This window comes from Pseudophryne corroboree, chromosome 5, assembly GCF_028390025.1.
Source record: "Pseudophryne corroboree isolate aPseCor3 chromosome 5, aPseCor3.hap2, whole genome shotgun sequence".
In the NCBI taxonomy this organism is placed as follows: domain Eukaryota; kingdom Metazoa; phylum Chordata; class Amphibia; order Anura; family Myobatrachidae; genus Pseudophryne; species Pseudophryne corroboree.
The window spans coordinates 424938683-425010771 of NC_086448.1; positions in this window are offsets into that span (position 1 = coordinate 424938683).

Here is a 72089-nt window from a genome sequence, read left to right on the forward strand (position 1 = left end):
GCCTGGCCAGATCATGAGATCCGTGCAGGGCTTTATTGTGTATAGTGTCTGAAAAAGTAAAAAATCTGAAAAACTTTGCGTGGGGTTCCCCCTCCTAAGCATAACCAGCTGAATGCTCTGAGCAGATTCTGGTGCTTAAAATACCGGCGGAAGGGGGGGGGGGGGGATGCGTAGGGGTCCTCTAGTATTTTAAGAACCTGGTTCCAAAACTCCGGGGGAAAAAGTACATAGGGATCCTCCATATTTTTGAAACCAGCACCGGGATACATTAGTCAAAAAGGTAATGCCATAGCCGGGAGACACATTTATACAGGTGCCTGCGGCCGTGGCATGGCATTAACACCCCCCAACTAGTCAGTCCTGGCCGGGGTTCCCTGGGGGAGTGAGGAGCCCCCAATAAGGGGATCCCCCCTCCAGGCACCCAAGGGCCAGCACTGAAGCCCAGGGCTGTCCCCAGCACCCGGTCAGTGGGTGCCTGACTGATAGCCATTATGTTAAATTCAGATGAAATATTTTCTTTTACAGTGGAAATATAGGACCCAGGAAGTTTCCCTCCGCATGCTGGTACTTGGTAAACCACAAGTACCGGCATGTGAGGCATTAAAGGTCCCGCTGGTACCTGTAGTTCTACTGTAAAAGTAATATTTCAATAAAGACAAGACACACACACCTTAGATAGTATAACTTTAATAAAACATAAATGCACACTCACACTTACATACTGTACATCCCATGTAGCCATTTGTGTCTACTTATCTATGTAGATATCCATAGGTCACCTGTAAAAAAAAAAGATATATATTCACTTATTTCAAGTGTAGATTGGTCCTCATTGTTCAATGTAGGCATTCACAGAGTTAAAAATTAACAAACCGCAAAAATCCTGGTCCAAAATGGACAAGTACAAGTGTATGTTTTACACATACACTTATACTACATGACTGCCGGGCCTCCACGTAACTGTCACTAGAGAATCCCGGTAACTAATCAGAACCCACTGCCATAGCAACAGCTTCCTGATTGACTTTGCTCTCCCAGGGTCAGTCTATCATTGTTTGCCCACAGGAATGAATGGTGACGCTCGGCTCTATTCATTTCTATGGTGGTAACCACTTAATTGGTAAACCACAAGAGTCATCCGCTCAGGGTCCAGGTTGCCATGGAGCTGGCGGCCGGGGAGCAGACGTTCGCAAGTGCCCCGGTTGCCTGACGATGACCGGGCGCTGCGTGAAGCATGGGCTGTGGCCCGTAACAAAATCACCATTACAGAAGTCTCCGTACTTTTATGTAATTTGCCAGTAAAGGTCTTCCTTGTGGAATTTGTAGTTTATATGATGAACATCATCTTTTCCATATTTTGAGGAAGTAGCCCACTACGGCGATAACTGACAAGGTTCACGGTTCCTGGCTGTGCTGAAAACTCTTTCTGAATACACACTGGAGGGTAGACAGCTTAAGTAGTGCAAAGCGAGTTCGTACAAGGGCCACCAAATTGTCTTTTTTTTCATAACAGTAGTCACAGTAGACTACACCTACAGTACCTACTAATGTGTCCATCTACATCTTTGCAGGCTGAAAGTCATGGCACAACGTATTGTAGTGGGAGCGTGCATATGTATGCTCCTGCTACCTGAACAGGACAATGCACGGCAGCAAATGGAGGCAGCGGTGAGTGATGCTCCTGCTACCCAAACTGGGAGATGTACTAAGCAGTGATAAAAGTGGAGAAGTGAGCAAGTGGAGAAGTTGCCCTTGGCAACCAATCAGCATTGACGTAACATTTATAATTTGCATACTATAAAAGTATACAGAGCAGCTGACTGGTTGCCATGAGCAACTTCTCCACTGGCTCACTTCTCCACTTTTATCACTGCTTAGTACATGTCCCCCATAAATTTTAGGGGTCTATTCATGAAGCAGTGAAAAGTGTGGAGAAGTGAGCCAGTGAAGAAGTTGCCCATGGCAACTAATCTGCATTGAAGTAACATTTATAATTCGCATACTATAAAATTATACAGAGCAGCTGATTGGTTGCCATAGGTAACTTCTTCCCACTTTTCACTGCTTCATGAATAGACCCCTTAACCGTTTGCTGGTGGTGATATCAGGGAACGTGTCCGCTACCATATACATTCAGTGGAGATCTGGACGCTGCTGGAGGCCGCGCTTGTTAGGGGTGCCACCAGGATGGTACTAGGTGGCGCTGTTGCTCTTGCCCAGCAGTCCTGCAGCCAAAGACTTTGGTGGTCATTCCGAGTTGTTCACTCGTTGCCGTTTTTAGCAGAATAGCGATCAGGCTAAAAATGGGCGTTTCTGCGCATGCGTATGGGCCGCTAAGTATTTTCACACAAAACTATGCAATTTTATACAGGTCCGAGCGACGCTTTTCAGTCGCTCTGCTGATCGGTGAATGATTGACAGGAAGTGGGTGTTTCTGGGCGGAAACTGAACGTTTTCCGGGAGTGTGCTAAAAAACGCAGGCGTGTCAGGCAAAAACGCAGGAGTGGCTGGAGAAATGGGGGAGTGGCTGGCCGAACGCAGGGGCGTGTTTGTGATGTCAAACCAGGAACTAAATGGACTGAGGTGATCGCAGTCTGGAAGTAGGTCTGGAGCTACTCAGAAACTGCAGGGAATTATTTATTAGCAGAACTGCTAACCTTTCGTTCGCACTTCTGCTAAGCTAAGATACACTCCCAGAGGGCGGCGGCCTAGCGTGTGCACTGCTGCTAAAAGCAGCTAGCGAGCGAACAAATCGGAATGAGGGTCTTTGCCTGTAGCAGCCACCTTTCCCAGGAGGATTAGGTCTGCCCAGTACTCAGATGTCCCCAGGTGTTTATGATAGACAATAAATAGATGACTACTGCACTTGTGGGTGCTTGTTACCTATATCACATCAAATATATTATATATATATATATATATATATATATATATTAGTGCTGGGCAACGATTACAATTTTTAATCTCAATTAATCGCAGGATTTCATGCGATTAATAGCGATTAATCGTATTGTTAGCCGACTAAAGTCAATAATGAATTCAAAAGTGGTGTATTGCGCACTTTTAGTACTTCTATATGAACAACAGTGCAATAACATTGAACAACACTGCAAAAACATTTGGTTTGCAGTTTTCCCTTAACACAGTAGCATTTAAAAAACGTTAAAAATTTAAATTAAAAATAAAATATGTTTTCTGAGAATCTAAATCTATTTTCTTACCCAGATTTTTGTTCCCACCAGATTGGACAGATATATTTTAGGTGTGTAACCTATTTACTGCTCTGCACCAAGCCAGTTGCTAAGACACACAAGGTTATTTACATTTTCAGATGGTAAAGAAACTCTCTTCTTCTGTACAATATGACCAGCAAGAGAAAACAACCTTTCACAGGGTACTGATGTTGCAGGTGTGGCCAAGTACTTCTGTGCAATGGAGCCCAGCCTGCTGTGTGAGCCTGCATGTTTGGACCACCACTCTAATGGACAGGACTCTGTACTGATGGTGGGCTCCGCTCTGAATCGACGCACACTGTTCTCAACTGAATCTTCCTCCTGTTCAGAATCAGACTCTGATGAAGCAGCCAATAGGGCTAACTTTTTATTTGGTGGCTCTGATATTGTTGCTTCCACAGGTTTCTCTGCAACAAACCTCTGTTCCTTTAGTAAGTTGGTGACTAAGGCCCACACCTCACCCCTCTCAGCTCTGGGTATACACTTGAGGTCCTTGAATCTAGTGATGAGCGCCTGAAATTTTTCGGATTTTGTGTTTTGGTTTTGGGTTCGGTTCCGCGGCCGTGTTTTGGGTTCGACCGCGTTTTGGCAAAACCTCACCGAATTTTTTTTGTCGGATTCGGGTGTGTTTTGGATTCGGGTGTTTTTTTCAAAAAACCCTAAGAAACAGCTTAAATCATAGAATTTGGGGGTCATTTTGATCCCAAAGTATTATTAACCTCAAAAACCATAATTTCCACTCATTTTCAGTCTATTCTGAATACCTCACACCTCACAATATTATTTTTAGTCCTAAAATTTGCACCGAGGTCGCTGTGTGAGTAAGATAAGCGACCCTAGTGGCCGACACAAACACCGGGCCCATCTAGGAGTGGCACTGCAGTGTCACGCAGGATGTCCCTTCCAAAAAACCCTCCCCAAACAGCACATGACGCAAAGAAAAAAAGAGGCGCAATGAGGTAGCTGTGTGAGTAAGATTAGCGACCCTAGTGGCCGACACAAACACCGGGCCCATCTAGGAGTGGCACTGCAGTGTCACGCAGGATGTCCCTTCCAAAAAACCCTCCCCAAACAGCACATGACGCAAAGAAAAAAAGAGGCGCAATGAGGTAGCTGTGTGAGTAAGATTAGCGACCCTAGTGGCCGACACAAACACCGGGCCCATCTAGGAGTGGCACTGCAGTGTCACGCAGGATGTCCCTTCCAAAAAACCCTCCCCAAACAGCACATGACGCAAAGAAAAAAAGAGGCGCAATGAGGTAGCTGACTGTGTGAGTAAGATAAGCGACCCTAGTGGCCGACACAAACACCGGGCCCATCTAGGAGTGGCACTGCAGTGTCACGCAGGATGGCCCTTCCAAAAAACCCTCCCCAAACAGCACATGACGCAAAGAAAAAAAGAGGCGCAATGAGGTAGCTGTGTGAGTAAGATAAGCGACCCTAGTGGCCGACACAAACACCGGGCCCATCTAGGAGTGGCACTGCAGTGTCACGCAGGATGTCCCTTCCAAAAAACCCTCCCCAAACAGCACATGACGCAAAGAAAAAAAGAGGCGCAATGAGGTAGCTGACTGTGTGAGTAAGATAAGCGACCCTAGTGGCCGACACAAACACCGGGCCCATCTAGGAGTGGCACTGCAGTGTCACGCAGGATGTCCCTTCCAAAAAACCCTCCCCAAACAGCACATGACGCAAAGAAAAAAAGAGGCGCAATGAGGTAGCTGTGTGAGTAAGATAAGCGACCCTAGTGGCCGACACAAACACCGGGTCCATCTAGGAGTGGCACTGCAGTGTCACGCAGGATGTCCCTTCCAAAAAACCCTCCCCAAACAGCACATGACGCAAAGAAAAAAAGAGGCGCAATGAGGTAGCTGACTGTGTGAGTAAGATAAGCGACCCTAGTGGCCGACACAAACACCGGGCCCATCTAGGAGTGGCACTGCAGTGTCACGTAGGATGGCCCTTCCAAAAAACCCTCCCCAAACAGCACATGACGCAAAGAAAAAAAGAGGCGCAATGAGGTAGCTGACTGTGTGAGTAAGATAAGCGACCCTAGTGGCCGACACAAACACCGGGCCCATCTAGGAGTGGCACTGCAGTGTCACGTAGGATGGCCCTTCCAAAAAACCCTCCCCAAACAGCACATGACGCAAAGAAAAAGAAAAGAAAAAAGAGGTGCAAGATGGAATTGTCCTTGGGCCCTCCCACCCACCCTTATGTTGTATAAACAAAACAGGACATGCACACTTTAACCAACCCATCATTTCAGTGACAGGGTCTGCCACACGACTGTGACTGATATGACGGGTTGGTTTGGACCCCCACCAAAAAAGAAGCAATTAATCTCTCCTTGCACAAACTGGCTCTACAGAGGCAAGATGTCCACCTCATCATCATCCTCCGATATATCACCGTGTACATCCCCCTCCTCACAGATTATCAATTCGTCCCCACTGGAATCCACCATCTCAGCTCCCTGTGTACTTTGTGGAGGCAATTGCTGCTGGTCAATGTCTCCGCGGAGGAATTGATTATAATTCATTTTAATGAACATCATCTTCTCCACATTTTCTGGATGTAACCTCGTACGCCGATTGCTGACAAGGTGAGCGGCGGCACTAAACACTCTTTCGGAGTACACACTTGTGGGAGGGCAACTTAGGTAGAATAAAGCCAGTTTGTGCAAGGGCCTCCAAATTGCCTCTTTTTCCTGCCAGTATAAGTACGGACTGTGTGACGTGCCTACTTGGATGCGGTCACTCATATAATCCTCCACCATTCTTTCAATGGGGAGAGAATCATATGCAGTGACAGTAGACGACATGTCCGTAATCGTTGTCAGGTCCTTCAGTCCGGACCAGATGTCAGCATCAGCAGTCGCTCCAGACTGCCCTGCATCACCGCCAGCGGGTGGGCTCGGAATTCTGAGCCTTTTCCTCGCACCCCCAGTTGCGGGAGAATGTGAAGGAGGAGATGTTGACAGGTCGCGTTCCGCTTGACTTGACAATTTTCTCACCAGCAGGTCTTTCAACCCCAGCAGACTTGTGTCTGCCGGAAAGAGAGATCCAAGGTAGGCTTTAAATCTAGGATCGAGCATGGTGGCCAAAATGTAGTGCTCTGATTTCAACAGATTGACCACCCGTGAATCCTTGTTAAGCGAATTAAGGGCTCCATCCACAAGTCCCACATGCCTAGCGGAATCGCTCCGTGTTAGCTCCTCCTTCAATGTCTCCAGCTTCTTCTGCAAAAGCCTGATGAGGGGAATGACCTGACTCAGGCTGGCAGTGTCTGAACTGACTTCACGTGTGGCAAGTTCAAAGGGCATCAGAACCTTGCACAACGTTGAAATCATTCTCCACTGCGCTTGAGACAGGTGCATTCCACCTCCTATATCGTGCTCAATTGTATAGGCTTGAATGGCCTTTTGCTGCTCCTCCAACCTCTGAAGCATATAGAGGGTTGAATTCCACCTCGTTACCACTTCTTGCTTCAGATGATGGCAGGGCAGGTTCAGTAGTTTTTGGTGGTGCTCCAGTCTTCTGTACGTGGTGCCTGTACGCCGAAAGTGTCCCGCAATTCTTCTGGCCACCGACAGCATCTCTTGCACGCCCCTGTCGTTTTTTAAAAAATTCTGCACCACCAAATTCAAGGTATGTGCAAAACATGGGACGTGCTGGAATTTGCCCATATTTAATGCACACACAATATTGCTGGCGTTGTCCGATGCCACAAATCCACAGGAGAGTCCAATTGGGGTAAGCCATTCCGCGATGATCTTCCTCAGTTGCCGTAAGAGGTTTTCAGCTGTGTGCGTATTCTGGAAACCGGTGATACAAAGCGTAGCCTGCCTAGGAAAGAGTTGGCGTTTGCGAGATGCTGCTACTGGTGCCGCCGCTGCTGTTCTTGCGGCAGGAGTCCATACATCTACCCAGTGGGCTGTCACAGTCATATAGTCCTGACCCTGCCCTGCTCCACTTGTCCACATGTCCGTGGTTAAGTGGACATTGGGTACATTTGCATTTTTTAGGACACTGGTGACTCTTTTTCTGAGGTCTGTGTACATTTTCGGTATCGCCTGCCTAGAGAAATGGAACCTAGATGGTATTTGGTACCGGGGACACAGTACCTCCAACAAGTCTCTAGTTGGCTCTGCAGTAATGATGGATACCGGAACCACGTTTCTCACCACCCAGGATGCCAAGGCCTCAGTTATCCGCTTTGCAGTAGGATGACTGCTGTGATATTTCATCTTCCTCGCAAAGGACTGTTGGACAGTCAATTGCTTGGTGGAAGTAGTAAAAGTGGTCTTACGACTTCCCCTCTGGGATGACCATCGACTCCCAGCAGCAACAACAGCAGCGCCAGCAGCAGTAGGCGTTACACGCAAGGATGCATCGGAGGAATCCCAGGCAGGAGAGGAATCGTCAGAATTGCCAGTGACATGGCCTGCAGGACTATTGGCATTCCTGGGGAAGGAGGAAATTGACACTGAGGGAGTTGGTGGGGTGGTTTGCGTGAGCTTGGTTACAAGAGGAAGGGATTTACTGGTCAGTGGACTGCTTCCGCTGTCACCCAAAGTTTTTGAACTTGTCACTGACTTATTATGAATGCGCTGCAGGTGACGTATAAGGGAGGATGTTCCGAGGTGGTTAACGTCCTTACCCCTACTTATTACAGCTTGACAAAGGGAACACACGGCTTGACACCTGTTGTCCGCATTTCTGTTGAAATAGTTCCACACCGAAGAGCTGATTTTTTGGGTATTTTCACCAGGCATGTCAACGGCCATATTCCTCCCACGGACAACAGGTGTCTCCCCGGGTGCCTGACTTAAACAAACCACCTCACCATCAGAATCCTCCTGGTCAATTTCCTCCCCAGGGCCAGCAACACCCATATCCTCCTCATCCTGGTGTACTTCAACACTGACATCTTCAATCTGACTATCAGGAACTGGACTGCGGGTGCTCCTTCCAGCACTTGCAGGGGGCGTGCAAATGGTGGAAGGCGCATTCTCTTCACGTCCAGTGTTGGGAAGGTCAGGCATCGCAACCGACACAATTGGACTCTCCTTGTGGATTTGGGATTTTGAAGAACGCACAGTTCTTTGCGGTGCTACTGCTTTTGCCAGCTTGAGTCTTTTCATTTTTCTAGCGAGAGGCTGAGTGCCTCCATCCTCATGTGAAGCTGAACCACTAGCCATGAACATAGGCCAGGGCCTCAGCCATTCCTTGCCACTCCGTGTGGTAAATGGCATATTGGCAAGTTTACGCTTCTCCTCCGACAATTTTATTTTAGGTTTTGGAGTCCTTTTTTTACTGATATTTGGTGTTTTGGATTTGACATGCTCTGTACTATGACATTGGGCATCGGCCTTGGCAGACGACGTTGCTGGCATTTCATCGTCTCGGCCATGACTAGTGGCAGCAGCTTCAGCACGAGGTGGAAGTGGATCTTGATCTTTCCCTAATTTTGGAACCTCAACATTTTTGTTCTCCATATTTTAATAGGCACAACTAAAAGGCACCTCAGGTAAACAATGGAGATGGATGGATACTAGTATACAATTATGGACGGACTGCCGAGTGCCGACACAGAGGTAGCTACAGCCGTGGACTACCGTACTGTGTCTGCTGCTAATATAGACTGGTTGATAAAGAGATGTAGTATGTATGTATAAAGAAGAAAGAAAAAAAAACCACGGATAGGTGGTATACAATTATGGACGGACTGCCGAGTGCCGACACAGAGGTAGCTACAGCCGTGGACTACCGTACTGTACTGTGTCTGCTGCTAATATAGACTGGTTGATAAAGAGATGTAGTATGTATGTATAAAGAAGAAAGAAAAAAAAACCACGGGTAGGTGGTATACAATTATGGACGGACTGCCGAGTGCCGACACAGAGGTAGCTACAGCCGTGGACTACCGTACTGTACTGTGTCTGCTGCTAATATAGACTGGATGATAATGAGATGTAGTATGTATAAAGAAGAAAGAAAAAAAAACCACGGGTAGGTGGTATACAATTATGGATGGACTGCCGAGTGCCGACACAGAGGTAGCTACAGCCGTGGACTACCGTACTGTGTCTGCTGCTAATATAGACTGGTTGATAAAGAGATGTAGTATGTATGTATAAAGAAGAAAGAAAAAAAAACCACGGGTAGGTGGTATACAATTATGGATGGACTGCCGAGTGCCGACACAGAGGTAGCTACAGCCGTGGACTACTGTACTGTGTCTGCTGCTAATATAGACTGGTTGATAAAGAGATGTAGTATGTATGTATAAAGAAGAAAGAAAAAAAAACCACGGATAGGTGGTATACAATTATGGATGGACTGCCGAGTGCCGACACAGAGGTAGCTACAGCCGTGGACTACCGTACTGTACTGTGTCTGCTGCTAATATAGACTGGTTGATAAAGAGATGTAGTATGTATGTATAAAGAAGAAAGAAAAAAAAACCACGGGTAGGTGGTATACAATTATGGACGGACTGCCGAGTGCCAACACAGAGGTAGCTACAGCCGTGGACTACCGTACTGTACTGTGTCTGCTGCTAATATAGACTGGATGATAATGAGATGTAGTATGTATAAAGAAGAAAGAAAAAAAAACCACGGGTAGGTGGTATACAATTATGGATGGACTGCCGAGTGCCGACACAGAGGTAGCTACAGCCGTGGACTACCGTACTGTACTGTGTCTGCTGCTAATATAGACTGGTTGATAATGAGATGTAGTATGTATGTATAAAGAAGAAAGAAAAAAAAACCACGGGTAGGTGGTATACAATTATGGACGGACTGCCGAGTGCCGACACAGAGGTAGCTACAGCCGTGGACTACCGTACTGTACTGTGTCTGCTGCTAATATAGACTGGATGATAATGAGATGTAGTATGTATAAAGAAGAAAGAAAAAAAAACCACGGGTAGGTGGTATACAATTATGGATGGACTGCCGAGTGCCGACACAGAGGTAGCTACAGCCGTGGACTACCGTACTGTACTGTGTCTGCTGCTAATATAGACTGGTTGATAATGAGATGTAGTATGTATGTATAAAGAAGAAAGAAAAAAAAACCACGGGTAGGTGGTATACAATTATGGACGGACTGCCGAGTGCCGACACAGAGGTAGCTACAGCCGTGGACTACCGTACTGTACTGTGTCTGCTGCTAATATAGACTGGATGATAATGAGATGTAGTATGTATAAAGAAGAAAGAAAAAAAAACCACGGGTAGGTGGTATACAATTATGGATGGACTGCCGAGTGCCGACACAGAGGTAGCTACAGCCGTGATCTACCGTACTGTGTCTGCTGCGACTGGATGATAAATAATGATATAAAAAATATATATATATCACTACTGCAGCCGGACAGGTATATATTATATAATGACGGACCTGCTGGACACTGTCTGTCAGCAGAATGAGTTTTTTATAGAATAAAAAAAAAAACACCACACAAGTCACACGACGAGTGTTTAACTTTTTCAGGCAATCACAATATAGTATACTACTAACTATACTGGTGGTCAGTGTGGTCAGGTCACTGGTCAGTCACACTGGCAGTGGCACTCCTGCAGCAAAAGTGTGCACTGTTTAATTTTAATAATATGTACTCCTGGCTCCTGCTATAACCTATAACTGGCACTGCTCCCCAGTCTCCCCCACAATTATAAGCTGTGTGAGCACAGTCAGATATATACATAGATGATGCAGCACACTGGGCTGAGCAGTGCACACAGATATGGTATGTGACTGAGTCACTGTGTATCGTTTTTTTCAGGCAGAGAACGGATTATATTAAATAAAACTGCACTGTCTGGTGGTCACTGTGGTCAGTCACTAGTAAACTCTGCACTCTCTACAGTACTCCTAAGCTCCAGTAAATCAAGTGTCTCTGTCTCAAATCAATCTCACTCTCTCTCTTCTAATCTAAATGGAGAGGACGCCAGCCACGTCCTCTCCCTATCAATCTCAATGCACGTGTGAAAATGGCGGCGACGCGCGGCTCCTTATATAGAATCCGAGTCTCGCGATAGAATCCGAGCCTCGCGAGAATCCGACAGCGTCATGATGACGTTCGGGTGCGCTCGGGTTAACCGAGCAAGGCGGGAAGATCCGAGTCGCTCGGACCCGTGAGAAAAAACATGAAGTTCGGGCGGGTTCGGATTCAGAGGAACCGAACCCGCTCATCTCTACTTGAATCTAGGGTCCAATGCGGTAGCAATCTTCAGATATGCAATGTTAGCATTTTCTTTGCGTGTCTCCAGGTCTGTTCTGAATGTAGACTTAAATTTGACCACGTAGGCTGGGTCATCATCTGAACTCTCCATGACCCGAGAGAGATGGCAAAAAGCAGGCAGAACCACAGAGCATGAAACATACTTTTCTCCTCCCAGAAGTTCAGTCACATACCTGCAACAGTAAAAAAATATCAAACCCATTTCTTTGGGTACGGGAGAATGCTGGTGGTCAGAAGACCGACAGCGGCATCCTGGAATCCAGATACCCAAAAGTCCCCGGTAAGTATACTAACCCTCCCTACCCTTAACCCTCCCTACATAGTGCCTAACCCTAAAAGTCCGCTGGTGCTGCCTAACCCTAACTCTCCCTCCATGCAGCCAAACCCTAACCCTCCCTGCTCCCTACTAACCCTAACCCTCCCTGCTCCCTACTAACCCTAACCCTCCCTGCTCCCTACTAACCCTAACCCTCCCTGCTTCCTACCCACCACCAGTAAGTGCCTAAACCTACCTAACTACATCCCATCCATGCTATATTTTTTACAGACAGGACAGTGGAAAAATGAAATATATGAAGTATGTAAAATATACCTGCAGGGCTCCAGTAGTGTTTCCAACCTCTGCAGTTTGTCCATTTCAGCTGTAGTTGGCATGGCAATCTTGGTGCTGTGTGTGGTGAGGACATCCCTCAGTGGCTGTTCATTTCTACAGACACTTTTTATCATGTCCAGAGTCGAATTCCATCTGGTTGGAATAGCTTGTATAAGCGACTCCTTATTTTGTCTATGTTGAAATTGTTGTTTTTGTAATTCTGCAGCACTTGCTGGACTGTGTTTAAATTGGCCTACAACTTTTCTGCATTTGGCCAGGACATTGTCAAACGCACTGTTCTGCAGAGATACTGTGACAGAACGCTGGGGACTGTGCGCAGTGCAGGGGACATGTTCAAAAGGCAGGTGTCTTGCAGCAGCAGTCATATTTCTTGCACTATCTGTGCTAAGTATGCCGACTTTATCTGAAATGTTCCACTCCTGTGCAACATGAATAAAATGTTCAGCGCACGTTTCAGCAAAGTGTCTCTCTTCTGTTTTCATTACAGTCAGAGCATGTGAATGTAGCTCCCAGTGTTCATCAATATAATGCACTGTAACTCCGAGGTAATTATGGTTACCCAGCGATGTCCAGTAATCTCCAGTGAGAGCAACATGTGGTACACATTGTAACGCCATCGCTTTTGTAGTCCTCTCATTTTCATACAAGTCATGTATTCTTCTTGTGATGGTGCGTCTTGAGGGAGGCTCATACGTGCTGTCATTCGTTGCGATCCTAAGAACGTTCCTCAGACTGACATCTTCGACAATACTAATTGGCCTGCAGTTTGTAGCTATCCACTTCGCTATGTTATTTGTTAGCTTTTCTTGCTTTTGTTTATCTATACTTCTCCAATACGCTGTATCCAATGTAGTCTGCCGAAGCTTCCCTCCACTGTTTGTTTGAGTGGGTGAGTTGCTGGCATCAACGGTGTGTATTGCATTTAAGTGATACTTCAGACTCGAAGTACTCCGGTGATAAGAAAATTCAGCTTTGCAGTGTTTACAAATAACTTTGGTTTTATCAACTGTGCCATCTGGTAGAGATTTAAAATGAAAATGTCCATGTAAGATTTCGGTTCCTTTCTCCATTTTTCTGTGAAAACATTTTTAAATAAATAAAATAAAATTTATAAAAAAAAAAAAACTGTATTTTTTGTTTATAGCAGATTAGGCACCCCAGCAATAAAAGGGAGTATAATAGCTCAGCAGGGAGACCTTAATGAACGAAGGAGGCCCAAACTTCCACTAACTCTCCTGTTAATATAAGCAATATCAGCCCCAATGTACATAAACCCGTCACATCCAGTCCCACAGCGGCGTTGATAGAACTTGCGCGCACGCTGCGGGACCATTCTCATCCAGTCCCACAGCGACACCCGCCAGAGAAGAGAAGGGCTGCCCTGCTCGCTGCAACCCACGCGACCGAGGTTTCTCCTCAGCCGCGTAACTAAGTTACCCAGTTCCGGCCAGCGCGCGCTACGGGATCCCACTCACCCAGTCCCACCGCGGCGCAGCTCCCGCTTGTGTTCTAGCTTAGAACTCTTAGAGCTTAGAGCTTAGGCTCTGTATAAAAACCAGTACTCACAGAGATATTGTGAAGATGTCTCAGTCTCAAGAGGTTATGGTGGCTGGCGGCTTCCTCATCTCAGGCGGCATCCGGTGGCTTCCTCTTCTCCGGCGGCATCCAGCGGCTTCTCCATCAAGGGGGTCAGATGAATTACTGTTTCCGGCGGCTTCTTCCGGCGCAGCAGCGTTAACGGCATTGACAATATTATCGCCGTTATTGCCTAATGGCGTTAACGCGTTAGTAACGCGTTATCTTGCCCAGCACTAATATATATATATATATATATATATTTCTGTATAACCATTGGTCCTCAGAAATGAGTAAGTATTAAGAATATTGAGAAGGCCTGTATTTATATAATATCACATTTATTGTGCAATCACAATCAGAAATATGCATCAAAAATATACATCAATAAGCAACAATAAAATGGGAAAATTCCAAGGAGAGTGATTATTTAAATTATTTGTTCTCTCCTTCATATGCATACATTAAAACAAGTAATTTGATTCCTATGATAGTAAAAAATACTTTCCAAATAGTAACTATTGGCAAACTCCCAGACTTTATCCTCCTCCAAAGAATGAAAATAATGTATTTTAGTTAATTTGTAACAATGATGTTCACAGCAGCTGTTTGTGTCCAAATGGTATGAATAGTAGCTGATATGCACCACGGAGCTGGATGTATATAATAGTGCTGCAATTGCCGATGGTGATGCAAGCACCACTGGCGGGACTGCTGGCTAGTCACAGGTGCCTCCGTATGGCGTTTCCCAATAGCACCAGGTGATCTGACCGCGGATGCCGCTGTCCGCTCACAAGCGCCTGCTCGCTATGGCTTTCCGGGTGATGGTAATGATAGCTGCTACGGGAACAGATTCGGCTGTACAAACTTAGTCCAGCGGCAAGCTCTGTGTAAAGAACTGTGGTGGGCTCAATAGGTGGTAGGAGGAAGTCTGGAGGATAGCAATTGCTGCTCTGGTCAACGCGTTTCGTCCAACAATGCACTGGGACTATTTCAAGTCTTTCAATAGAGTTCATACATACATTTTGACCCGATCGCTCGCTGCAGTTTGTCGCAGCGCAGCGAACGGGTCGGAAATACGCATGCGCCGGTGCCGCAGTGTGCCAGCTCATGGCAGCCGTCAGTGCCTAGCGATCACCTCTGAGGCAGAGACGGTCGCTGGGCAGGAGGGGGATGGATGGCGGTGCTAAGCCACCGTTTAGGGGGAGCGTCACATGCAGCCGCTGTGGGCCAGGGAGCGATGAGTAGCTCCCGGCCAGCACGCTAAAGCTGCGCTGGTCGGGAGCTACTCTTGAAGTGCAAAGGCATCGACGCTGTGTGATGCCTTTGCACTTTTGCGGGGGGGGCATCACTGACATGCGGGGCGAACTAGCCCTGTGCTGTGCATCCCCCCGCATGTCAGTGTGAATGATCGTAGCTGTGCTAAATTTAGCACAGCTATGATCAACTCAGAATGATCCCCATAGTCACAGTACAGATTCAGATGCACGCACCAAGAACAGTATTAGAAATGTGTTGGGCATTCCTAGGCAGTAACAGGAAGTTGGCTAATCAGATGCAGATGTAAATAGTATGGGTGTGTTGCTGAGAGTGGTTGTGTACAGAGACTCTGAATTGCTCTGTCATGACTGTGGTTTTTGTGAACCCGGTGTTAGTGAAGTCTGTGTGGGCAACTGGAGGACTATGTGAATATTAGGCTGGTCTGTAGGAATCAGTGAGAAGAAGGAGCAATCCCTGACCGGGGATCGAACCCAGGCCTCGGCAGAGGAAGCCGTATCCTGACCACTGGATCACCAGGGACTTTGATAGCAGGATGATGAATTTATAGGTGAGACTGTACTGGATATAGTGTCACAGGAGTAGGTGCTTATGTACTCAAGGTTACTGGCAAGATAGTAAGACGGACTGGTTACCGGTGAGACTGGGATGCAACTGTAATGCGGGCTGGTACCAGATATAACTGGAAACGCAACTGAAAGTAGAACGATGACTGTGGCTGTAACTTTAGGACAAGGCTGAAGAACCCTGCGGCTGTGACGGTAGAATACTGCAGCTGTGGTTTTAAGTTGAGACTGTGGAATACTGTGACTGTGCCTTTAAGATGAAACACTGAAACTGTGCCTTTAAGTTGAGACTGTGAAATACTGTGACTGTGCCTTTAAGATGAAACTATGGAATACTGCAACTGTGCCTTTAAGATGAAACTGTTGTTAGGTTCCTGGTGCTCAGAACAAGGGAGATGTTATAAAGAGAGTCCAGAGCACCAGGACGTAATGCTGGGAAAGGGAAACGGAATGGGAATAGCCCCTGGCACCCTACCTCCGTTGTTTTACCCGTGCTGTCAATTCACTCTTGCGAGACTATGGTTTCTTGGGCCCATGGCAGCCGCGTTTGAAGGGCGGATTAGGTCTGCCCAACTCCGATGCCCCCTCAGGTCTTAAAGAGAGACAAAGCGTGAACTGAGACAGGGTAATAACAAGGGGCCCTCTAACTGGAACAACCAAAGCCAGGGGCTACTAACTAGCCTAAAACTAAATGTATGTGCGGCTTGCCGCCAAAGGAAAAGAACAACAAAGGAAATGCTGACCACACGCCGACACAATACTTTTGTGTACCGGCGGTGACAGCATACGCAGAACCCTCTGCAAAACACCAGTGACAGAAATAACCAAGGAATACAGCGGCCTAGGCCGACGGACGCGGCAGAGCCGCTACTCACGGAACCGGTACAAATACTGACAAACGGACAGGAACCCCCAATGCTGCCGACACAGACTCTCAGAACTGGAGGACAGGCAGAATCCCAAACGACAGACCGGTGGACACCAAGAAGCTAGAAACTCGACCAGGCACAGGCAAAGTCACAGGACTTCAGGACAGGAATGCTTCACGGCAGGACACGGGATCAGACACGGGAACTGACACAGGAATCGACACAGGAAGCAGCTAGTCAGACACTGCTAGACAGGAGCTCAGGAATTGGCAGGAACAAGCTCAGAACTCAAACACTCTGGAAGGCTGGAAACCTAGAAATATCACCAGCGTCTGTGAATTGCACACAGCCAGCATATAACAGAGAGGCCTAATTAATTATGTCATGCAGCTGCCCTGTTGCATGACTCCAAACTGACAAGATGCAATTAGCAGCCAGGTGAGGCTGAACACATGGGAACAAGCTGCAATTACACAGACTCGCCACCGGCAGCAAACAAGAGTATTCTTAAACAGAGCAACGGGAAATCCTGGCCTGCAAGACAACTTAAAAACATAAAATAGGAATGAACCACTACCTGTGGTTCATAACAGTATCCTCTCCTTGAGGGTGAGATCCGAGCACCCCATGACACCCACGGGGAACATAAACAGAAGTATAACATAAAATACATAACCAAAATGCAAAATGGAAATGAGCCACAGCCGTGGCTCATAACAACTGTAGAAATACTGGATATCAATGGTAACACAAATGTAATCCAAACTGGGTAGCAAAGGAACAGAGTTTTTACAGGAACTGAAGTACATGGGTTACCTTTAGGGAGCTCACCTTCAAAGCTCACACAGAGCTGTGTGTGACACGAGGAACTGGCAGAGTTTCCAACTCCAGTCTTCAGACTTATACTTCCTGGTCCTTGGTGATTGGTGAGCAGTGTCAGGTGATTCAGAGAGTCTCAGGCTGGCACAGGATTGGACAGCTCTGGGTCAGGTGAACAGTCACTGTCATGTGAGTACTCTAGACTAGGCTGTGAAGTGGAGCGAGGCCTAGCAGGCCGAGAGAACACTGAAGCCTGAACTTCTGCAAACAAACAGAGAATGCTAGCTTTTAGGCCTAAACTTCAGATTGCTGAATTCAGACTCACACCGAAGATTAATCACAGGTAGAGCTCGTTAACTATTACCTTCCAGGCAGAGAACTCAGGACTCAGGAAACTCATGGTGCTGACAAGCTGTTTATCTCAGTGAGCAAGAAGGCACAGGATCCAGGACAGATGGCAGGGGTAAGTCACCAAATAGGAGAACTACAGTCAGGATCGTGACAGTACCCCCCTCTTCAAGGGTGGACTCCGGACACCCATCTTTGGTCTTAGAGGAACTTGATGAATAACTTGTACATAAAGATTCAGAAAAGTGGAAACCAGAGGGTCCAGAAACAAAACTTAAGCTGGATTCTTCAGAAGTCTTCCTGATCTTCATCTTCTGAACAGGTAGACCATCCATCATTGACAAAACTGGAATTTCCTTCATCTGAAAGGACTGAGGAATAAACTGTAGAAGGTCCCTTTCCTAGATTAGTAGTATGAGAAGATTGTGCTTTTGAAGCTAGCACTCCACTGAGGCTTAAGTTAAATCTTGTTCTATAATGAGGACTTTTCATACAGAGACCTGTAGAGTTTTTTGGTAATTCTGGAACCTCTTCATGCGTTAAAGCATAACAGGAAAGAACGGGACCTCCCAGGAAAGGAGTAGCATCATAAACTGGATCAAATTCAGAGTCCAAGTCTATTGGAAGATACAAATCTTCTTTGGGAGTAACTACATCCGTTTTGTAAGCTGTATTAACAAGTTTAGAACAACACAAGGAACTTGGAGTGGAATCAATGGAAAAATAACCAACTCTTAAATCAACAGGCTGTTGTCTTTGTACTGTTTTCCAATTCTTGGCATTCCTGAAATTCCTAATGTATTGGTTCATCAAGGCATTATCTTGCTCAGAAAGCGATGGGTCAGAAAACGGAGCATTGGCTGAATGTTTTGAAGACTGAGTGGAGGATGAAATTGAACTCAAGGAAACAGATGCCACTGAAACAACATTAGACTGAGGTACACATTCAGACATTAGGTCAATAGCCTTGGTATTTTTCTTGACTTTAGATGCTACAGCAGAATTATCCCGACATCGATGAGAAGAGGTATTAGATTTCCCTGCAGAAACTGTGGACACAGTGCTGGAAGACGAGGAAACAGAATCAGAGACAGACTGAAGTCTAATTTTAGAACTAGATGGTGGAAGTCCTTTACTGGGACTAACTGACAAAAGTTCTTTACTCGGACCAATGCTTGGAATTGGTTTGAGTCCAGATGAGCTTGAACAGACTGAAACTGGAGAAATCTTTGGCTGGACGAGTAGGACCGGATTGGATCCGAGGATACTTGAATTGGCTGGAACCAAAGGAGCCTGACCAGGCTGGTCCTGGAGTATTGCTGGACCAGCTGGAACCGGGACGGGCTGACCAGGCTGCTCCTGGAGTATTGCTAGACCGGATGGAACCGGGACGGGCTGACCAGGCTGAGCCTGGAGTATTGCTGGACCGGCAGGAGCCGGGACGGGCTGACCAGGCAGAGCCTGGAGTATTGCTGGACCGGCTGAAACCGCAGGAGACGGATTCTGGCTGGAACTGGAGTGAGTAGAATCCAAGTGTTCAGAAGGTCCATCCTGGACCTGAACCATGCTGGATGCCAACATGGTGATGCTCTCAGGAGACGGCAAACAGGAGTTCATAACTGCATCTGCAGTTTCCCATCTGGAAACTTGACTCTGGATACTTCCCTTGGGTCTGAAACTGTGGTGACCCCTCCTGGGGTTGACGAATCAGACACCTCTCTCAGGGTTGTTATTTCCAGCACCCCTCCTGGGGTTGACAGATCAGATACTCCTTTTTGAGTAGAAGACTCATATGCCCCTACTAGAGCTTGAATATTTGATAACCCTCCTTGGGCTGCACACTCGGAAACCCCTCCTGGGGCTGGATGCTCTAACCACCCTCCTGGGGCCGAAGACACAGACGGCCCTCCTTGGGCTGTAGACACGGACGCCCCTCCTCGGGCTGTAGACACGGACGCCGCTCCTTGGGCTGTAGACACGGACGCCCCTCCTTGGGCTGTAGACACGGACGCCCCTCCTTGGGCTGTAGACACGGACGCCCCTCTTTGGGCTGTAGACACGGACGCCCCTCCTTGGGCTGTAGACACGGACGCCCCTCCGTGGGCTGTAGACATGGACGCCCCTCCGTGGGCTGTAGACATGGACGCCCCTCTTTGGTCTGTAGACATGGACTCCTCTGTGACTCTAAATGGCTTGAACATTCCTCTCTGGACACCCAACTTGGGATAAGGTCTTTTAATCACCGGACCCCAGTCATAAATTTGAGTCTCTTTCAGAGTAGCCTTCTTGACACCCCCATCAGCAGTAGCAGTATCGGCTACTGTGGATGACTTGTAGACATGAGCGCTATGATACTGAGATTTGTCACCATTTCCTGGCTTGAGAAGAATGCAATCTTTAACAAAATGACCAGAATTTCCACAGTAAAGACAGAGGTGTAGCTCCCTATGCTGCTGATGTTCAGCTTCAGAGAGCTTGGGCCGTGGATAACTCTGATGAACAACTTTTCCTTGCACAGAGGAAGAGACTTTAGTAACTGGATGGGACAAAACAGGATCAACAACATTGGTAGTATTCCTGAAGAGATCAGGCATCACAGAATGTCACGTCAAGCAGAGTTTGAGGATCCGGCAGCTGAAATTTGCCCGAGGAGGTAGCAGGCTGTGAATGAACCAGATGAGGGGGCTGGATATAGTTCCTTTGCATGGGACACAGAGCAATGAAGAACGTAGGCGGAGTTTGAGAGTCAATGGAAAGTATTTATTATGTACAGGGCTGAGGTAGAGAACCGAGGCTGGAGCATGATGGTTAAGACGTGGCTGGAGGCAAAGAACTGTGGACTGTGATTTGAAAGACGAGACTGTAGATGAAGAACTGTGGAACTGTGGATGATGGTTGAACATGTGGCTGGAGTCAAGGACTGTGGACCGTGGTTTGGAAAACGAGGCTGAAGAGAATAATCTGCAGGCGGTGGTCGCTGGTACAAAGGCGTCGCTGGTGAAGGAGATCTGTGGAGTGTGGCTTGAAAGACGAGGCAGAAGACCCGGGGCCGACTGTGCCCAAAGACTCTTACTGGACCAGGTTTTCCGGGGGCGCTTCCACAGGCAGTAGCAGGGTAGGAACGGCAGGGCTGCAGTAGCAACAGAGAACCGACCAAGCAGGATCAGTAGGAACCAGAATACAGCAGCAATCCTGGGAGCACAGGCTAAAGCACCTACAACAGGGTTGTAACTTGAAGCACTGGCATCCCTGTCCTAAACCAGCCCCCTTTTATAGGGAGAGCTTCCCCTGGATTGGCTGGAAGAGACAGGAAACAGGAACTATGCTCAAAACTTGGTCTCCAACATGGCGGTGCCCAGTAATGCAGACCTTTTTGCAAAGCCACATTGCTCACTGCCCCTGGTCTCCTAGCAATGGCTCAGCAAGAGCGACCCACTGTAGCGACGTCCCGCCGCCACAAGCGGACCCCCTCACCGCCGCTACTGCTGCCCACGGATCTGGCGCAGCAGCCCACCTCCGCCGCTGCCCGCACATCGCCAAGGAAGTCAGCCCCGCGGCCCCAGCGTACCATAAGACCCCAGACGCTGACAGTACCCTCCCTTTGCGGGTGGCCTCCGGACACCTATGTGGTTTAGTTGGAAACTTGGCATGAAATGTCCGAAGAAGCCTTGGAGCATGGACATCCTCTGCATCTACCCAAGATCTCTCCTCTGGCCCATACCCCTTCCAATCAACAAGGTACTGGATGCGACCATAACGTCTGCGAGAATCAAGGATCTTGTGAATCTCAAATTCGTCTCCATGTGCTGATTGGATTTTGGGTGATTTAGGCAGAGCGGCTCTGAACCGATTAAGTACCAATGGTTTTAAGAGAGAAATATGAAATGCATTAGGAATTCTTAACTGCGGAGGTAATTTCACTTTGTAAGCCACAGGATTCAACACTTTTTCGATTGGGTAAGGCACAATAAATCTGGGAGCAAACTTTTTTGTAGGAATCTTTAATCTTAGGTTATTTGTGGAAACCCAAACACGATCTCCTACCTTAAGGCTTGGTACAGCTTTTGTTTCAGATCTGCATAGGTCTTATATCTCTTGGAAGTCTTGAGCAAAGTCTTGTGAACTTGTTTCCAGGCTTCAGTAAGTTGTCGAAGTGTTGACTCTGCGGCAGGAACCTAGAGCGTAGGCAGAAGTTGGAAGTCAGGAACTCTTGGATGGTAACCATAGTTAATGAAGAATGGAGAAGATTTTGTGGCAGAGTGATAAAGATTGTTATGGGCAAATTCAGCGAATGGGAGGAAGTCCAGCCAGTTGTCCTGTGAGGAGAACATGAATAAACGCAGAAAAGTCTCCAGATCCTGGTTCACTCTCTCTGTTTGACCATCCGTTTGGGGATGATAGCCTGAGGAGAAGTTTAATTTCACGCCAAGAGCAGAACATAGGGATCTCCAAAACTTGGCCACAAATTGAGGACCTCTATCAGACACGATCTCCTGTGGTAGACCATGGAGTCGAAAGATCTCTGCTATAAACAATTTTGCCAACTGGGATGCAGATGGAAGGTTAGCCAGAGGAACAAAGTATGCCATTTTAGAGAATCGGTCAACTATGACTCATACGGTGTTCCGCCCACCAGACATAAGTAAATCTGTAATAAAGTCCATAGAAATATGCGTCCATGGTCTTAGTGGTAGCGGTAAAGGATGGAGTAACCCGGCTGGTGGACCTTTGGGACTTTTATGCTGAGCACATTTTGGACATGCAGCCACGAATTCCTGAACGTCAGTCCTGAGATGAGGCCACCAGTAGGAGCGCTGAATGAATTTAAGTGTCTTATGACTGCCCGCATGGCCCATGAAGGAGGAGGAGTGAGCCCATGTGAGAAGTTTTTTGCGCAGATTTGGTGCAACAAAGATCTTCCCTGGAGGAGGAAGTGGAGAGGTATTAGTTGCAGAAAAAGAGGTGGATTCCAGGATAAATAGCTCTTTTGAACGGTCAGAGGGTTCTTCTGAACTTAGGGAGCGAGATAAGGCATCTGCCTTTTTGTTGAGGGAACCTGGTGGGTAACTGAGTTTAAAATTAAAACGGGTAAAGAAGAGTGCCCATCTTGCTTGGCGTGGGTTCAGACATCGGGCTGACTGTAGATACAGGAGGTTTTTGTGATCTGTGGTTACCGAAATTGGATGCTGAGGTCCCTCCAACAAATACCTCCACTCCTCAAAGGCCAACTTAATTGCCAGTAATTCCTGTTCCCCAATAGCATAATTCTGTTCAGCGGGGGAGAATCTTCGCGAGAAGAACGCACAGGGATGGACCTTCTTGTCCTCGAAAAAGCTGGGATTATACTGCTCCCACTCCCACAGTAGAGGCATCAACCTCCACCAAGAACGGACGGCTGAGATCGGGTTGTCGAAGAACTGGAGCAGTCGTGAAGGCCTCCTTTAAAGATGAAAAAGCTTCCAAAGCCTCAGGAGACCACTTGGCAGGATCGGCTCCCTTCCTAGTTAATGCGGTTATAGGAGCTATGACAGAAGAATAATTTTGAATGAATCTTCGGTAGAAGTTAGCAAACCCCAGGAAACGTTGAATTCCTTTAAGGGTAGCTGGAAGTGCCCAATCCTGAATCGCCTGGACTTTAGCGGGGTCCATCTGTAACTTCTGCCCTGAAAGAATGTAACCGAGGAATGGAATTGTGGGTACTTCAAAGGTGCACTTCTCTAACTTACAGAATAACTGATTCCTTCGTAAATGAGTTAACACTTCTTTGACTTGTTCCCGATGGGTCTTCAGATCCTTAGAAAAAATTAGGATGTCATCCAGATACACTACCAAGCAGTCATAGAGAAGATCTCTGAAGATTTCGTTAACGAACTCCTGAAAGACGGCTGGGGCATTACATAGGCCAAAAGGCATTACCAGGTATTCGTAATGGCCATCGCGGGTATTAAATGCCGTCTTCCATTCGTCCCCTGGGCGAATACGTATAAGATTGTAGGCCCCCCGTAAGTCCAACTTAGTAAATACAGTAGCTCCTTTAACACGGTCGAACAGTTCTGGAATCAGAGGTAATGGATATCTGTTCTTAACCGTTATATCATTGAGACCTCTATAGTCAATACAGGGCCGCAACCCCCATCTTTCTTTTTGACAAAGAAAAACCCCGCTCCAGCCGGAGATGTAAAAGACCTGATGAACCCTTTCTCCAAGTTCTCCCGGATATACTCCGACATGGCCTGTGTCTCGGGAAGTGAGAGAGGGTAAATTCGACCTCGGGGAGGAGTCTTACCTGGTACTAGCTCAATGGGACAATCCCAAGTACGATGCGGAGGCAAGGTGTCCGCCCCTTGCTTACTGAAAACATCTTGAAAAGCTTGGTACTCCACAGGAAGGCTGGAAGGGCTGGAAGAACAGAGAGGTCTAACTGAAGGTAAACAGTTCTGAAAACAGTCTTGTCCCCAAGAGAGAACATCCATAGTTTGCCAATCTATGTCTGATTAACCATGGAAACCCTAGGATTAGTTCATGATAGGCTTTAGGAATTACAAGGAAAGAGATTTCTTCTGAATGGAGAACTCCGACCTTCATCTTGAGAGGAATAGTACGAAAGGATATAATACCCTCAGGGATATAACTTCCATTCACTGCGGTAACAGAAATGGTACGATCCAAAGGAACTGTTTGTATTCCAGATCCTTTGACCAGAGCTGACGTAATGAAGCTTTCGTCGGCTCCGGAGTCGAGTAGTGCAGGGATGAGAAGAGAAGAAGAAGGGAGCTCTAATTGGGTTAACAGGACAGACTCTTTCTTGGTATGTAATTCTGAGAATTCTCCTAGCTTGATCTCTCCAGCACAAACTAGGAGCGGGCATTTCCCGGACGTAGATTGCAAGTTTTAACAAAGTGATCAGATGCACCACAATACAGGCAGAGGTTCCCTTGTCGCCGTCTCTGACGTTCTTCATTGGAGAGGCGGGAACGATTAATCTGCATGGGTTCTTCCACAGTTGGTGATGATGGTGTTGGTGGAAGAACAAATCTAGGCTTAGGGCGATCTGACCGCAACCTCTCCATACAGCGTTCTCTGTACCTCAGGTCTAACTTATTGCATAAAGAAATTAGTTTATCCAACTTATCAGGTACGTCCTGAGTTGCGAGGTCATCTTTGATCTTTTCGGAGAGACCGCTCCAGAAAGCTGCAATAAGAGCCTCCTCGTTCCAGTTCAGTTCCGAGGAAAGGGTGCTGAAGTCCTGCCCGGTTCGTCGAAGATTTTTCGGAAGGTGGCCACGAATTCTAGATAGTTAGATAAGATGGGATCCATCCTCTCCCACAAAGGTGAAGCCCATTCCAACGCTTGCCCGGTAAGTAAAGAAATTATATAGGCTACTTTGGTTCGTGCCGATGGGAAGTTGGTCGACTGTAGTTCGAACTGGATTTCGCACTGGTTAAGAAACCCGCGGCATTGTTTTGGATTCCCATCAAATTTATTGGGATGTGGCAAATGCAACCGTGGAAGTGGTACTGGTACAGGAGGAAGCGGGACCGGAGGTGCTAATGTGGGAGCAGCTGTAGATACTTGAGAGGCCGTCATGGCAACACAGAGAGAATCGAGACGTTTGGACATACTCTGCATGAACTGCACGATTTGAGATTGCGTGGCCTCCTGCTTACTTAAGCGAGAACAGATATCTGTAGTTGAATCCCCTCCTGAGGCCTGATCACCCGTCGAATCCATTGGGCCAGTGCTTACTGTCACGTCTAGCAGAGTTTGAGGATCCGGCAGCTGAGATTTGCCCGAGGAGGTAGCAGGCTGTGAATGAACCAGATGAGGGGGCTGGATATAGTTCATTCGCATGGGACACGGACTAATGAAGAACGTAGGCGGAGTTTGAGAGTCAATGGAAAGTATTTATTATGTACAGGGCTGAGGTAGAGAACCGAGGCTGGAGCATGATGGTTAAGACGTGGCTGGAGGCAAAGAACTGTGGACTGTGATTTGAAAGACGAGACTGTAGATGATGAACTGTGGAACTGTGGATGATGGTTGAAGACGTGGCTGGAGACAAGGACTGTGGACTGTGGTTTGGAAAACGAGGCTGAAGATAATAATCTGCAGGCGGTGGTCGGTGGTACAAAGGCGTGGCTGGTGAAGGAGATCTGTGGAGTGTGGCTTGAAAGATGAGGCAGAAGACCCGGGGCCGACTGTGCCCAAAGAGTCTTACTGGACCGGGTTTTCCAGGGGCGCTTCCACAGGCAGTAGCAGGGTAGGAACGGCAGGGCTGCAGCAGCAACAGAGAACCGACCAAGCAGGATCAGGAGGAACCAGAATACAGCAGGAATCCTGGGAGCACAGGCTAAAGCACCTACAACAGGGTTGTAACTTGAAGCACTGGCATCCTTGTCCTAAACCAGCCCCGTTTTATAGGGAGAGCTTCCCCTGGATTGGCTGGAAGAGACAGGAAACAGGAACTATGCTCAAAACTTGGTCTCCAACATGGCGGCGCCCAGTAATGCAGACCTTTTAGCAAAGCCACATTGCTCACTGCCCCTGGTCTCCTAGCAATGACTCAGCAAGAGCGACCCACTGTAGCGACGTCCCGCCGCCACGAGCGGACCCCCTCACTGCCGCTACTGCTGCCCAGGGATCTGGCGCAGCAGCCCACCTCCACCGCTGCCCGCACATCGCCAAGGAAGCCAGCCCCGTGGCCCCAGCGTACCGGTAAGACTCCGGACGCTGACACAGAAAGAATACTAGACAAAAGTTCTTGTAACTGTAATAACATCTGGTAGAAAATCTGCAGTTGGTCAGGAGTCTTCGTGCAGAAAGTCCGAGAATCTCTGGAGAAGTTCCGCTGCAGACACTGTGCCAGTTGATGCTGAGTCAACTCCAAATCCTTCAAGCATCCTGCAATATTGCTTAGGAGGTGCTGCGTCAGACAAACACTTTCGGCCGGGTCCATGGGGCCAGTTCCTACTGTCATGACTGTGGTTTTTGTGAACCCGGTGTTAGTGAAGTCTGTGTGGGCAACTGGAGGACTAGGTGAATGTTAGGCTGGTCTGTAGGAATCAGTGAGAAGAAGGAGCAATCCCTGACCGGGGATCGAACCCAGGCCTCGGCAGAGGAAGCCGTATCCTGACCACTGGATCACCAGGGACTTTGATAGCAGGATGATGAATGTATAGGTGAGACTGTACTGGATATAGTGTCACAGGAGTAGGTGCTTATGTACTCAAGGTTACTGGCAAGATAGTAAGACGGACTGGTTACTAGTGAGACTGATAACTGGGCTGGTTACCGGTGAGACTGGGATGCAACTGTAATGCGGGCTGGTACTGGATATAACTGGAAACGCAACTGAAAGTAGAACGATGACTGTGGCTGTAACTTTAGGATGAGGCTGAAGAACCCTGCGGCTGTGACGGTAGAATACTGCAGCTGTGGTTTTAAGTTGAGACTGTGGAATACTGCGACTGTGACTTTAAGATGAAACACTGCAACTGTGTGTCACGGCGCCGCGGTCTTCTTACTTACCTCTCCGAGCGCTGGGTCTCCGTGCGGCCGTCCTCGCTGGCGGGTCCCGGCGTCCGGCGCTCCGTCTAGCCGGCGTCCACGTCCGACGTCCTCGGGAGCTGCGGGTGACGTCATCGGCCCGTCCTCCAATCAGGCCCTGGCGGGAAGTTTAAATTCAGACGACGGGCAGTGCTCCGGCGCCTGAGTATCATCGTGCTACTGTACCTGTGATCTCCAGTGCTCCGTGCCTCCAAGCACCTCCGTGCCTCCAGCACCTCTGTGCCTCCAAGCACCTTCGTGCCTCCAGCACCTCCGTGCCTCCAAGCACCTCCGTGCCTCCAGCACCTCCGTGCCTCCAAGCACCTCCGTGCCTCCAGCACTTCCATGCCTCCAAGCACCTCCGTGCCTCCAGCACCTCCGTGCCTCCAAGCACCTCGGTGCCTCCAAGCACCTCCGTGCCTCCAACACCTAGTATTTTCTGTGATTCACCAGCACCTGTCAAGTTCTCTCTTTCAGGAGACCTTCAGCATCCGCACGTGCCTCCTGTCCGCCGATCTGATCCTGCATGAGGAAGACTTACATCCGGCCATCTCTGCTGCGGCCCAGTTGCGGTTCCACTTCCCGGTCATCGGAAGAAACCCCGAGTCCACAACCTCCTCAAACCAGGTCAGTGATAGTATACTCAGGCCACATGGACCCGGGGAATCGGAACACGGACTCAAGTGCCATCCAGGACCTGGCTTCCCGTGTACAAAGTCAGGAAGCGGCACAAGGTCAGGTGATGCAGTACCTCCAGGAGTTGTCCGGACGTCTCTAACATCAGTAATTCCGGCACCAGTTCCGGTAGCTGCACCACTTGCCACCTCCAGCAATGTCCAACCATCGGCCGGTGCCACTCCGCGCCTTCAGCTGCCTACGCCATCCCGTTATAATGGGAATCCTAAGAATTGTCGTGGTTTCTTAAACCAATGCGAGGTACATTTCGAGCTACTAGCTCACAACTTTCCTACAGACCGGTCCAAGGTAGCATATATTATTTCTCTGCTGGAAGGATCTGCCTTGGATTGGGTGTCTCCATTATGGGAACGTTCTGATTCACTGGTTTCCAATTACTCCGAATTCATCACGTCTTTTTCAAACCATTGCCTCTGAACTTCGTTGGAATAATGAGGCTCTGAGAGCTGCTTTCTGGAACGGTCTTTCTGATCGCCTGAAGGACGAGTTGGTCACTCGAGAGCTTCCGGATTCTTTAGAGGAATTGATCTCTCTCTGTGTCAAGGTAGATCTCCGGATGCAGGAACGTGGAGGAGAACGTAGTCGATCGGATCGTTCTAGGTTCCGGCTTCCTCCTGCAAGACAAGCGGTGGTTCCAAGTCCGGACGAACCCATGCAGATTAACCGATCCCGATTGTCCCCGAAGGAGCGGCAGCGTCGTCATGAGGGTAAGCTCTGCCTGTACTGCGGAGCTGCGGGTCACTTCGTCAAGTCCTGCAAATCCCGTCCGGGAAACGAGAAGGCCTAGCTTGTTCCGGAGGAGTCAAGTTGGGGGTTACGACCAAATCTTCTCCCACTTCGGACTGTTTGCTTCCTGTAACGTTAATCACCAAGGCTACTTCCAAGTCTATTGAAGCCCTGTTGGACTCTGGAGCTGCGGGGAATTTCGTTTCTTCCCTCTGTGTCCAAAGCCTGAATTTGGAAGTACGGTCCATCGAACGGCCTATTTCCTTGACAGCCATCAATGGTACTAGGATATCCAAGGGTATCATAACAGAACGCACGGTTCCAGTTAAACTACAGGTCAGGGCTCTACATCAAGAATATTTGGAGTTCCTGGTGATCCCGGAAATGCATCACGATCTGGTTCTCGGAATACCTTGGCTCAAAAGTCACAATCCCCATATCGACTGGAAGACCGCACAGATTCGGTCTTGGGGTTCTTTTTGTCACGCTAACTGTCTCACCCCTGTCTGTCCGCTTCGTGTTTCTTCTAAGGCAGAGGAGGAACCTATTCCAGAGGCGTACCAAGAATTTAGAGATGTGTTTTCGGAACAAGCAGCCGACCAGTTACCACCCCATAGGGCTTGGGACTGCCCCATTGACCTTATCCCTGGGAAAATGCCGCCTCGGGGTCGCATTTATCCTCTGTCCCTCCCAGAGACACAGGCTATGTCTGACTATATCAAAACCAATCTTCACAAGGGATTCATCCGCCCCTCTACTTCCCCGGCTGGAGCGGGCTTTTTCTTCGTGAAAAAAAAGGACGGAGGGTTAAGACCATGTATCGACTACCGCGGCTTAAATGATATTACCATCAAAAATAAATACCCCTTGCCTCTAATCACAGAGCTATTTGATAGAGTTCGTGGTGCCCATGTTTTTTCCAAGCTCGATTTGAGAGGGGCCTATAACCTTATATGCATCAGAGAGGGAGATGAATGGAAGACCGCCTTCAATACCCGGGATGGGCATTATGAGTATCTGGTGATGCCGTTCGGTCTTAGCAATGCTCCTGCTGTCTTCCAGGGATTTGTCAACGAAATCTTCTGAGACATGTTATACCTAAGTGTCGTGGTGTATTTGGATGACATCCTGATTTTTTCAAAAGACCTTGCTGAACACAGAATACAAGTCAAAGAGGTACTCCGCCGTCTACGTGAGAATCATCTCTATGCCAAGATGTCCAAGTGTACCTTCGAAGTAACATCAATACCGTTCCTTGGTTATATTATCTCGGGGAAGGAGCTTCGCATGGATCCGGAGAAACTCTCTGCCATTCGGGACTGGGCACAGCCACTCTCCTTGAAAGCATTACAAAGGTTCCTGGGTTTTGCGAACTATTATAGAAAGTTCATTAGAGGTTTCTCCACCATTGTTGCACCCATTACCGCCCTAACGAGAAAGGGTTCCAACCCGGGGTTGTGGCCTCCCGAAGCCATAGAGGCCTTTTCCCACTTGAAATCAGCTTTTATGTCCGCTCCAGTACTCCAACAACCAAATTTCGAGGAACCTTTCTTCCTAGAAGTCGACGCATCCTCGGTCGGAGTTGGGGCTGTTCTCTCTCAGTATGCCTCAGATAAAAAATTACATCCGTGCGGCTTTCACTCTCGTAAATTCTCTCCGGCTGAACGGAATTACACTATTGGAGACCAGGAACTCTTGGCGATTAAATCTGCCTTGGAAGAGTGGAGATATCTCTTAGAGGGGGCCAAACATGTGACTACCATTTACACTGATCACAAAAATTTGTTGTATATCAAAACCGCACAGTGCTTGAATCCTCGCCAAGCTAGATGGGCACTCTTCTTCACTCGATTTTCTTTTGTTATCAAGTACCGAGCCGGGACTTTCAATACCAAAGCGGATGCACTGTCCCGTTCACAAACTCCCACAGATGATGAGGATTCCTTTGAACGGAGTTTAATTCTAAATCCAATTTCTGTCTCTGCTGCCTTGACTACTCCAGGCCCTCTTCCTGGAAGAATGTCCGTACCGGTCAAATTCCGGTCGAGGATACTTCAGTGGGCCCATATCTCCAAATTCTCTGGTCATCCCGTACCCAGAAGATGTACAAGTTTCTGCAAAGATCTTACTGGTGGGACTCCATGAGGAAGGATGTACAGGATTACGTTAATTCCTGTCCCCAGTGTACACAGCATAAATCTCCCCGTTTACCCCCTGCTGGGTTGCTTCGTCCTCTGTTCATTCCTATCAAACCCTGGTCTCATATTTCCATGGACTTCATCACTGACTTCCAAGGGTTGCAACACCGTTTGGGTAATCGTCGACCGTTTTTCGAAGATGGCACGCTTCGTTCCTTTAACTGGTCTACCGACAGCCCCGAAACTAGCTCTACTGTTCATCCAAGAACATTTTCGGTTGCATGGGTTGCCACAGGAAATAGTCTCTGATCGTGGGGTACAGTTCACCGCAAGGTTTTGGAAAGCCCTCTGTTCGACTCTACAGATTAAACTTAAGTTTTCGTCCGCTTATCATCCCCAAACGAATGGACAAACGGAACGAGTCAATCAAGATCTAGAGACTTTCCTCCGTCTTTATCTCTCCCCTTCACAGGACAACTGGGTGGAGTTGTTACCTTGGGCGGAGTTTGCCCATAATCATTCGTTTCATTCTTCCACTGGTGAATCTCCATTTTTCATCAACTATGGGTTCCACCCACGTGTTCCAGAATTACCAAGCCTTCCGATGGAAGAGGTTCCAGCCGTAACGTCCACTCTACTACACTTCAGACAAATTTGGAGTAAGGTTCATGCTAATCTTAAGAAGGTTTCAGTCCGGTACAAGTTCTTTGCGGATAAGAAACGGCGAGCCGCTCCACAATACAAGGTTGGCGACAGGGTATGGCTGTCCACACGTAATCTCCGGTTGAAGGTGCCCACCATGAAGTTTGCTCCAAGATTCATTGGTCCTTACCCTGTGCTACAAGTCCTGAATCCTGTGGTCTGCAAGCTGGGTTTACCTTCGAACCTACGTATACCTAACGCCTTCCATGTTTCTCTTCTTTGTCCTCTCGTCCTTAATCGTTTCCATTCAAAGACCTCTAGCCCTACCTCAGTGGAGACTGAAACAGGAACAGACTTCGAGATCAGAAATATTCTAGACTCGCGTTACCTTCACAAGAATCTGCAATATCTGGTGGAATGGAAAGGATATGGTCCTGAGGAGAGAAGTTGGATAAAGGCTTCTGAGGTCTCGGCTCCTCGACTAGTCCGGATCTTCCATGCTAGACATCCTACGAAGCCGGGAAAGTGTCCAGGGGCCACTCCTAGAGGAGGGGGTACTGTCACGGCGCCGCTGTCTTCTTACTTACCTATCCGGGCGCGCTGGGTCTCCGTGCGGCCGTCCTCGCTGGCGGGGTCCGGCGCTCCGTCTAGCCGGCGTCCACGTCCGACGTCCTCGGGAGCTGCGGGTGACGTCATCGGCCCGTCCTCCAATCAGGCCCGGGCGGGAAGTTTAAATTCAGACGCCGGGCAGTGCTCCGGCGCCTGAGTATCATCGTGCTACTGTACCTGTGATCTCCAGTGCTCCGTGCCTCCAAGTGCCTCCAGCACCTCCGTGCCTCCAGCACCTCCGTGCCTCCAAGCACCTCCGTGCCTCCAGCACCTCCGTGCCTCCAAGCACCTCCGTGCCTCCAAGCGCCTCCGTGCCTCCAGCACCTCCGTGCCTCCAGCACCTAGTATTTTCTGTGATTCACCAGCACCTGTCAAGTTCTCTCTTTCAGGAGACCTTCAGCGTCCGCACGTGCCTTCTGTCCGCCGATCTGATCCTGCATGAGGAAGACTTACATCCGGCCATCTCTGCTGCGGCCCAGTTGCGGTTCCACTTCCCGGTCATCGGAAGAAACCCCGAGTCCACAACCTCCTCAAACCAGGTCAGTGATACTGTGCCTTTAAGTTGTGACTGTGGAATACTGTGACTGTGCCTTTAAGATGAAACACTGAAACTGTGCCTTTAAGTTGAGACTGTGAAATACTGTGACTGTGCCTTTAAGATGAAACTATGGAATATTGCAACTGTGCCTTTAAGATGAAACTGTAGAAATACTGGATATCAATGGTAACACAAATGTAATCCAAACTGGGTAGCAAAGGAACAGAGTTTTTACAGGAACTGAAGTACAAGGGTTACCTTTAGGGAGCTCAGCTTCAAAGCTCACACAGAGCTGTGTGTGACATGAGGAACTGGCTGAGTTTCCAACTCCAGTCTTCAGACTTATACTTCCTGGTCCTTGGTGATTGGTGAGCAGTGTCAGGTGATTCAGAGACTCTCAGGCTGGCACAGGATTGGACAGCTCTGGGTCAGGTGAACAGTCACTGTCATGTGAGTACTCTAGACTAGGCTGTGAAGTGGAGCGAGGCCTAGCAGGCTGAGAGAACACTGAAGCCTGAACTTCTGCAAACAAACAGAGAATGCTGGCTTTTAGGCCTAAACTTCAGATTGCTGAATTCAGACTCACACCGAAGATTAATCACAGGTAGAGCTCGTTAACTATTACCTTCCAGGCAGAGAACTCAGGACTCAGGAAACTCATGGTGCTGACAAGCTGTTTATCTCAGTGAGCAAGAAGGCAAAGGATCCAGGACAGATGGCAGGGGTAAGTCACCAAATACGAGAACTACAGTCAGGATCGTGACATGCTCAAATTGGAGACCATACTCAGATGCTCCTAGCATAGTACTGGTGAAAGTTACTGGTGGCATCTAATGACGCAGTGACATAGTGGACGTCTCAGTCCTTGCATATTCGAATGCACAGCTGGGATGGGCACTGTAGCGCCATTAGCATAAAGTAGCAGACACAACTGAAGCAAAAGACACAAGGAAGCCCGCAACTGTGTCCAACTAAGAAACAGGTCTTATGAGGAGGGATTTCACCCAGGCCCGGCGTCAGCAGCTGCTCTCCGCGCCCCCTCCCTGTTCGGATCTGGTGAGATGGAGCAGGGCGCTGCAGTGTGTCCGGAGCCTGTCCCCGCCTCCCCCTCCTGCGTAGCTTGCTTCCTCGCATGGTGACTGGTGAAAGGATGCGCTCCCCATGCCAGGACCACAAGCCGCCAAAGGAGTTGCAGGCAGGAGCCCGGGGAGGAGGCAGTGGGTGGTATCTTCACTGGCTGGGGAGGCAGTAAGAAGTGCTGCACTGGCTTCCCCAACTGCCGGCTGATCCGACCTCCCTTTCAGCCGGTCCTGACTAGCGGCCCCTCATATGGAGCCACAGCCTCAACCAGAAGGTCAGTGCCTCGCACCTCATCTGGTTGTCATGTGACCAGGAGGAGTAGGTTCTGCAGCAGCTGCACCTCCCTACTGTCTGAAAGGTGTCAGCTGCCTGTAGAGGAAGCTACTACTACTTGGGGGAATTATGTATAAGGACGCTACCATTACTGGGGGGGCATTACGTATAACAATGCTACTACTACTGGGGGGGCATTACGTATGAGGATGCTACTACTAGGGGGGAATTACGTATAAGGACGCTTCTACTGGGGGTGCACTACGTATAAGGACGCTATTACTACTGGGGGGCATTACGTATAAGGACGCGTCTACTACTGGGGGTGCACTACATATAAGGGCGCTACTACTACTGTGGATGCATTATGTATAAGGATGCTACTACTACTGGGGGGGCACTACGTATAAGGACGCTACTACTACTGTGGGTGCATTATGTATAAGGACGCTGCTACTACTACGGATGGGGCATTACGTATAAGATGAATAAGATTGTGCTACATTGTGGCGTAATTTTAAATGGGGGTACTATTGTGTGGCCATGCCCCTTACTTGTGAGACCACACCCCTTTTCCCGGCGTGCGCCAAAGGAATATGTAGAGCGCAAATTTATAGTTTGCAGGGGGGCGCCGAACACCCTAGCACCGGCCCTGATTTCATCCCCCTCGACAGACTCCTATCACCCCAACAGACCCCGCCCCCATTAGGGCTGCTTCTATAATTTTCCCGGGCTGGTTTTCCATCCCAGTCTGCGCCAGTGACACCTTTCTAGGGTGGACATGAAAATGTGTGTTTGCTCTTCAGCGGCACATAATACAGGTAATGCACCCATAAATGCGCCATCTCTAACTATTAAATATCATTTTATGATCTATTCCCACAAAACAAAATGTATTTTCTTGCACATGGATGTAGCATGAGTCACTCTAGTGTGTCCAACTCACACTTTGATTTTAATGACATGATCCCTCTGGTCATCCCATCAGAGTGAGGTAAATACTGCGGCATGTCAACATTCACAATGTCAAAACCAGAATGTTGCCATGGTTAAAATGTTCACATGTTAACATCTGGAAAATGTCAGCATGTACATAAAGTTGACCAATGAAGTGTCAACATAGTGAAAATGTATAGAATAGCATATTAAAATTAGGTTTGGGGGTTAAGGATAGGGATAGACTTACCGCACAAACACATTGGGGTATATTTACTAAGCTCCCGATTTTGACCGAGATGCCGTTTTTTCATCAAAGTGTCATCTCGGTCAATCTCGGTCATTTACTAAACACTAATCACGGCAGTGATGAGGGCATTCGTAATTTTTTGCTAGTTCAGGTAAAAAATTACGAATGAATACACCATCGGTCAAATTACGCCTGTTTAGATACGAATCTCGGTCATTTACTAAGCAAAAAAACACAAAACACTGCCGTGAATAATTACAATTCGCAAAAAAGTCCTAAAAAAAAACAGACCTGCTTTTTTTTTTCGTGATTTGAGATGCATGCAGGGATCCATGAGATCCGTGCATGTATATCAATGGGAAGTGGTGGGAAAGTGCTTTTTGTTGTTAAAAAAAAATGCGTGGGGTCCCCCCTCCTAAGCATAACCAGCCTCGGGCTCTTTGAGCCGATCCTGGTTGCAGAAATATGGGGAAAAAAATGACAGGGGTTCCCCCATATTTAAGCAACCAGCATCGGGCTCTGCGCCTGGTCCTGGTCCCAAAAATACGGGGGACAAAAAGAGTAGGGGTCCCCCGTATTTTTAAAACCAGCACCGGGCTCCACTAGCTGGACAGATAATGCCACAGCCGGGGGTCACTTTTATACAGCGCCCTGCGGCCGTGGCATCAAAAATCCAACTAGTCACCCCTGGCCGGGGTACCGTGGGGGAGTGGGGACCCCCTCAATCAAGGGGTCCCCCCCCCCAGCCACCCAAGGGCCAGGGGTGAAGCCCGAGGCTGTCCCCCCCCATCCAATGGGCTGCGGATGGGAGGGCTGATAGCCTTTGTTGAAAAATAAAAGATATTGTTTTTAGTAGCAGTACTACAAGTCCCAGCAAGCCTCCCCCGCATGCTGGTACTTGGAGAACCACAAGTACCAGCATGCGGCGGAAAAACTGGCCCGCTGGTACCTGTAGTACTACCACTAAAAAAATACCCAAAAAAACACAAGACACACACACCGTGAAAGTATAATTTTATTACATACACACATACATACATACTTACCTTATGTTCTCACGCAGGTCGGTCCTCTTGTCCAGTAGAATCCAAGGGGTACCTGTTGAAGAAATTCTACTCACCAGATCCAGTGGTCCAGGCTCCTCGTCAAATCCAGGCATAATCCACGTACTTGAATAAAACAAAAAAACGCTTGCCCGACCACGAACTGAAAGGTGACCCATGTTTGCACATGGGTCACCTTCCCCCGAATGCCAGAAACCCACTTTGCCTTCTGGCTAAGTGGGTTTCTTCAGCCAATCAGGGAGTGCCACGTTGTAGCACTCTCCTGATCGGCTGTGTGGTCCTGGCCTCACTGACAGGCAGCACACGGCAGTGTTACAATGTAGCGCCTATGCGCTACATTGTAACCAATGATGGGAACTTTCTGCTCAGCGGTGACGTCACTTTAGGTCAACCGCAGGGCAGAAAGTTCCCAGCATTGGTTACAATGTAGCGCATAGGCGCTACATTGTAACACTGCCGTGTGCCGCCTGTCACTCAGTACAGGAGCACACAGCCGATCAGGAGAGTGCTACAACGTGGCACTCCCTGATTGGCTGAAGAAACCCACTTAGCCAGAAGGCAAAGTGGGTTTCTGGCATTCGGGGAAAGGTGACCCATGTGCAAACATGGGTCACCTTTCAGTTCATGGTCGGGCATGCGTTTTTTTGTTTTATTCAAGTACGTGGATTATGCCTGGATTTGACGAGGAGCCTGGACCACGGGATCTGGTGAGTAGAATTTCTTCAACAGGTACCCCTTGGATTCTACTGGACAAGAGGACCGACCTGCGTGAGAACATAAGGTAAGTATGTATGTATGTGTGTATGTAATAAAATTATACTTTCACGGTGTGTGTGTCTTGTGTTTTTTTGGGTATTTTTTTAGTGGTAGTACTACAGGTACCAGCGGGCCAGTTTTTCCGCCGCATGCTGGTACTTGTGGTTCTCCAAGTACCAGCATGCGGGGGAGGCTTGCTGGGACTTGTAGTACTGCTACTAAAAACAATATCTTTTATTTTTCAACAAAGGCTATCAGCCCTCCCATCCGCAGCCCATTGGATGGGGGGGGGACAGCCTCGGGCTTCACCCCTGGCCCTTGGGTGGCTGGGGGGGGGGGACCCCTTGATTGAGGGGGTCCCCACTCCCCCAGGGTACCCCGGCCAGGGGTGACTAGTTGGATTTTTGATGCCACGGCCGCAGGGCACTATATAAAAGTGACCCCGGCTGTGGCATTATCTGTCCAGCTAGTGGAGCCCGGTGCTGGTTTTAAAAATACGGGGGACCCCTACTCTTTTTGTCCCCCGTATTTTTGGGACCAGGACCAGGCGCAGAGCCCGATGCTGGTTGCTTAAATATGGGGGAACCCCTGTCATTTTTTTCCCCATATTTCTGCAACCAGGATCGGCTCAAAGAGCCCGAGGCTGGTTATGCTTAGGAGGGGGGACCCCACGCATTTTTTTTATAAAAATTACATTGTTTACTTTAAAAAAAAAAAAAAAAAAAACCCAGCACGGATCACACAAATCCGGCCGAGATTGATTGTAAAAAAAAACGGCAGTGTTTTGCTAATCACTGCCGTAAAATTAGGTAAAAAAACACGAATGACATCGACATCGGAAGCAAAGAAAAACACGAATACGACAGCTTAGTAAATTAGTCGTAATCCATTCAAAAAGTTGCAATTTTACACTGTCGATGTCATTCGTGATTGAACTTTGACCTTTTTTCGGAAATTACGAATCTTAGTAAATAAACCCCATTGTCAACATTCTGACAATGTCGACATTTCATCAGTGCTGACATGCTGAATGTCAACATGATGAACATGTTGATATGTTCACTGTAGACTTACCGACTATGCCGACATTCTCCTGATGACATTACAATACAAATGTCAACATAACGTACCTGACCCAATACTGCAGCTCTGCAAATAAATGATAGTGTTGTACGAATAGTAGATATTAAAGATTTCACCCCTAGAATCTCCGATTGGAATGTAGGTTTGGGTCATCACTTCTTATACAAAGAACAATTCAGTAAATGAGTCTTTACTTGTCTAAGCTCATACATTCCTAGTCTGTTAGTCCAACTGCCGACACCGCTCCCCCACTGACGCCTCCGTTACTGTTCCATAGAGATGTGCACTTGAAATTTTTCGGGTTTTGTGTTTTGGTTTTGGGTTCGGTTCCGCGGCCGTGTTTTGGGTTCGACCGCGTTTTGGCAAAACCTCACCAAATTTTTTTTGTCGGATTCGGGTGTGTTTTGGATTCAGGTGATTTTTTCAAAAAACCCTAAAAAACAGCTTAAATCATAGAATTTGGGGGTCATTTTGATCCCAAAGTATTATTAACCTCAAAAACCATAATTTCCACTCATTTTCAGTCTATTCTGAACACCTCACACCTCACAATATTATTTTTAGTCCTAAAATTTGCACCGAGGTCGCTGGATGACTAAGCTAAGCGACCCAAGTGGCCGACACAAACACCTGGCCCATCTAGGAGTGGCACTGCAGTGTCACGCAGGATGGCCCTTCCAAAAAACACTCCCCAAACAGCACATGACGCAAAGAAAAAAAGAGGCGCAATGAGGTAGCTGTGTGAGTAAGCTAAGCGACCCTAGTGGCCGACACAAACACCTGGCCCATCTAGGAGTGTCACTGCAGTGTCACGCAGGATGGCCCTTCCAAAAAACACTCCCCAAACAGCACATGACGCAAAGAAAAAAAGAGGCGCAATGAGGTAGCTGTGTGAGTAAGCTAAGCGACCCTAGTGGCCGACACAAACACCTGGCCCATCTAGGAGTGGCACTGCAGTGTCACGCAGGATGGCCCTTCCAAAAAACACTCCCCAAACAGCACATGACGCAAAGAAAAAAAGAGGCGCAATGAGGTAGCTGTGTGAGTAAGCTAAGCGACCCTAGTGGCCGACACAAACACCTGGCCCATCTAGGAGTGGCACTGCAGTGTCACGCAGGATGGCCCTTCCAAAAAACACTCCCCAAACAGCACATGACGCAAAGAAAAAAAGAGGCGCAATGAGGTAGCTGTGTGAGTAAGCTAAGCGACCCTAGTGGCCGACACAAACACCTGGCCCATCTAGGAGTGGCACTGCAGTGTCACGCAGGATGGCCCTTCCAAAAAACACTCCCCAAACAGCACATGACGCAAAGAAAAAAAGAGGCGCAATGAGGTAGCTGTGTGAGTAAGCTAAGCGACCCTAGTGGCCGACACAAACACCTGGCCCATCTAGGAGTGGCACTGCAGTGTCACGCAGGATGGCCCTTCCAAAAAACACTCCCCAAACAGCACATGACGCAAAGAAAAATTAAAGAAAAAAGAGGTGCAAGATGGAATTGTCCTTGGGCCCTCCCACCCACCCTTATGTTGTATAAACAGGACATGCACACTTTAACCAACCCATCATTTCAGTGACAGGGTCTGCCACACGACTGTGACTGAAATGACGGGTTGGTTTGGACCCCCACCAAAAAAGAAGCAATTAATCTCTCCTTGCACAAACTGGCTCTACAGAGGCAAGATGTCCACCTCATCATCATCCTCCGATATATCACCGTGTACATACCCCTCCTCACAGATTATCAATTCGTCCCCACTGGAATCCACCATCTCAGCTCCCTGTGTACTTTGTGGAGGCAATTGCTGCTGGTCAATGTCTCCACGGAGGAATTGATTATAATTCATTTTAATGAACATCATCTTCTCCACATTTTCTGGAAGTAACCTCGTACGCCGATTGCTGACAAGGTGAGCGGCGGCACTAAACACTCTTTCGGAGTACACACTTGTGGGAGGGCAACTTAGGTAGAATAAAGCCAGTTTGTGCAAGGGCCTCCAAATTGCCTCTTTTTCCTGCCAGTATAAGTACGGACTGTCTGACGTGCCTACTTGGATGCGGTCACTCATATAATCCTCCACCATTCTTTCAATGGGGAGAGAATCATATGCAGTGCCAGTAGACGACATGTCCGTAATCGTTGGCAGGTCCTTCAGTCCGGACCAGATGTCAGCATCAGCAGTCGCTCCAGACTGCCCTGCATCACCGCCAGCGGGTGGGCTCGGAATTCTGAGCCTTTTCCTCGCACCCCCAGTTGCGGGAGAATGTGAAGGAGGAGATGTTGACAGGTCGCGTTCCGCTTGACTTGACAATTTTGTCACCAGCAGGTCTTTGAACCCCAGCAGACTTGTGTCTGCCGGAAAGAGAGATCCAAGGTAGGTTTTAAATCTAGGATCGAGCACGGTGGCCAAAATGTAGTGCTCTGATTTCAGCAGATTGACCACCCATGAATCCTTGTTAAGCGAATTAAGGGCTCCATCCACAAGTCCCACATGCCTAGCGGAATCGCTCTGTGTTAGCTCCTCCTTCAATGTCTCCAGCTTCTTCTGCAAAAGCCTGATGAGGGGAATGACCTGACTCAGGCTGGCAGTGTCTGAACTGACTTCACGTGTGGCAAGTTCAAAGGGCAGCAGAACCTTGCACAACGTTGAAATCATTCTCCACTGCGCTTGAGACAGGTGCATTCCACCTCCTATATCGTGCTCAATTGTATAGGCTTGAATGGCCTTTTGCTGCTCCTCCAACCTCTGAAGCATATATAGGGTTGAATTCCACCTCGTTACCACTTCTTGCTTCAGATGATGGCAGCGCAGGTTCAGGCGTTTTTGGTGGTGCTCCAGTCTTCTGTACGTGGTGCCTGTACGCCGAAAGTGTCCCGCAATTCTTCTGGCCACCGACAGCATCTCTTGCACGCCCCTCTCGTTTTTTAAATAATTCTGCACCACCAAATTCAAGGTATGTGCAAAACATGGGACGTGCTGGAATTTGCCCATATTTAATGCACACACAATATTGCTGGCGTTGTCCGATGCCACAAATCCACAGGAGAGTCCAATTGGGGTAAGCCATTCCGCGATGATCTTCCTCAGTTGCCGTAAGAGGTTTTCAGCTGTGTGCGTATTCTGGAAACCGGTGATACAAAGCGTAGCCTGCCTAGGAAAGAGTTGGTGTTTGCGAGATGCTGCTACTGGTGCCGCCGCTGCTGTTCTTGCGGCGGGAGTCCATACATCTACCCAGTGGGCTGTCACAGTCATATAGTCCTGACCCTGCCCTGCTCCACTTGTCCACATGTCCGTGGTTAAGTGGACATTGGGTACAGCTGCATTTTTTAGGACACTGGTGACTCTTTTTCTGAGGTCTGTGTACAATTTAGGTATCGCCTGCCTAGAGAAATGGAACCTAGATGGTATTTGGTACCGGGGACACAGTACCTCCAACAAGTCTCTAGTTGGCTCTGCAGTAATGATGGATACCGGAACCACGTTTCTCACCACCCCGGATGCCAAGGCCTCAGTTATCCGCTTTGCAGCAGGATGACTGCTGTGATATTTCATCTTCCTCGCAAAGGACTGTTGGACAGTCAATTGCTTGGTGGAAGTAGTAAAAGTGGTCTTTCGACTTCCCCTCTGGGATGACCATCGACTCCCAGCAGCAACAACAGCAGCGCCAGCAGCAGTAGGCGTTACACGCAAGGATGCATCGGAGGAATCCCAGGCAGGAGAGGACTCGTCAGAATTGCCAGTGACATGGCCTGCAGGACTATTGGCATTCCTGGGGAAGGAGGAAATTGACACTGAGGGAGTTGGTGGGGTGGTTTGCGTGAGCTTGGTTACAAGAGGAAGGGATTTACTGGTCAGTGGACTGCTTCCGCTGTCGCCCAAAGTTTTTGAACTTGTCACTGACTTATTATGAATGCGCTGCAGGTGACGTATAAGGGAGGATGTTCCGAGGTGGTTAACGTCCTTACCCCTACTTATTACAGCTTGACAAAGGCAACACACGGCTTGACAAATGTCCGCATTTCTGTTGAAATACTTCCACACCGAAGAGCTGATTTTTTTGGTATTTTCACCAGGCATGTCAATGGCCCTATTCCTCCCACGGACAACAGGTGTCTCCCCGGGTGCCTGACTTAAACAAACCACCTCACCATCAGAATCCTCCTTGTCAATTTCCTCCCCAGCGCCAGCAACACCCATATCCTCCTCATCCTGGTGTACTTCAACACTGACATCTTCAATCTGACTATCAGGAACTGGACTGCGGGTGCTCCTTCCAGCACTTGCAGGGGGCGTGCAAATGGTGGAAGGCGCATGCTCTTCACGTCCAGTGTTGGGAAGGTCAGGCATCGCAACCGACACAATTGGACTCTCCTTGTGGATTTGGGATTTCGAAGAACGCACAGTTCTTTGCTGTGCTTTTGCCAGCTTGAGTCTTTTCATTTTTCTAGCGAGAGGCTGAGTGCTTCCATCCTCATGTGAAGCTGAACCACTAGCCATGAACATAGGCCAGGGCCTCAGCCGTTCCTTGCCACTCCGTGTGGTAAATGGCATATTGGAAAGTTTACGCTTCTCCTCCGACAATTTTATTTTAGATTTTTGAGTCCTTTTTTTACTGATATTTGGTGTTTTGGATTTTACATGCTCTGTACTATGACATTGGGCATCGGCCTTGGCAGACGACGTTGATGGAATTTCATCGTCTCGGCCATGACTAGTGGCAGCAGCTTCAGCACGAGGTGGAAGTCGATCTTGATCTTTCCCTATTTTTGGAACCTCAACATTTTTGTTCTCCATATTTTAATAGGCACAACTAAAAGGCACCTCAGGTAAACAATGGAGATGGATGGATACTAGTATACTTATGGATGGACGAGCGACTGCCGACACAGAGGTAGCTACAGCCGTGGACTACCGTACTGTGTCTGCTGCTAATATAGACTGGATGATAATGAGATAAAAATAAAATATATATATATATCACACTAGTACTGCAGCCGGACAGGCATATATATTATGTAATGACGGACCTGCTGGACACTGTCTGTCAGCACTGCAGACTCCTAAAGTAAGCTACTAGTATCAAGAAGATAGAAAAAAAAAACCACGGGTAGGTGGTATACAATTATGGATGGATGAGCGACTGCCGACACAGAGGTAGCTACAGCCGTGGACTACCATACTGTGTCTGCTGCTAATATAGACTGGATGATAATGAGATAAAAATAATATATATATATATATATATCACACTAGTACTGCAGCCGGACAGGTATATATATTATGTAATGACGGACCTGCTGGACACTGTCTGTCAGCACTGCAGACTCCTAAAGTAAGCTACTAGTATCAAGAAGATAGAAAAAAAAACCACGGGTAGGTGGTATACAATTATGGATGGACGAGCGACTGCCGACACAGAGGTAGCTACAGCCGTGGACTACCGTACTGTGTCTGCTGCTAATATAGACTGGATGATAATGAGATAAAAATAATATATATATATATATATCACACTAGTACTGCAGCCGGACAGGTATATATATTATGTAATGACGGACCTGCTGGACACTGTCTGTCAGCACTGCAGACTCCTAAAGTAAGCTACTAGTATCAAGAAGATAGAAAAAAAAACCACGGGTAGGTGGTATACAATTATGGATGGACGAGCGACTGCCGACACAGAGGTAGCTACAGCCGTGGACTACCGTACTGTGTCTGCTGCTAATATAGACTGGATGATAATGAGATAAAATTAAAATATATATATATATCACACTAGTACTGCAGCCGGACAGGTATATATATTATGTAATGACGGACCTGCTGGACACTGTCTGTCAGCACTGCAGACTCCTAAAGTAAGCTACTAGTATCAAGAAGATAGAAAAAAAAAACACTGGTAGGTGGTATACAATTATGGATGGACGAGCGACTGCCGACACAGAGGTAGCTACAGCCGTGGACTACCGTACTGTGTCTGCTGCTAATATAGACTGGATGATAATGAGATAAAAATAAAATATATATATATATCACACTAGTACTGCAGCCGGACAGGTATATATATTATGTAATGACGGACCTGCTGGACACTGTCTGTCAGCACTGCAGACTCCTAAAGTAAGCTACTAGTATCAAGAAGATAGAAAAAAAAACCACGGGTAGGTGGTATACAATTATGGATGGACGAGCGACTGCCGACACAGAGGTAGCTACAGCCGTGGACTACCGTACTGTGTCTGCTGCTAATATAGACTGGATGATAATGAGATAAAAATAAAATATATATATATATATCACACTAGTACTGCAGCCGGACAGGTATATATATTATGTAATGACGGACCTGCTGGACACTGTCTGTCAGCACTGCAGACTCCTAAAGTAAGCTACTAGTATCAAGAAGATAGAAAAAAAAACCACGGGTAGGTGGTATACAATTATGGATGGACGAGCGACTGCCGACACAGAGGTAGCTACAGCCGTGGACTACCGTACTGTGTCTGCTGCTAATATAGACTGGATGATAATGAGATAAAAATAAAATATATATATATATATATCACACTAGTACTGCAGCCGGACAGGTATATATTATGTAATGACGGACCTGCTGGACACTGTCTGTCAGCACTGCAGACTCCTAAAGTAAGCTACTAGTATCAAGAAGATAGAAAAAAAAACCACGGGTAGGTGGTATACAATTATGGATGGACGAGCGACTGCCGACACAGAGGCAGCTACAGCCGTGGACTACCGTACTGTGTCTGCTGCTAATATAGACTGGATGATAATGAGATAAAATTAAAATATATATATATATCACACTAGTACTGCAGCCGGACAGGTATATATTATGTAATGACGGACCTGCTGGACAGTGGACACTGTCTGCAGAATGCGTTTATAAAAACACCACACGACGAGTGTTTAACTTTTTCAGGCAGACAATCACAATATACTGGCATACCCTCCAACTGTACCTTTTTAATAGGTACAGTACCTTTTTTTCATGGTCTGTACCGATTTTTGGCTCTCCAAACTTCCATTGAAAGTATAGGAAAAGGGGCATGGTCACGCCCCCCTTTACCCGCGGCCACGCCCCTTTTTCGGGTTTGTACCGATTTTTCAGTGTAAAATGTTGGAGGGTATGTACTGGAGGTCAGCAGACAATCACAATATACTGGTGGTCAGTGGTCACTGGTCAGTCACACTGGCAGTGGCACTCTGGCAGCAAAAGTGTGCACTGTACTTAAAATATGTACTCCTGCTATAACTGCTCCCCAGTCTCCCCCACAATTAAGCTGTGTGAGCAGTGAGCACTATCAGTATTACATATGATGCAGCACACTGGGCTGAGCACAGATATGGTATGTGACTGTGTCACACTGTGTATCGTTTTTTTTTCAGGCAGAGAACGGATTAATTAAACTGGTGGTGGTCACTGGTCACACTATCAGCAAGTAGTACTCCGTCCTAAGCAGACAATCACAATATACTGGTGGTCAGTGTGGTCACTGGTCAGTCACACTGGCAGTGTGGCACTCTGGCAGCAAAAGTGTGCACTGTACTTAAAATATATTATTTATGTACTCCTGCTCTAACTGCTCCCCAGTCTCCCCCACAATTAAGCTGTGTGAGCAGTGAGCACTCAGCACAGTCAGATATACAGTATTACATATGATGATGCAGCACACTGAGGCTGAGCACAGATATGGTATGTGACTGTGTCACACTGTGTATCGTTTTTTTTCAGGCAGAGAACGGATTAATTAAACTGGTGGTCAATGGTCACACTATCAGCAAGTAGTAGTACTCCAGTCCTAATATGCTCCCCAAAATTAGTAAATACTAAATAGTGTCTCTAACTCTCTACTCTCTTCTCTATAAACGGAGAGGACGCCAGCCACGTCTCTCCCTATCAATCTCAATGCACGTGTGAAAATGGCGGCGACGCGCGGCTCCTTATATAGAATCCGAGTCTCGCGATAGAATTCGAGCCTCGCGAGAATCCGACAGCGGGATGATGACGTTCGGGCGCGCTCGGGTTAGCCGAGCAAGGCGGGAAGGTTCGAACCTGCCTCGGACCCGTGTAAAAAGGCTGAAGTTCGGGGGGGTTCGGATTCCGAGGAACCGAACCCGCTCATCACTACTGTTCCACCCTGCGAGAGTTCGGCTCAATCCCAGATCACAGTATACCAGTGTTCCCGCACCTCCCGGTGTAACCATCTCGGACCAGCTGACCTGTCACCGTCCTCCATTTCTTCTTTATCTTCGCTCTCAAATATGCAGATGGAGCCATCTTCATTTTAGCCTTTAATAGGATTAATTGAGCCAGGGCAGTCGGAGTTAATCCCCTGCTGTAATGAATTAATCCCCTGATGTATTGTTCTCTCTGTATTGTATTGCAGCTGAGAACAATAGATGAAAGGCTTGTGCTAATAAACCATGATGTCACTGGCGTTTCTATAATGGGTGCAGTGTGTGCGGTGCACACGGGCCCCTGAGACCTATTTTGTGAATACTCACCCCTCCGGAGTCCTGCGGCAACGTCCACGGCGGTGTTAAAACTCAGTGAAAATGGCCCAGCGGCCAGACTCTCCCCACTGCCGGCAGAGAGGAGGGGGCCCGAACGGAGGAGGCTGCACCCGGGCCTCCTCCTCTCTTAAAACACCGCTGCATGGTGTGCCTAGGCGCAGCAGAGAAGCCAAGATGAGCGTGGCTCCATGTGTAACACACTACACGAGAAGGAACTTTATACAGCCAGCTTGCTTCCATCTCGGAGAGACCATCTCCCAGTCTGAACTCAGTCCAGTAATTCCTATTTCAACCAACACCTTTGAGGACAATAAGAACTTGGGCCAGCCCACCCACTTCCATCCTGGAGAGTCCGCCTCCAAACCAGCTTGGAATTTGCACTGGCCCAATGGATCCCGCTGGCCCTCAGGCCTTGAATACGGACCACTTCCAGACAATTGCTGCTCGTTTGGAGGGATTGGAAGCGACCCAGCAACAACTAACCCAGTGCCTGCAAGAAATATCTTTGAGAAAGGATTCTTTGGAACGAGTGTGTCCCTCAGTTTAGACCAATTCTTCTGTCAGTCAGATCATCTCTCCGCCTGCTGTTCTGTCTCCGACTGTCTTACGTCTACCAAAGCCCAACAAGTATGATGGAAATCCTAAACTGTGTTGCGGCTTTTTAAACCAATGCGATGCACATTTTACACTACAGCCAGGCCACTTCCCGACTTCTAAGATGAAGGTGGCCTATATTGTTTCTTTGCTGACCAGATAAGCCCTGGAATGGGTTGCTCCCCTGTGGGAGAGGGACGATCCTATACTAAGTGACCACACCAGATTAATGTCCTTCTTTTGAAAAATCTTTGGGAACCTGGGAGAGTTTCTTCAGCTTCCTCCGAGATCATGCAACTCCGTCAAGGAAATAGAACGGTGGGGCAGTATGTTGTGCAGTTTCAGACTCTCGCTTCTGAGTTGGATGGAACGAGGAAGCCCTAGTTTCAGCCTTCTGGAACAGACTATCCAAGCGCCTGAAAGATGATCTGGGTACTCGGGATCTGCCCACTAAATTGGATGACATGATCTCGCTATGTAATAAATTAGACCTAAGGTTCCAGGAGAATGTCAAATTGAGAAGGGTTGGAATGAGCGGTTTAAGCCATGAGTTACTCCTCCTCCACCACCTCCATTAGCGGTTCCTGATTCTTCCGAGGAACCTATGCAAATCGACCAGGCCCGACTGACACCGGAGGAATGGACGAAGCGACGCAGAGAGAATTTGTGCATGTACTGCGGTGATTCCGGCCACTTGGTTGCCTCCTGTCCACGGAGTCCGGGAAACTTCCGCTCCTGACCGGTCCTGAAGAAGCTAGGTTGGGAGTAATAAATTATTCTCCATGAAATTCCGAGTCCGAGATTCTAGTTACACTCGAGTGTTCACAAGAAGTCATTTCTGTCTCTTCTCTTGTAGATGTTAGACTTTATCTCAGCAGAACTTGTCCAGAAACACTAAATTCCAACTCGATCCCTGGGCCAGGGAATAATTCTTACAGCGGAGGATGGTAACCGAATTTCCAGCGGGACAGTCTTTCTTCAAACCCTTCCCCTACATCTTCGGGGTAGGGGCTCTCCATGTGCAACAGATACTACTCCTGGTGATCGCCAAGGCCTCTCATGGAATTGTTCTCTGCCTTCCGTGGCTTCGGAGACACAATCCCAGGATTGACTGGGTTTCTTGTTTCTCGTCTTGTTTGGCCAAAAGTCGACCTATTTGAAGTATTAGTTGTGATCTGCTAGATTCCATTCCCACTGAGTACTCAGCATTCAAGGATGTTTTTAGTAAGCGAAATGCCGACATCCTATCTCCCCACAGGCCCTGGGATCAACCGATAGAACTAATGCCAGGGAAGGTACAACCCCGTGGACGTATATATATTCTTTATCTGTACCAGAAACTAGATCCATGTCAGAGTACATTCAAGAAAATCTGAGTAAAGGATTCATCCATCCAAATCTCCAGCTTGTGCTGGGTTTTTCTTTGTGAGTAAAAAGAATGGGGGTCTTCGCCCCTGCATCGACTACAGAGGCTTGAATGAGATCACTATTAAAAACCGATACCCACTGCCGTTGATTACAGAGTCAAAGGGTCATCTCTCTACACCACACTGGATCTAAGAGGTGCCTACAACCTGATCAAAATCAGTGTCGGAGACGAATGGAAGACGTCGTTTAATACTAGGGATGGGCACTATGAATATTTAGTTATGCCATTTGGTTTCAGCAATGCCCCTGCCGTCTTCCAAAACATCATTAATGAGATCCTTCATGACATGCTTTACAAATCCGTGGTAGTCTATCTAGACATTCAGTCCTATCGGCAGCAGGTCTGTGAAGATCTTCGAAGTTTACGGGAGAATCATCTTTATTGCATGTTAGAAAAATGTGTTTTTGAAGTTACTTCAATTTCGTTCCTTGGCCATATAATTTCTGGCTCTGGTCTCCAAATGGATCCCGAAAAAGTTTTTGCCATTCTCAAGTGGGTCCAACTTACCACTCTATGGGGGTAATTCTGAGTTGATCGCAGCAGCAAATATGTTAACAAATGGGCAAAACCATGTTCACTGCAGGTGGGGCAGATATAACATTTGCAGAGAGAGTTAGATTTGGGTGAGGTGTGTTCAAACTGAAATCTAACTTGCAGTGTAAAAATCAAGCAGCCAGTATTTACCCTGTACAGAAACAAAATAACCCACCCAACTCATCTAACTCTCTCTGCACATGTTATATCTGCCACACCTGCAGTGCACATGGTTTTGCCCAATTGCTAACAAACTTGCTGCTGTGATCAACTTGGAATTACCCCCTCTGTGCCATACAAAGATTTTTAGTTTCTGCCATAGTCGCCCCCATTGTAGGCCTAACCTGTAAAGGAGCTAATCCTTCTCGTTGGTCACCTGAAGCAGTCTCCACTTTTCAACTCCTTAAGCCAGGCATGTCCAAACTGTGGCCCTCCAGCTGTTGTAAAACTACATATCCCAGCATGCCCTGACACAGTTTTGCTGTCAAAAAATGCTAAAGCTATGTCAGGGCATGCTGGGATGTGTAGTTTCTCAACAGCTGGAGGGCCACAGTTTGGACATGCCTGCCTTAAGCAATCTTCTACCCGGACCCCATACTCCTTCAGGCAGATGTTAACAAACCATTTCTTTTGGAAGTTAATGCCTCTTCTGAAGCGGTAGGGGCAGTTATTTCTCAACAGGCTCCAAATAACTCCCTACATCCCTGTGGGTACTTTTCGAGCCAATTTTTGCACGCTGAAATTATACCATTCGAGAACAGGAACTGTTGGCAGTAAAACTTGCTTTGGAGGAGTGGCGTTATCTTTTAGAGGGATCCTCACACCCCGTCACCATATGTACCGATCACAAGAATCTTGCATTTCTGAAGAATATTCATCTCAACCCTAGACTAGCTCGTTTTGGGTCTCTTGTTTTTCCATTTTATTTCATCTTGTCATATCGTCCAGGTTTGCAAAATAAAAAAGCTGGTGCTCTCTCTCGATCTCTTAGTTCTGAAGGGAATTCAGAAAGTCAACCTCCAAGTCCAGTCTTAAGCCCTACAGTCTTTGCCGCAACCAATGTTCAACCTCCTAAAAGGAAAACTTTTGTTTCACCTCATCTTCGGAAGAAACTCCTGAGTTGGGCAAATGCATCCTGTTTCTCCGGACATGTTGGAATCCATAAGACTCTAGAATTTATACAACGATCATACCGATGGAGACCAGAATTTTGAAAACTGCAATACATCACAAGCGCTCAAAAACCGTTAGTACAATATCACCAAAACGTTCCTTTTGGGTTGAATGTGGCGTTTTCTTTATCTGAATTTTTTCTTTAGTTCAGACCATTTGGATGTGAAGTCTCCAGCAGAGATAATATGAAATAAAACAGACGTAACAAAAAACACCAATGTGTAGTAAATCTTTGTTAACACTTGTAATAATGAAATATGTATTAATGCCTCTTAAAGACTAAAGAGGATTCAAAGCGTACCCCACTCACACTTTAAGCGGGGACATACGGAAGGAAAACATATGCAACAGCACATAAAACAATAGGATAAAAACGGCAAAGAGGAATGATAAAAACCACTTGCAAAAAGGTTATAAAAAAAAAAAGGCAAGAATAAAAAATCCGGATAGTAACAAGCTACTCACACTCCTGCTGTCTAAGAACTATAAAAGTCACAGCTCTTTTTGGTTGAATCCTTTGAGATCCACACCGGGTGTAAAAAAAAGTGGTAGAAGTCATCATCCCTATAAAAGAAACCTTGATGTGTTTATTATCCCCGCTTAAAGTGTGAGTGGGGTACGCTTTGGATCCTCTTTAGTCTTTAAGAGGCATTAATACATATTTCATTATTACAAGTGTTAACAAAGATTTACTACACATTGGTGTTTTTTGTTACGTCTGTTTTATTTCATATTATCTCTGCTGGAGACTTCACATCCAAATGGTCTCAACTAAAGAAAAAAATCAGATAAAGAAAACGCCACATTCAACCCAAAAGGAACGTTTTGGTGATATTGTACTAACGGTTTTTGAGCGCTTGTGATGTATTGCAGTTTTCAAAATTCTGGTCTCTGTTTGTATATCTAAATGTGGTGACATTTATTCGAAATCTGTTACATCTAAGCTGCTTGGCGCCAGTTCGGACTGCTCCCTAAACACATTTTTTCTAGCTAGATCATACCGATGGCCCTCCATGAGATCTGATGTATCCAATTTTGTATCTTCCTACATCAAGTGTTCACAGCATAAAATACCTTGTCAGGCTCCTCTAGGTCCACTGCAACAGCTTTCTGTTCCCCTTTGACCTTGGTCCCACCTGTCCATGCACTTCATCACAGATTTACCTAATTCTCAAGGTTTCACTACAATCTGGGTGATAGTTGATCGTTTTTCCAAAATGGCTCATTTTGTTCCCATCAAGGGTCTTCCCACTGCTCCGGAGGTATCCCGACTCTTCATTTCCACTATTTTTAGGTTACAAGGACTAGCTTCAGAAATCATATCTGACCATGGGGTTCAATTTGTGGCCAAATTTTGGAAATCCCTTTGTGCAGTGTTCCAGATCAAGTTGAAATTTTCCATGGCATATCATCCCCAGACCAATGGTCAGACAGAAAGAGTGAATCAAGATTTGGAAACTTTTCTACATCTTCATTTATCTTCCTCTCAAGATAATTGGGTCGATCTTCTTCCCTGGGCAGAGTTTTTCCATAATAATATGTGTCACTCCTCTTCCAAAACGACTCTGTTCCTCAATGTCTATGGTATGCATCTCCGGGTTCCAGAATTTTTAAGTCTACCTGCTCAAGTTCTTCCAGCAGTAACATCCTCTGTCCAGCAATTCTCGACTAACTGCAGGCAAGTACATGCTGCTCTTCGCAAGTCCTTTAACCAATATAACTTTTGGGCCAACAGGAAGAGACGTGCAGCAGCCAGTCTTAAGATTGAAGATCTGGTGTGGCTGTCTACTCGAAATCTGAGATTTTGAATTCCTTCTATGAAGCTCACTCCCTGATTTATTGGTCCATTCCCTGTAGAAAAGGTAATTAATCCAGTAGCCCTCAAACTCCCTCCATATTTGCGAGTTCCAAACTCCTTCCGTATTTCCTTGCTTAAACCCTTGGTGCTTAACCAATTCCAAAGAAGCCTTCCACATATCCCCAGAGTTCTTACTGAGTTGAGTTTGAGGTCAAACAAATTCTGGACTTCCAAAGACGTTATGGTCATCTGCAGTATTTGCTAGACTGGAGAGGTTATAGGCCTGAGGAACGGACCTGGGTCGATGCCACCAATGTTCATGCTCCTGCGTTAATTCAGAGATTTCATAATTGGAATCCTAACAAGCTGAGAAAGTGTCCGGAGGCCACCCAAAAAGGGGGGAGGGGGTATTGTCATGGCCAGTGGGACGTCAGCTGTGGGGAGCCGGCGTTTCCCCTTCTGGGCGCTGTGGACTCGCACTCTGCAGCGCAGCGTCAGGCAGAGGTGGCCGGTCGGAGTGGCGGCTGGTGTGCGGCAGGAAGTCTGGGAGGCAGAAGGGGGAAAGCTGACAGTGGAAGGAGCTCCATGCAGTCAGAGTCCCAGCGGTGCCCAATTTGGGTTTTGACACATTATCTGGGAAACCAATCAAGATTATTCCAGGTAATTCCAGCTGCACCAATCCCAGGAGAGGACCTGTGTCGACGTGATGGGGTCCTGCATCCCGGACCCATAACTAGTATAAGGAACCCCCAGTGACAGAGACGCCATGCCGATCGGCCTGGGGGCTTATCCCTACATCTGCAGATACACGCAACTAAGATCTCTGTATTATCTGATCATTATGTAGTGTTATTTTTCACTCAATGTGCATTAAGTATAACAAAATGCAGGGGCGGATTGGGAACGTAAAGTGGCCCTGGAAAATAAGATTTTACTCACCGGTAAATCTATTTCTCGTAGTCCGTAGTGGATGCTGGGTACTCCGTAAGGACCATGGGGAATAGACGGGCTCCGCAGGAGACTGGGCACTCTTTAAAGAAAAGATTAGGTACTACATCTGGTGTGCACTGGCTCCTCCCTCTATGCCCCTCCTCCAGACCTCAGTTAGGGAAACTGTGCCCGGAAGAGCTGACATTACAAGGAAAGGATTTGGAATCCAGGGTAAGACTCATACCAGCCACACCAATCACACCGTACAACTTGTGATAACTATACCCAGTTAACAGTATGAACAACAACTGAGCCTCATTAAACAGATGGCTCAGAACAAAAAACCCTATAGTTAAGCAATAACTATATACAAGTATTGCAGAAGTCCGCACTTGGGACGGGGTCCCAGCATCCACTACGGACTACGAGAAATAGATTTACCGGTGAGTAAAATCTTATTTTCTCTGACGTCCTAGTGGATGCTGGGTACTCCGTAAGGACCATGGGGATTATACCAAAGCTCCCAAACGGGCGGGAGAGTGCGGATGACTCTGCAGCACCGAATGAGCAAACTCAAGGTCCTCCTCAGCCAGGGTATCAAACTTGTAGAATTTTGCAAACGTGTTTGATCCCGACCAGGTAGCAGCTCGGCAAAGTTGTAAAGCCAAGACCCCTCGGGCAGCCGCCCAAAAAGAGCCCACCTTCCTCGTGGAATGGGCTTTGACTGATTTAGGATGCGGCAGTCAAGCCGCAGAATGTGCAAGTTGAAGCGTGCTACAGATCCAGCGAGCAATAGTCTGCTTAGAAGCAGGAGCACCCAGCTTGGTGGGTGCATGCAGGATAAACAGCGAGTCAGTTTTTCTGACTCTAGTCAATCTGGAAACATAGATTTTCAGGGCCCGGACTACATCCAGCAACTTGGAAGCCTCCAAGTCCCGAGTAGCCGCAGGCACCACAATAGGTTGGTTCAAATGAAACGCTAATACCACCTTAGGGAGAAATTGTGGACGAGTCCTCAATTCCGCCCTGTCCATATGGAAGATCAGATAGGGGCTTTTACATGACAAAGCCGCCAATTCTGACACACGCCTAGCCGAAGCCAAGGCCAAAAGCATGACCACTTTCCACGTGAGATATTTCAACTCCACGGTCTGAAGTGGCTCAAACCAATGAGATTTTAGGAAATCCAACACAACGTTGAGATCCCAAGGTGCCACTGGAGGCACAAAAGGGGGCTGAATATGCAGCACTCCCTTAACAAACGTCTGAACCTCAGGCAGTGAAGCCAGTTCTTTTTGAAAGAAAATAGACAGGGCCGAAATCTGGACTTTAATGGAACCCAATTTTAGGCCCATAGTCACTCCTGACTGTAGGAAGTGCAGAAATCGACCCAGCTGAAATTCTTCTGTTGGGGCCTTCATAGCCTCACACCAAGCAACATATTTTCGCCATATGCGGTGATAATGTTTTGCTGTCACGTCCTTCCTAGCCTTTATCAGCGTAGGAATGACTTCAACCGGAATGCCCTTTTCCATCAGGATCCGGCGTTCAACCGCCATGCCGTCAAACGCAGCCGTGGTAAGTCTTGGAACAGACAGGGCCCCTGCTGTAGCAGGTCCTGTCGGAGCGGCAGAGGCCAAGGGTCCTCTGAGATCATTTCTTGTAGTTCCGGGTACCAAGTCCTTCTTGGCCAATCCGGAACGATGAGTATAGTTCTTTCTCCTCTCTTTCTTATTATCCTCAGTACCTTTGGTATGAGAGGAAGAGGAGGGAACACATAAACCGACTGGTACACCCACGGTGTTACTAGAGCGTCCACAGCTATCGCCTGAGGGTCCCTTGACCTGGCGCAATATCTTTTTAGCTTTTTGTTGAGGTGGGACGCCATCATGTCCACCTGTGGCCTTTCCCAACGATTTACAATCAGCTGGAAGACTTCTGGATGAAGTCCCCACTCTCCCGGGTGGAGGTCGTGCCTGCTGAGGAAGTCTGCTTCCCAGTTGTCCACTCCCGGAATGAACACTGCTGACAGTGCTATCACGTGATTTTCCGCCCATCGGAGAATCCTTGTGGCTTCTGCCATCGCCATCCTGCTTCTTGTGCCGCCCTGTCGGTTTACATGGGCGACCGCCGTGATGTTGTCTGACTGAATCAGCACCGGCTGGTTTTGAAGCAGGGGTTTTGCCTGACTTAGGGCGTTGTAAATGGCCCTTAGTTCCAGAATATTTATGTGTAGGGAAGCCTCCTGTCTCGACCATTGTCCTTGGAAGTTTCTTCCCTGAGTGACTGCCCCCCAACCTCGGAGGCTTGCATCCGTGGTCACCAGTCCTGTATGCCGAATCTGCGGCCCTCGAGAAGATGAGCACTCTGCAGCCACCACAGCAGAGACACCCTGGCCCTCGGGGACAGGGTGATCAGCCGATGCATCTGAAGATGCGATCCGGACCACTTGTCTAACAGATCCCACTGAAAGATCCTTGCATGGAACCTGCCGAATGGAATTGCCTCGTAAGAAGCTACCATCTTTCCCAGGACTCGCGTGCAGTGATGCACCGACACCTGTTTTGGTTTCAGGAGGTCTCTGACCAGAGATGACAACTCCTTGGCCTTCTCCTCCGGGAGAAACACCTTCTTCTGTTCTGTGTCCAGAATCATACCCAGGAACAGCAGACGCGTCGTAGGAACCAGCTGCGACTTTGGGATATTCAGAATCCAGCCGTGCTGTTGTAGCACATCCTGAGATAGTGCTACTCCGATCAACAACTGCTCCATGGACCTCGCCTTAATAAGGAGATCGTCCAAGTATGGGATAATTATAACTCCCTTCTTTCGAAGGAGTATCATCATTTCGGCCATTACTTTGGTAAATACCCTCGGTGCCATGGACAGACCAAACGGCAACGTCTGGAATTGGTAATGGCAGTCCTGTACCACAAAACGGAGGTGCACCTGGTGAGGTGGGTAAATGGGGACATGTAGGTAAGCATCCTTGATGTCCAGTGATACCATGTAATCCCCCTCTTCCAGGCTTGCAATAACCGCCCTGAGCGATTCCATTTTGAACTTGAACTTCCTTATATAAGTGTTCAAGGATTTCAAATTTATAATGGGTCTCACCGAACCGTCTGGTTTCGGTACCACAAACATTGTGGAATAGTAACCCCGTCCCTGTTGAAGGAGGGGAACTTTGATTATCACCTGCTGGAGGTACAGCTTATGAATTGCCGCCAGTACTACCTCCCTGTCCTGGGGAGTAGCTGGCAAGGCTGATTTGAGGTAACGGCGAGGGGGAGACGTCTCGAACTCCAGCTTGTATCCCTGAGATACCACTTGTAGAACCCAGAGATCCACCTGTGAGCGAACCCACTGGTCGCTGAAGTTCCGGAGACGGGCCCCCACCGCACCTGGCTCCACATGTGGAGCCCCAGCGTCATGCGGTGGACTTAGTGGAAGCAGGGGAGGATTTTTGTTCTTGGGAACTGGCTGTATGGTGCAGCTTTTTCCCTCTACCCCTGCCTCTGGGCAGAAAGGACGCGCCTCTAACCCGCTTGCCTTTCTGAGGCCGAAAGGACTGTACTTGATAATACGGTGCTTTCTTAGGCTGTGAGGGAACCTGAGGTAAAAAAGTCGACTTCCCAGCTGTTGCTGTGGATACGAGGTCCGAAAGACCATCCCCAAACAATTCCTCACCCTTATAGGGCAAAATTTCCATGTGCCTTTTAGAATCAGCATCACCTGTCCACTGCCGAGTCCATAATACTCTCCGGGCAGAAATGGACATTGCATTAATTCTAGATGCCAGCCGGCAAATGTCCCTCTGTGCATCTCTCATATATAAGACTACGTCTTTAATATGCTCTATGGTTAGCAATATAGTGTCCCTGTCAAGGGAATCAATGTTATCAGACAGGGAATCAGACCACGCTGCTGCAGCACTACACATCCATGCTGAAGCAATAGCAGGTCTCAGTATAGTACCTGAGTGTGTATACACAGACTTCAGGATAGCCTCCTGCTTTCTATCTGCAGGCTCCTTTAAGGCGGCCGTATCCTGAGAAGGCAGTGCCACCTTTTTTGATAAGCGTGTGAGCGCCTTGTCCACCTTAGGGGATGTCTCCCAGCGTAACCTATCCGTTGGCGGAAAAGGGTACGCCATTAGTAACCGCTTAGAAATTACTAGTTTCTTATCTGGGGAACCCCACGCTTCTTCACACAATTCATTTAACTCATCAGATGGGGGAAAAGTCACTGGCTGCTTTTTCTCCCCAAACATAATACCCTTTTTTGTGGTAACCGGGTTAATGTCAGAAATGTGCAACACATTTTTCATTGCCGTAATCATGCATCGGATGGCCCTAGTGGATTGTACATTTGTCTCATCCTCGTCGACACTGGAGTCAGACTCCGTGTCGACATCTGTGTCTGCCATCTGAGGTAGCGGGCGTTTTTGAGCCCCTGACGGCCTCTGAGATGCCTGGGCAGGCGCGGGCTGAGATGCCGGCTGTCCCAAAGCTGCGTCATCGAACCTTTTATGCAAGGAGTTGACACTGTCGGTTAATACCTTCCACATATCCATCCACTCAGGTGTCGGCCCCGCAAGGGGTGACATCACACTTATCGGCACCTGCTCCGTCTCCACGTAAGCGTCCTCATCAAACATGTCGACACAGCCGTACCGACACACCGCACACACACACAGGGAATGCTCTGACTGAGGACAGGACCCCACAAAGTCCTTTGGGGAGACAGAGAAAGAGTATGCCAGCACACACCAGAGCGCTATATAACAGAGGGATATACACTATACACAAAGTGAATTTTCCCCCTATAGCTGCTTATATCACAATTTGCACCTAAATTTATGTGCCCCCCCCCCCTCTCTTTTTTACCCTTTCTGTAGTGTATACTGCAGGGGAGAGCCTGGGGAGCGTCCTTCCAGCGGAGCTGTGAAGAGAAAATGGTGCTAGCTGTGCTGAGGAAGATAGCCCCGCCCCTTCATCGGCGGGCTTCTCCCGCTTTTTATAACGTTAATGGCGGGGGTTTCTGCACATATACAGTGTTAAACACTGTATTATGTGCTTTTTTGTGCCAAAAGGTATATTAATTGCAGCCCAGGGCGCCCCCCCCCCCCCCCAGCGCCCTGCACCCACCAGTGACCGGAGCGTGTGGTGTGCTGTGGGAGCAATGGCGTACAGCTGCAGTGCTGTGTGCTACCTTATTGAAGACCGGAGTCTTCAGCCGCCGATTTTCTCCGGTTTCTTCCGTCTTCTGGCTCTGCAAGGGGGACGGCGGCGCGGCTCTGGGAACGGACGATCGAGGTCGGGCCCTGTGTTCGATCCCTCTGGAGCTATTGGTGTCCAGTAGCCTAGAAACACAAGCTAGCTGCAAGCAGGTGTGTTTGCTTCTCTCCCCTAAGTCCCACGTAGCAGTGAGTCTGTTGCCAGCAGATCTCACTGAAAATAAAAAACCTAACAAATATTTTTCTTTATAGTGAACTCAGGAGAGCCCACTAAGTGCATCCAGCTCAGGCCGGGCACAGATTCTAACTGAGGTCTGGAGGAGGGGCAAAGAGGGAGGAGCCAGTGCACACCAGATGTAGTACCTAATCTTTTCTTTAAAGAGTGCCCAGTCTCCTGCGGAGCCCGTCTATACCCCATGGTCCTTACGGAGTACCCAGCATCCCCTAGGACGTCAGAGAAATATATGAAAAGTGGCCTCTTGTAGGTTGGAGAAGTCAGCTATAAGCGGAGCCCAACACAAATTAGGCTTAAGCAAATTGTTAGCATTACCCACAGTGGTAGTAAGCAAGGCTAATGCAGCATGGTAGGCAGTCATCACCAGCAGTAGGATCATGTCACAGGAGGTGGCGATCACACCAGTGGGTGAGGCATTGCACTGGTAGGCAGTCACATCACCTGCAGGAGAATCATGTCACAGGAGGTGGAGATCACACAAGTAGCTGAGGCATTGTACTGGTAGGCAATCACAGCACCAACAGGAGGATTGTGTCAAAGGAGGTGGAGATCACACCAGTAGGTGAGGCATTGCACTGGTAGGAAGTCACAGCACCAGCAAGAGGATCTTGTCACAGGAGGTGGAGATCACACCAGTAGGTGAGGCATTGTACAGGTAGGCAGTCACAGCACCAACAGGAGGATCGTGTCAAAGGAGGTGGAGATCACTCCAATAGGTGAGGCATTACACTGGTAGGCAGTCACAGCACCAGCAGGAGGATCTTGTCACAGGAGGTGGAGATCACACCAGTAGGTGAGGCATTGCACTGGTAGACAGTCACAGTACCTATGGTAGCTACACCCCTATATATAATACATGTAACTGTGACAGGGAAGGTGGTCTCTCTCAGCTCTGGGCCCCATAGTAGCTAGCTGCACTCCCTGCACCTACGGTAGCTACACTCTTGTATATAACACATGTAGCTGTAACAGGGAAGGTGGCCCCTCTCAGCTGTGGGTCCCAAAGCAGCTGCACCTATGGCAGCTAAACCCTGCATATAACACATGTAATTGTGACAGGGAAGGTTGCCCCTCTCAGCTCTGCATAGCAGCTGCACTCCTTGCACTTATGGTAGCTACGTCCTTGTATATAACACATGTAACTGTGACAGGGAAGGTGGCCCCTCTCAGCACTGGGTCCCATAGCAGCTGCACTCCTCACACCTATGGTAGCTACACCCTGTATATAACACATGTAACTGTGACAGGGAAGGTGGCCCCTCTCAGCACTGGGTACCATAGCAGCTGCACTCCCTGCACCAAAGGTAGCTACACCCTGTATATAACACATGTAACTGTGACAGGGAAGGTGGCCCCTCTCAGCTCTGGGTCCCATAGCAGCTGCACTCCTCGCACCTATGGTAGCTACACCCTGTATATAACACATGTAACTGTGACAGGGAAGGTGGCCTCTCTCAGCTCTGGGTCCCATAGCATCTGCACTCTCTGCAACTATGGTAGCTACACCCAGTGGCGTCACAAGGCGGGTGCTGGGGGGTGCGGCCCGCACCCGGGTGTGACGCCTGGAGGAGGGTGACACCAAATGTCAGCTTCTCCGCGCTGACAGGAACCAGGTGCTGCAGTGAGAAAGTCTCCTACAGCACCCGGCTCCTGTCACAGAAGAGGAGCCGACAGCGGACGGAGACTGGCTCTGGGGGAAGCCCAGCATCTCCTGAGATGATGGGCACGCCCCCAGAGTGACGATTCTGGGATCCCCACGAAGCCACGCCCCCTAAATACAAGGCCACGCCCCTTGTTTGCCGCGATCGCGGCAGGAGATCAGGGGCGCGCACCGGGTGTCACCACACCCGGTGATGCCTCTGGCTACACCCTGTATATAGCACATGTAACTGTGACAGGGAAGGTGGCCCCTCTCAGCACTGGGCCCCATAGCAGCTGCACTCCCTGCACCTATGGTAGCTATTCCCTTGGCAAGCCCGCATGGGGCTCTGTTGCACTCGTACCCCCACCGGCAATCTGGCGGCCAGGATCCTGGCATCGGGATGCTGACCGCTGGGATCCCAACCGCCCGTTGCATGATCCCAACGCATGATAGATCATATGGCACTTGCCTATTCTCCCACAATGTCTTGGAGATTCCAGGAAAGCACGCACCATGGTGTAGGCATATCTTCAGTAACGCCTCCGTTCCACACGCTGATGCCCACTTCCCGTGTGTAGTGACCAGTCCAGGCGAGCTGATGACGCTATTCCTGCTGAATCCCATCATCATGGCCCCTTCCCCCGCTTTACAATGATGTAATCGTGGCTTTATATACTGTGCCTTGATGATGCGATTCTGCTGTCATGCCCCTGCACTGCCCACATGGTTGCGCCATACCCCTCCCAACTGGCAGCCAGGTACTTGGTAAGTGTGTGATATCTGGGCCCTGTAGCTCACCAGCAAAAAAGTATCTATTTTTTAACCATTTCATCACCCCCACATCCACTGCATACAATGGGGTCTATGTACTAAGCCTTGGAGAGAGATAAAGTGGATGGAGATAAAGTACCAGCCAATCAGCTCCTGTCATTTTCAAACCCAGCCTATAATATGGCAGTTAGCAGCTGATTGGCTGGTACTTATCTCCGTCCACTTTATCTCTCTCCAAGGCTTAGTAAATAGACTCCAGTATTTGTAATGAGCCCCAGTGCTTTAGCCTACCAAACACCCACCACCACCACCAATCTTGCAACTAAACACTGTAAAACATGAGAGGACATGGGCTGCTATCCGATGTCTCCCCTGTACAGCTGGCCACACGCAGGCCCATCCCGCCTCTGGAGCTGCGGCCCAGGATTATTGATCAATTTGACCTCACACTTGGATGGCCAAACCTGACATGGACCAGCCCCATGGGGTTTCTGGAGGATCTGTGGGGCCAATTCAGACCTGATTGCTCGCTAGCTGTTTTTTGCAGCCCTGCGTTCACATAGTCGCCACCCACCAGGGAGTGTATTTTTGCTGTGCAAGTGTGTAATCACATGTGTAGCCGAGTGGTACAAAAAGATTTTGTGCAGTTTCTGAGTAGCCCAGGACTTACTCAGCCGCTGCGATCACTTCAACCTGTCTGGGACCGCAATTCATGTCAGACACCCGCACTGCAAACGCTTGGGAACGCCTGCGTTTTTCCAACCACTCCCAGAAAATGGTCAGTTGACACCCACAAATGCCTTCTTCCTGTCAATCTCCTTGCGATCGCCCATGCGAATGGATTCTTTGCACAAACCCTTCGCAGAGCAACAAACCGCTTTGTACCTGTGCGACGTTCCTGCACATTGCGGTGCATACGCATGCGCAGTTCTGACCTGATGGCAGCGCTGCAAAAAACGCTAGCGAGCGATCAGGTCTGATTTAGGCCCTATAAACACTGTGTTATGCGCATATTAAGTGGTATAAATGAAAATGTATGGAACATGAGTAATTAACATGAATTAAAAACAAATCGTCACATTATAATGAAGTCCAGTAAATATGACACGATGGGAGTTATAGTGCACCAAGGTCCTCCTAGACAGATCCGCACATGATATTCCACCATGCACTGGGCTCAGCCACCAAGCATCCCTGGAACTTGTTATAAAATGTTGCCAAGTATGACAGTCACATATCAAAGTAACTCTAAGTGTATCTACTATATAAAAGCGAAAATCCGTCCTTCTGTCTTTCTATACAAATCCACAGTTTACAAGTGACGATCGTAAAATTTTACATACAAGTATATTAAAACACGGTGGAGACAACTAAAACAATTCGAAATCCCTAGCACCCCTAGGGGGGCAGACAGCAGCACAGAGTATATCAGGAGACAACATAACTTCGGAATTGCTGGAGCAATGTACTCAAAACTTGGTATACATATGCCTTACAATCTGGGAACAAACACTGTGGAAGGTAGACACCCCTAGCACCCCTAGGGGTGGCACAGCAGCACAGAGTATATCAGCAGACAGCATAACTGTGGAAGGCCTGGAGCAATTTACACCAAACTTGGTACACATCTGACTTACAATCTGCAAACACACTATGTGGGGGTTAGACACCCCTAGGGGTTGGACAGCAGCACAGAGTATATCAGGAGACAGCATAACTCCTGAATGCCTGGACCAATTTACAACAAACTTGGTTCACATATGACTTACACTCTGGGAACAAACACTGTGGGGGTAACACACCACTAGCACCCTTAGGGGTGGGCCAGCAGCACACACTATATCAGGACATGCATGATATCTCAATGATGACATGGCTGCATGTGACAGGGCCAGTGACATGATGTGAGGAGGGGAATGGAGGCAGCAGGAAGCCACAGACTGAGAGTTGTATAGTGGGAAGAGCAGGGTCCCTTGGGGGAACAAAAAGGGGTGCGACCACTACACAAAGTGCATCAGGGAAGCAAGATATGCCTAAATGCTAGATCTCCAATCAACGTAAATTAACAAACTATCATTCTAATTTACCATCCTCGTCCCATAGCAAAGCACGGGTATTCAGCTATCTACAATGTTATTTATACTGTGTGTTTAATATTTAAATTTATTTTTGTAAACAGACATTCTTTAAATCCATGGCAACGCCGGGTACTCCAGCTAGTATATACTAAATCATCTGTCACAGTAGCAATATTCTGAGCATATTGGATGTCTCGCAACAGAACATTTATAGATGAAGTTTAAGATCATACATGTTAACATTCAACAATATGCTATGTCGGCATGCCCTCTTATGGAGTCTATGTAAGACATTAGCAAAACCAAATACTCCGTCTACATACAGTACAGCGCAGGCACAAGGTCATCATGCAATAAGTGATATGCCGGCCAGACTCTTATATCTAAATTTCCTTTTGATGCTTGATCCAAATAATGTATCACTAACAATGACATTACTGTGAAGTGAAGGAGAGATGATTAGGATGGTCACCTGTAACACACATGCAATGTTTCTGTGACATGGAAAAACAATGGAAGAAATGTTATGGAGTCACCCTCATTGTTGTCCTAGTTGATAGGATAACCAGAAGAGTAGCTTTGGGTGGAATGTCATGAGATGAAATGAAAACCAAAAAGTTATGTACCCTCCAGGTTCCGTTCTCAGCAGTCCGACTGTCGGTACAATGGTGCCACGTGGTGCCACAGGGCACAGCCACGCTCACTGTCCACTCAACCTCTTTCCAACATGTCCAGCGGGTGTGAACAAGTCGAGTGGATGTCATTACCTATTCCCTGTGAATGTCACCTTGCGGGCCCGCCTTACAGTTTTATATACACTGATATTGAATAATACATTTCTAGTGCGCCACTAAAAAAGACAACTCTTAATTCTTCTCCTCTTTATACATTCATGGGTTACACAGGTTCTGTGTCTGATTAAACCAGGTGAAATGCAGACTTGAGGTTAGCCTGCCACAGAAACTGTATAATTCGTGAGTTTCCTAGTTTAATGGGATAGTATAGTTAGTATAGCTAGCTCTCTCTCTCTCTATATATATATATATATATATATTTATTCCACGCTGGAATTATATCTGTACTGTTTCCAATCTCCTGCATCCATCACTAAAACAATTTTTACTGATTTATAAGTTTATGTATATTTTATTAAGAGTATGACAAGAAGTGATGTCACCACTAGTCTGGCCATGTGTTAGACCCTCATATTGTGTATAGGTATAAATATGGCTACTCTTGTTCACTGACTCTATCCCCTTGATGAAGTCAAACTGCTGACGAAACGCGTTGGGACTGCTGCACCTGAGCAGGGCTGTTTCTAGCCAATTTGGCTCCCAAAGCGAGATTTAAAAATGCGCCCCCCATGACATAAAAAAGTGCCCCCCCCCACACACACACCTAGATTAAAAAAAAAACTTGCGCGCGCACCCGGCAAGGGGGAGTGGCCTCATCAAAATGGGTGTGGCCTCATTTAAATGGGCATGGCCTCGTCTGGAAATACTACCTCACAATCCAGTTTTTGACCACCACAGGAAAAAAAATTCTACCATATTAAGCCCCACACAGTAATGCCCCCTGCACCATATTATGCCACACACCGCAATGCCCTTGATACATTAAATCCCCACACTACGGAAGGCAAGAGTCCCCATTTCACACATACGGCAGGTGTCCCCATTTTACACATTAAGAGAGAGAGAGAGAATACTTACAGAGGCGATTACCGCTCTTTGGCCCGCCTCACCAGTCGCTCCTCGCGCCGGCCTTTCCCTCTTCCTAACTTGGATCCCCCTCTGTACTCCGCTCGGTAGGGGGAGTTTCGCTGAGTGACGGGGTTGCGTCGTGACGTAACGAAGCAACCGCGTCATTCCGTGAAACTCCGCCCCCTGAGCGGGTTGCTCGGGGAGAAATAGGAGGGGGAAGCAGGGAGCCACAGTTAGTGCCGTGGCCGGCCCCAAGAAACGGCCCTGCACCTGAGATCTCTTTATGGACAGATAAGCTCTTTTAATTTATCATTCCTGTACGTTTGCACTTTTACCATTATTGGATTAATATGGAAAACAGGATATATCCGATTGTATATACGGATTGCTAAACTTGGACAGATAAGCTGCTTTTATTTAAATTTCCTGTACGTGAGCACTTTTACCATTACTGGATTCATGTAGGAAACAGGATGTATCCGTTGGTATACACGGATTGATAAGCTTGAATTTTTGTTCTATTCTGTACGCTTGCATTTTTTACAATTTGTTTTTATTTGTTCTTATATGTTGTATTAAAATATGTGAAAAACCTTTAGATAATCCCTGCTGGTGATTTTTTATTGAGGATTTGCTTATCCTTAGAAGGATTTTTAGATACAAATACTATTTATGGTGAAACATGTTTTGAAAAAACTGTACGCGCTATGTTATTTCTGTTCTATTTTTCTTTCCACATATGTACATTGGTCATGTGACCGAAGACAATGTGTGTACCAGATAAGTGATGTCCACACATTACCACTTGGTTCACTTTATATTAGTATCTAAACACTAATATTAGGAGCCCTTATCTCCGCTAGCTCTATATATATATATATATATAAAGTCCAGAATGACCCGGCACTCTTATGCCCTTTGACTAAAAGTAATTTGCTCACGGTGCCTTCTTTCCAGGTGGCAGCCCAGGAATATATAGAAACAGAATGGGCGGCACTCCAAGTCTTGATTCAAGTAAAGTAAAGTGCAACGACTTTTATTAGTCAAACACACATGATCTACGTTTCGGGGTCGCAGCCCCGTCGTCAGGATAAGTGAAAAAGACATATAGTGCTGTAAAAATACCTTAAAACAGGATGACTCCTCCCGCCAGCATAGCCCACGCCGCCCGGATCCCGCCCGGATAATTCCACTATCAGTTTTCTAGATGTCAAAATCTCCATACAGGCAGGGATTATTAATACATCACTTTACGTTAAACCCACAGACAGAAACAATCTACTGAAGTTTGACAGTTTTCACCCACGAGCAACTGTCTCAAGTTTACCGTATTCCCAATATCTAAGGGTTTGTCGGATCAACAGCACTCCAGAGATCAGGGATCTCGAGCTGGCTAAAATGACAAATAAATTTCTGGAACGAGGGTACCCGGCAGATGAACTGCAGAAGGCTAAAATCAAAGCCCTTAAATTGACACGAGATCAATTACTGAGACCCAATAATAAGAAAACACTGGAGGGCAAGTTCCCGTGGGTTACTCAGTACAATTCGAGTAGTACCCACCTCTCTAGAAGAGCCAAACAACTGTGGCCTATAGTGGCTTCAGATAAAGAACTGGGTGAGGTGTTTAATTCTAGATTGCTAATTAGCCACACGAGAAATAAGAGTATTAGAGATTATGTTGTAAAAACCGACATCTCTGATTTCGAGAAGCCCAAACGACATTTTCTTAGTAAGCGGCAAGGATGTTTCAGGTGCAGTGGCTGCACGACATGTAGTTACCTCACCCAAGGCGACAAATTTAGACATCCGCATACAGGTAAAACATTTAAGATATTACATTCGTTATCTTGTGACTCTAAATTTGTCGTATACCTCCTCACATGCCCATGCGGGTTATCATATGTGGGCAAAACGGACTGTGCATTCAAGACGCGAATGGCACAACACAGATATGCTATACGAGAGGCCATTAAGAGCGGTGACAGTGAACAACCGGTGGCTAGGCATTTTGCCAAAGCCAAGCATAGCATGGCCACACTTAGATATAGGATAATCGACCATGTGTCACAGTCATTGCGGGGGGGGCGACAGATCTAAAAAACTACTGCAATTGGAGGCTAGATGGATACATAGACTTAATACTATCCATCCCAATGGCCTCAATGATTCTCTTAATCTAAGATGCTTTTTATAGAGTTGTTAATGGGGTGACACTCCGTGAATGACCTTTGCAAGGGCATGGGCTATATTTAAACCTAAAGAAGTTCGCTAGCTATTATAATCATCCATTTATTTATTAGGTCTTTTTATATGGATCGCCACATCCAGAATAAGTAGATTAGTTAAGGATGTGGAAGGAAATGTACTTATACTTGGTTTAGCTATAGAATAATCATGTTTTTATGCACCAGCATATTCTGTATTTTTTAACACGTTTTTACCTTTTGTTTTTCACATATTGCATTTGATTTGGTTTGCACACAGCACTGATTAGCTAGACACAGAATATGTATTAGTATGTGTTGAATATCATGACGGTATGTCCTATTTGAATTCACTGTTTACTAGTAACTATGGCAACCTTGGTTACAGCGTCAGCTGGACGGACCGGCGCTACGTCACTTCTGCAGAGACGGGGCGATGCGGCCGGGATCCGGGCGGCGTGGGCTATGCTGGCTGGAGGAGTCATCCTGTTTTAAGGTATTTATACAGCACTATATATCTTTTTCACTTATCCTGACGACGGGGCTGCGACCCCGAAACGTAGATCATGTGTGTTGGACTAATAAAAGTCGTTGCACTTTACTTTACTTGAATCAAGACTTGGAATGCCGCCCATTCTGTTTATATATATATATATATATATATAATACACACACAATCCACAATCACACACAAACATAACGGAAAATTATTAATTAAGCCTCTTAGATAAAGAGCTTTATTTCCTTATAAAATATAAGCAGTGATTTAGTCTAGAAATTCCTGTCACTTATGTTTTCCCTTTACCTATATATTGAGGCGCGCTGTACAACATTTCCTTATACTTCATTTTCTACACTAGTCTCATTTTTTTTAAACTAGAAACTCATGTATATCCAGTTGTAATTGATGTAGAAAATGTATATGTAAGATAGCTGTAACTCTGTAGCTTTGCTGCTGGTTACTGTGACATCACACCTATCCTGTGACATCACTAGCCCATGACATCACAATGCTTCTTCCTGTAACATTCTATCTACAGCTGCTGACGTTTCCAGTTTCCATGCAGGAAGACAGGTAGGAGGAGGTGAGTCCTACATAGCAGAGTATGGTGGAGGGGGGTAAGGAAGACAGAGTGCAGTATAGTCAGCTGAAAGGCAAGACAAGATACACAGAACAGGGAATACAGGTACAAGGACACATAAATAGGAGAAGCACAGGAAGGAATGACATATTTAGGAATAAAGAGGGCAGTATGGAGGATAAGCACACATACAGGGGATGCAGATAACCTGGGTCTCTATGAGGCAGGATCGTGGCTTTGGGATGAAAAAGTTAATAAAATAGATAAATGGGATATTGATAACTTTGAAAGTATCTTGTTTGGTTTAAGGAAAATTTGGGAAACTGGTTGACTCATGGACATTTTATTGTACTTAAACTAGTACTATGCTTAATGATAGTCTCTTGTGTTTTTTAGATCATCTGGCAAAGAGATTTGCAGAGTGTCGGGTGACGGGCAAAGAGATCTGCAAAGTGTCAGATGAAGACGATGGGAGGGGTCACAGAGGTAGCAATGACTGGAGTATAACATGCAGGAGGTACGTTACCATACTCTCTCTGCACATGTTACATCTGCCCCACCTGCAGTGCACATGGTTTTGTCCATTAGAGAACAAATTTGCTGCTGCGATCAGGTCTGAATTAGGCCCAGTGTATGATACTAACATGGTCCTAGCACTAGGGAAGATAAAACCTGGAGCAGATAACTTGGGTCTCTATGAGAAAGGATCTTGGGTTTTGGATAAAAAGTCAATAACATAGATAAATTGCAAATTAATAAAAATGAAAGTGCATAACAAAATATAGTAGTATAATTATACACATAGTATGTCTGACCAGGAAATTCTGGTTATTTAGATCATCATTTGGCAAAGTTCTGGCAAAGAGATTTGCAGAGTGTCGGGTGACCGGCAAAGAGATCTGCAAAGTGTCAGTTGAAGACGACGGGAGGGGTCGCAGAGGAATTAGTGACTGGAGAATAGCATGCAGGAGGTAAGTTACCATACTTGTGTAATTGTGTGTGTGGTGGGGGGTATTGAGAGCACAGTACAAAACATAGGGTCTATGGTGGGGGAGAGCGGACAATACAAAACATGCAGAAGGGGGCAACTTGGTATAGCACATACAGATGGTGTGGCATACTCTATAGGACATATATAGGAAGGACATACACTTTTGGGGGTTGCGAGATGTAGTACATACTGTAATACAGAAAAACAGAAAAGGTGGGGAGAGTAAAGAACGGGTGTAGTATGGAAGGTAGATAGTAACTAGCTCAACAGTGCCTAGGTCGACCACTATTGGTCGACAGTAACTAGGTCGACAGGGTCTAGGTCGTCAGGTGAAAAGGTCAACATGAGCTTTTTATGTTTTTTTGGTGTTGTTTTCTTCGTAGAGTGACCGGGAACCCCAATTAGTGCACCGTGTTCCCTCGCATGGCTCGCATCGCTTGCCATGCTTCGCTCGATTACCGTTCCAATCATAGTCCACGTGGATCGTTAAGTATGAAAAGGTCCAAAAAAAATAAAAAAACGTGAAAAAGTCATGTCGACCTTTTGACCTGTCGACTTAGAACATGTCGACCTAGAGACCCTGTCGACAAATAGTGGTCGACCTAGATAGCGTCGACCTAAATACTGTCGACCTAGAGACCGGATCCCATACAGAACATACAGATCGGGAGAAGAACAATACAGATCAGGGGATATAGTGAAATGGCTGACATTTACAGTATATCAATGAACTGGGGGCAGCTGTACAAAGCCTGGGAGAGTGATAAAGTGGAGAGAGATAAACTAACAACCACTCAGCTCCTAGTTGTCAATTTTTCAAACACGGCCTGTAACATGGCAGTTAGGAGCTGATTGGCTGGTACTTTACCTCTCTCCACTTTATCAGGGCTTAATACATCTCCCCTATAGAATAACCAAATGATGAAATGGTACAGAATGGTATAAATGATGTGAATTGGAGCTGTAACAAGTGACTGTTTCCCTATCTTTACATATAATAAAGGTGACATAGTCCTTTCCCTAAAGTCCTTCTCCTTACCGCTTAGGGGTCCTGATTCAGATGCGGACGCAGAGCTGCTGTTGCACCAAGTGGCTCAATGCTTTTTCACTGTGCATGCGTGTAAGCTGCACTGCGCACAAAATGAAATCAAGCTCACATAGAGGATCCCATCGCAAAGTGATTGACAGGAAGTCAGCGTTTGAGGTGGTAACGAGGGTGGCTAACTGTATACAGGCATGTCAGGTCCATTCAAACGCCATTCCATGGCCCTCATTCCGAGTTGATCGCACGCTAGCTGCTTTTAGCAGCAGTGCAAATGCTAAGCTGCCGCCCTCTGGGAGTGTATCTTAGTTTAGCAGAAGTGCGAACGAAAGATTAGCAGAACTGCTTTGAAAAAATTTCATGCCGGTTCTGAGTAGCTCCAGACCTACTCCTACCTTGCGATCAGTGCAGACAGTTTAGTTCCTGGTTTGACGTCACAAACACGCCCTGCGTTCGGTCAGCCACTCCCCCGTTTCCCCAGCCACACCTGCGTTTTTATCAGGCATGCCTGCGTTTTTCAGCACACTCCCTGAAAACGCTGAGTTGCCGGCCAGAAACACCCACTTCCTGTCAATCATACTACGAACACTGGAGCGACTGAAATGCGTTGCTCGAGCTTGTGTGAAACTGCATAGTTTTGTGTGAAAGTACTTCGCGCGTGCGCGCTGTGTACCATACGCAAGCGCAGAAGTGCCGATTTTTAGCCTGATCGCTGCGTTGCGAAAAAACGAGAGCGAGCGATCAACTCAGAATGAGGGCCTATGTGCATGCATAAATTACCCATTGCGACCTGTGTTGCTGCTGGAGAGCCCCCTGTGTCTAGCAGACTTGCTCAGCCTATGACTGCTCAGACTCACGATGCAATTGTGAATGGCAAGATTGCAGCAGCGATCGCTTCAACAACCATAACTGAATCAGGCCACAATTACACCATTATATTACTATTTTATCACATTTAACAACTAAGGGGTCAGTTTAATTAGGTGCCAGTTTGTCTTACAACAGCCGCACTTTTCGGTAGCCCCATAGGCTGAATCTGGCCACGAAGGGTGTGAGTTTGGATGCTGTTGAAACGTCGCAGCAATGGTAACTCGTACCTAATTGGATTGACCCCTAAATGTTAGCAAGTTATAGCTTTTATTATTTACTGGTCAAATTTCTTTTCTGAAGGTACCCACTAATTACTATAAGAGAGAACTTATCCCCCCAATGTGTGTATTGTATAAAAACAATGGGCCCTTTGGGATAATTGTCCTTATTTTAGGTATTTTCCATGTCCTCAGTAGTTAGAGTAACATATTTACATAGAGAGATTTTTCTCTCTACACAACCACACCACTGTTTGCAGTTTGTCTCTCTGCTTTTTCATCCACTAACAATGATTTTTCATCTCTTCCTCTTCGTCTGCACGCAGTGGGTGATCCCTGAATAGCTGCCCTGAGAGGAGAGCTGCGGACACATGCTCCAAATGTTGGGACATATGCATTACCTATTAGGAGATGCGGTAAAGATACCGGCTGTCAGGTTTACAGCAGTCAGACTCAGAATACCTACACTGGGTTCCCGACACTCTTCAGAATCTCGACGTTGGAACTCCGAATGGGCAAGGATACCGACGCCCGTATCCCCACGATCAGAGGTTTAGGGATGGGCAAGGGGGGTTAGGTTTAGGTATCAGGCACAGAGGAGTTGGTTAGGCTGTTGGTGAGGGAGGGTTATGTTTAGGCGTCAAGCGGGGGGTTAGGTTTAGGCATCAGGTGGGGGGGTTAGGGTTAGGCTGCAGGTGGGTGGAGGTTAGGGTTAGGCTGCGGATAGGGTGGGTTAGGCACCCCCGGGGGAAAGTTAGGCTGCGTGAGAGGGAGGGTTAGGTTTAGTAATCAGGCGGGAGGGTTAGGTTTAGGCATTAGGCAGAGGGGTTAAGTTTAGGCTGCAGGTGGGGGAAGCTTAGGGTTAGGCACCCCCGGGGGTGGTTTGGCTGCGGGAGAGGGAGGGTTAGGTTTAGGCGGTGGATTAGGTATAGGCGTCAGGCGGGGGGGTTAAGTTTAGACTGTGGGTGGGGGGAGGATAGGGTTAGGCTGTGGGTAGGGTGGGTTAGGGTTAGGCACCCCTGGGTGTGGTTAGGCTGCAGGGGAGGGAGGGTTGGGTTTAGGCATCAGGTGGGGTTTAGGTTTAGGCTGCATGTGGGGGGAGGTTAGCGTTAGGGTG